Raw genomic sequence first — 72,089 nt, 5'->3', positions numbered from 1 at the left:
TGATCGAATCCTGGTCTTATGATGGTTTGGTTTCCTAACATGAGACTCTGTGGCCCATATTGGTCCTTGCCCCCCTTCTTATTGTCCTTTATTTTTATAATCCTATAATTTTAATTTCATTTATGAAATATTCAATTTTGTTTTTACTGTGGGAGATTACACATTTTAGATTTTGATACATCTTTGGTAAAATTAAATCAATTCATATTTACCAATTTTGTTTTATACAATTTGATTGTTTTTTAATTTTTAATTTTATTTATTGTTTCTTAATCACTAAATTTTTGCCGTTTGATCGACGCAGCAACTCATAGCTGCGAACCTAATGCTTTTAGTAGTACAATATATAATGTCTATTGGATTATGCATTTATTATTGAGCAATGTTATTTATTTTCAGTTTTATTGCATAACAACCAACCAAATGAGTGTCTGAACTAATAGATTTTTCATAGTTTTGTGTATGGTACACGAGTATACGATGGTGTATCTTGTTCACCTCTGTTTTGGAGGGGATGAACATGAATGTGGCGCTGTTTTGCCTTTTTTTTTTATTAATGAGAGGAGGCGGTTGCCACACAGGGATTGCCACTCCCGCTCCGGTTGATGCGGGGTCTGATTGGCTACCCATAACGAGGCTTGGCTCTCGTGGTTCTATGGCGCGCGTGCGTGTCAGGTGCTGTTTACGATCCGTCGCGGGGCTGAGCTTTCTCCCACGACGGCATGATGTACGCGCGTCTGGCCCACGAACGGCATTGGATTTGGACGCCCACAATGGGACGGTCCATGTTCTCATTGGTTCCTGGGTAAAAGCCGTCGGCTTTTCCCGTTGTTTCCGCGTCATAATATCTTCACCTTCCATCCAGATGGTGTAGGTGGGGGTTCAACGCGAGGCTTGGTTTTCCGGCCGTGGAGCGCGTGCGCACGAGCCGCCTGTGACATTTCCAAACGAGGTTTGGCTCTTCTGTCAGGGCGTTGCGCATGTGCACATGGATGGGAATTGAGGCTCGTCTTCCGATGCTGAGAGGTATTTAGGGTAGTGATGCGGTGTGCCGCCCGTGCCCCTTGATGAAGCGATTTCTCGCGAAACTAGTAGGGCGGAACGAGCGGTACATTTGGCATCACCCCCCTGGACTGCTTGGTTTTCCTGTATGAACGGGTTCGTCTGTATGTATCCGGCCGGGACATCAGACTACAAGGCTCTTTTATCACTGCAAAATTGTGAGTGTTTAGCATGTACAATTTTTTTATATTAAAGTTTTAAAGGTTTTACACAATCAAGGCCCCCTTTTCTTTCTTCTTTCCATATCTATGAAATATGAACATCAACGCTTTGGATTAATGGAACAAGGTGATGATTCCCAATAGGCTGTTTCATTCCAGCTTTTGGCTTTTATACCTTCATGCTACCTGGGGTCCCCTATAATCAAGGGACCGCCGGGATCTGGTAAGCAGATTTATATGCTTTGTTGGTGGAGGATTCCAGCTGATTGGTTGTCACTCTGTATTGGTGATTCATTTTATTATACCTTTTGAGGACTCTTTTTTCACTTCTGCATCACAAGACATAGCAGGAGATCGTAATCAGGGCAGAGGCCGTAGAAGGCAAGCGGCAGAGGTGGAAGCTATATCCCGGGTTGATAATCGGCTTATGGAACTCCTGGGGGAAGTGCGCCAACAGAGCAGATCATTATTGGAGCAGGATCCCTTTGCTGATCCCAGAGATGGGAGGGCTGTGTACTGCCGCCATCTCTGGCACCAATTAAAATCTCTGAGGGTAGAAAATGAGATGGCAGTGCGTAACAAGATTTCTGCGTTTGTTGCAGCGTGTCAAGCAGCAGAAATAAGTGGTCTTCCCTTGCCATCCCTCATTACACCTTCTCCACATTTTTCACCTCTGCCCTGTACCCCTCCTTCATATCAACCTCCTTCAACATCTCAATGCCCAGTGGCGTATCCAGGGTATGGCAGGTATGGCATGTGTCATGGGCGCTATGTGAAGGGGGCGCTTGTGAGTGGCTGGGCAGCAAGGCACTCATCACGTACTTGTCAGCAACAGTTACAATTGTGTTGGGACATTCCTGGGTGTTGGACCTGTGGCAGTCCCATGTACTTTCCAGAAAAATCGTTTTTGGGCATGGATGAACTGGGCTGACGTGTCTGATCCCCCTAAAAAAAAAAAACTTGAACTGCTCCGCTCTCACCGGGCGCCGCCCACACAGTATGCTGGGAGAGATGTAGCAGCCAGCTACTAGCTAAGTAGATAGCAGGGGCGTCCTAGCCAATCAGCGCCCTCAGAAGTGTCAGCTGACTGCCATCACATGACAAGAGTGATGGCTGCTCCCTGTTGCATGCCGCTAATGGTGTTGGTTCATTCAGTGCTGGGGGCGCAGAGCTTGGAGGTGTCTGTCACCCACTCCCTGTATCAGGTAGGTAACAGAAGTACACTTACCAAGGCCAAGATGCTGAGGGCGGCTCCCTTTGCGACCTGGCGCGGTCCGCCCCCTGGAGTGAGGACAGGGGGAAAGACGCACCAGGAGGCACAGGTACCGACAGGAATTGTGGAGGCCGGGTGCGTGGAACAGGACCAATCACGAAGTAGTCCACTGGAAGTAGCTGGGAAGCACACCGGGATGATCCTGGAAGTCCGGGAACTGGGAACGGAAGAAGCAGAGGGTAATCCGGGAGACAGGCTGTGGTCAAGGGAGCACGGAGATCAGGATAATCCAGAGTTCAAGCCAATAGGTCAAGGGCAGCTGAGATCAAACAGTCCAGTAAACAAGCCAAGGTCCATGGTTAGGAGAAAGCAGCAATCCGGGGAACAGAGCCAAGGTCAGGTAATCAGGAACAATCAGAGTAGATTTCACAACCAGGAAATACACCACTATTGCTGTGACAAGCCAGCAACCAGCCAGGGGGAAGAGGGTGGTTTAAATAGCCCGCTTCAGGGCTCTGATTGGTCGGACGGACCGCGGGGCCGTGCGCGCGGCACCAACAGCCACGATTGCGCCGTTCTGGACATCTGGGCAGGATTGGTGCCCTGATACCCTGGGAGCCTCAGCACCCTGCCTGGGAGGAGGGGGGACGCTGTGACCTGGGCTGCATTTGAAGAACACCATCAAGCATAACAGGTGAGTGATACAGGCTGATTGGGGGAGGGAGGGAGATCATAGAGAAGAAGGTGAGGACAGGAGAAAATGGGAGCTCATTACAGAGCTGATACCAGGAGGAGTGCCCATTGTTTATGTGACATGTAATAAGGTAATACCATGGTAAAGGTGATACCAGGACGTGGGTCTCTCTCACACTGTGCGTCACAGCTGCAGAAGTTTAAGCAGCAGCTCACCCGTCCTGTATACAGATCAGCCAACACTCACAGGTAGTGGTTAGGAAATTATTCCCTGCTCTTCTCTATCTATTCACAATGCATCTCCTGTACATATGGAAAAAATTGTTTGAACAAGAGAGTCAAACCAAAAGAAAGGACTATAAGGAAAAACACCTGACTAAATAATTATTCAAAAAGTAGAAAATTTTTAATTTTAAATATTAATAGTACATATATTGGAAGAACTTGGTTGGATAAGGGACAATACTATTAAACTATTATACCATCTCCTGTACATGCCCGCAGTCTGACCATCTCCTGTACATGCCCGCAGTCTGACCATCTCCTGTACATGCCCGCAGTCTGACCATCTCCTGTACATGCCCGCAGTCTGACCATCTCCTGTACATGCCCGCAGTCTGACCATCTCCTGTACATGCCCGCAGTCTGACCATCTCCTGTACATGCCCGCAGTCTGACCATCTCCTGTACATGCCCGCAGTCTGACCATCTCCTGTACATGCCCGCAGTCTGACCATCTCCTGTACATGCCCGCAATCTGACCATCTCCTGTACATGCCCGCAGTCTGACCATCTCCTGTACATGCCCGCAGTCTGACCATCTCCTGTACATGCCCGCAGTCTGACCATCTCCTGTACATGCCCGCAATCTGACCATCTCCTGTACATGCCCGCAGTCTGACCATCTCCTGTACATGCCCGCAGTCTGACCATCTCCTGTACATGCCCACAGTCTGACCATCTCCTGTACATGCCCACAGTCTGACCATCTCCTGTACATGCCCGCAGTCTGACCATCTCCTGTACATGCCCGCAGTCTGACCATCTCCTGTACATGCCCACAGTCTGACCATCTCCTGTACATGCCCACAGTCTGACCATCTCCTGTACATGCCCACAGTCTGACCATCTCCTGTAGCATACCCGCAGCCCATGATCATCTACTGTGTGTGTGTGTGTGTATATATATATATATATATATACACACATACACACACACACACACACACACACACAGTTACACTAACATCATACAGGTATGTATGTCAGTGTACGTTAACGATTATGTGTGTGCATTGACTTTGTTACATTGTTTTTGTAAGTTACTGTGTGCACCAATGTATTTTAATGACTGAGTGCCAGTGTTGGCATCATGAGTGATTTTTGTATCAGTGTGTGCCTGCGGACCATTGAGTGTAGAAAGGAGTAGAAACAGAAAAATATGACTTTGAGCACATCATAGACCAGTTTGCATTAGTAAAAGCAAGTAAGGTGCAGTTGTAATTTTTATGTAGTGCCGATCCATAATTTGTTAATTGAAAGATTAAAGAGCTTGACTTGTTGTTTTGTTAGCTGACTTTTCTGTTAAAGGGTCACTAAAGGAAAATTTTTTATCAGCTATATACCTTCCTTTACCTTATTGCAGTGCTGTTTTCAGTTCCTGCTTGTTCGTTTTTCCTCTGAATTAGAGTTCTGTCTTGTCATTTCTCTCCACTTCCTGGTTGTGTAGATAAGAAAATGTCCACTGAGCGAGGACTTCTCAGTGTGGTCAGTAACGTGCTCGCTCGCTCCCTCTGCTTAGACTACAGGTCTGCGTGAGAACGCTGGCTACGTCTGTGTAGACTAGAAGGAGCTGTGAGATCGTGGGTGTGTCTAACAGTCCAGCACCTCCTCTCTATCTGAAAGATCCGTTTCAGGCTCTGCCCCGCCTGGATCCCGCCCCCTTTGCGAAGAGGAAAGGTTCACTAAAGACACCACTGACTTTCCAAGCAGCAGCTGAAGAAGGACAAACGTTGCAGAAAAGCCCAAAAAAAAATGGGAAATCTTTCACTCTGTTTCATCATCAGATACAATATCATTGCAATCTAAAACTTATTATCAAATTTATGTCGCTGCTTTTTCTCTATGCAATAATGTATGTGCCTCCTAATCCCATCCCATCCCTCTCTCACCTCAATATGACCTACATCCATCCATCCATCAAATCCCTTTCGCACGTATCAAAGTCTCCTCTATCCATCCATTCATCAAATACCTCTCTCACCTCAGTCTGACCTACATCCATCCATCCATTCATCAAATCCCTTCCGCACGTGTGGATGTAGGTCAGACTGAGCTGAGAGAGGGATTTGATGAATGGATGGATGGATAGAGGAGAGTTTGATACGTGTAGGACAGTCTGAACCGTTCATCAAATCCCTTTCGCACGTATCAGACTGTCCTATACCCATCCATCCATTCATCTCATCCCTCTCTCACGTATCATTCTGTGCTATTCCATCTAATATCCATCTACCCATTGCATTCCATCTTTCCATCCATCACATCCCATACCATCCTATCCCATTTACAAACATCATGACAGGGCATGGGGCACATAACAGGACACATAATATGTAAAATCAGGGGGCACATAACAGGGCACAAAGCAGGGAACAGTACGGGGCACACAGCAAGGTTTATTATGCTGTACACAGCAGGGCACATTATTAAGCACTTCATGGTGCATCACAGAGAACATAAGGTGCTACAAAGCAGGGCATGGGGCGAACCTTAGGCACATGAGGGGGTACACAAGGTGGCACATCACAGGGTTGATAGGTATGTACACAGCAGGGCATGCAGCACATAAAAGAGCTGGATCACCTGCATGTAACACAGACACCATTCTGTAAACTTGGACGAAGGTTAGTGGGCTGGAGGAGGCGGGGAATATGTGTGAGAGGAGAATCAAATGGGTATAGGCAGAGGGGCGGGAAGAGGTGTATACTGGGGGAGGTTTGGGCGGAGTGCGGCTAAAGTGTGCATGAGAACTTTGCTCGTTCTCATCCGCACTTGGAAAAGAAAAAATCGCTTCTGCGCATGCGCGAACCGCTAAGCCTAATGGGAACTGTAGGTCCCATTAGGCGGTGACGTTTAGAACAAGAACGTGCACCGCAAAACCAGGAAGTCAGGGGAAAGAAAACTCAGGACGGACGGAAGCTACAATGAATGTCCTTTTAAACAGGTACAGCTATATTTTAAACAATTATGACGTTTTTCGTTCACATATGTGTGAAGACTATATTTTAAACCAATAAAATGTTTTCCTTTAGTGAGCATTTAAGGTTATCTGAAAGACGGGCTTCAAATGTTTTGACAGGGGCGCAGTTTCAGTGCTTGCCATAGGCGCCATTTTCACTAGATACGCCTCTGTCAACGCCCCACTACTTCTTTCCACCACCGTGCCTATCCCCACTCCTCCAGAAACATACCCCAGCTACCCCCAGATTTTTCTAGTGGCCAGCCTTCCGCACCTTGCCCAGTGTACCAGGATCTCTGAGATTACAGAACGCCGTTTCCATTTGTTTGCCAATTTGAACTTTATAATGTTGTGGCACATTACCAAAAAATATTTTTGACGTATGTTTACAGGTCATATTTTTTTGGAGGCAAGTTTTTACAGTTATTTTCTATACTTGGTTATCATGACCTACTTTATAGGTCATTGTTTGTTATTTTTGTTTTCTTTAGATTTAATTCTGCCAAAAGGTAAAATATAAAAAAAAATTACATTTATATTTTCTTAATGAAAATAAATATGTTTTGTTACTTCCATCAATCTTGTTGTCTACAATTTATTTGCTGTATTGGTCAACTTGCATGCTTGAAATGTATTCTCCAGTAGGCTCAGTTCAGGCTTCAATGTGCCTCACAAATTACTGCACTGAACGTGTGCGCCTGTACTTTGTGAGGCTCTGTTGAATGGGGAAAAGAGGGGACATTTTTGACAGGTGTTATGTCAATAGTCTCTTTCTTCCAGGCGTTTCGTTCCCAATATACAAGACTTAGGCTTCCCTCAAAAGTACGAAGTTCATTCTTCAAGATAGACAATCAAAAGACTATGACAGCTGGTAACACATGGCAGGATGGTAATTCAGAAGGTTTCAGACAGAGGAATGATACGATGGTACATCATCTTTCTGCTGGGTTTCCATAGTGAAAGCTTCCTGCTGGGTGGGCTTCCTACCCCCATCTCCCTGCAGGGTCAGGTGACCCTGAGGTCCTCACTAGCTACTCACACCACATGGATTATTATACTGTTTTCAAAGCCAATCTAAGCATAATTTCTTTTAGAATAGCTCCAAGAAAGGTGGTGAGATCCTGTCACAAACGTAACACCCACTTGTATATATTAGGTAACACATCTCCACCCATTGTCTTGACGTAGAACTCCAAAAATACATGTAACCTACACAGCAACTGACCTTCGTCTGTCCTCAACAAACATCAAAATGGCCATGTTTAAACATTAATTCTCAGAAACTTTTATAAAATAGAATAGTAATAAATTCAAAATCTAACAGGCTCACTTCAGACCTTTGTAACGCACAGTTTTTGGCATTACAAAAGGACTCAAGTGTGCATTCCAAACTATTGAACTTACATAGACATAGCAATTGAGAAATAAAAGTATAAGTTTGCAAAAAAAAAAAAAAAAAATTATTTGAAACTATAATGTGTTTACAAAACCAAAAATGTGGACAAACTGAAGATTTTTTTTTTTATTAAACTGATAATGAAAAACTGATCTACACATGGTCATCCTGCCAAGCCACACGGCTCTGGGGTAACAAAATATTTAACGAATTGATTGCGGATGTTCATAACCTGCGCTGTGGAACGTAAGTTCATAAACTGAACTTCCTGAGATGAATTTCTGGACACGGGTTCAACGTAGGTTTGCTCCTTAGGTGATTAAAAAGTTATGTAGGACGCAGCATGCCAACACAACTTTAATGGCATTTTCGACATCTAGCTGCATGCGCGGCTTAAATCGATAATTATAAATATTCTGGTTCTCACTTAGTCGATGGCCACTGTACGGTCAGCAAGTCCAAAAGCCTCATCTGCCACGATGACTAGCGGCAGACTTGGCTCTGTTGTGCCTGGAAGAGGCCTTCTTGGGGGAATGTGTAGACGCCCTTGATGTAGTCGACGACCAAAAGCCGACTCTCGGAATATCCTTGCATCTCCGTGACTTCCATAGGCTCCTACGTCAATGGCAATAAAGCCAAGGTGGGCATCCACCAATCCCAAAAGAACAATGGAAAAATATTGTTTATTATAACGATCCAGAATTTGGAGGCATTTTCACCCTTACATGTTTGCCGTCAAAGGCTCCGATGCAATTAGGAAATTGCGTCTTCTCCAAAAAAATCAGCTGCCACATATTTTCGGTGGGTTCAGGCATCACAACTAAGCGCAATACCTCCCACAACGCCAAGCATGTTTCCCTGATCACTATGGACACTGTGCTCACACCAAGTAAAAAATAATGGTGGAGATTCACATAACTGTCCTGTTGCCAGAAACCTGAAAATAGAAAAATATTTTAACATTTAATTTGTTTTTATGAAAATACAAAATGTAATACATATTATAAACATTGTACACACACATTAACCACTTCTCGCCCGGTCAATAGAAGATTTACGTCCGGGAAGTGGTTCTGAAATCCTGACTGGACGTCCTGCAGGATTTCATGCCGCGCGCAGCGATCGGTGATGCGGGGTGTCAGTCTGACCCCCTGCATCTCTGATCTCGGTAAAGAGCCTCCGGCGGAGGATCTTTACCACGTGATCAGCCGTGTCCAATCACGGCTGATCACGATGTAAACAGGAAGAGCTGTTGATGGCTCTTCCTCACTCATGTCTGACAGACGCGAGGAGAGCCGATCGGTGGCTCTCCTGACAGGGGGGGTTCGCCGCCCATGAGTGCCCATCAGTGCCGCCTATGAGTGCCCATCAGTGCTGCCTATGAGTGCCCATCAGTGCCACCTCATCGGTGTCCATCAGTTCCATCTCATCGGTGCCCATCAGTGCCGCCATATCAGTGCTCGTAATTGAAAGAGAAAACGTACTTATTTACAAAAAAATTAACAGAAAAAAATAAAAACGTAATTTTTTTCAAAATTTTCAGTCTTTTTTTAGTTGTTGAGCAAAAAAAAAAAATCGCAGAGGTGATCAAATACCACCAAAAGAAAGCTCTATTGGTGGGGGGGGAAAGGACGCCAATTTTGTTTGGGTACAGTGTAGCATGACCACGTAATTGCCATTCAAAGTGCGACATTGGTGAAAGCAGAAAATTGGCTTGGGCGGGAAGGTGCGTAAGTGCCCGGTGTGGAAGTGGTTAAATCAATATTTATAAAAAAAAATTATATATGTATACACACACACACACATATATATATATGTGTGTGGTATATAATTTTTATATTATATATATATATATATATACATATATATATATACACACACACACACATACACATGTGTGTGTATATACATATATTGTGAAGGTGGGACCCTGTGCTGTGTGGAAAATGGCTGGTTTACGCTAAATTCTGGAGAGGAAGACACATTAATTGGACAGCTGTGTCTTCAGCTTTTTAAGTCTGACCTGAACATCGCTCAGGGCCCCCACCCCACAGACAGGAGGTCTGTGCTGGGAGTCAGGTGACTCCTAATCTCTCTGAGAGAAGTCAGAGAGTGGATGCATCTTTGCAGGAGGCAGATGTCATTAAGGACTGGAGAAAGCGAGGTTTGAGCTTGACTCCAGGAAACTGTTCTGAGGGACAGAAATTGCACAGCAAGGCGCTAACAGAAGAAGCTAGGTGTGTGCTTACCGTTGGGAAACGGGTAGTTCTGAGGAGCAGAACTTGGGCCTAAGCTAAAGGCCTGAAACAGCCGGATGGCGAGTGTGTGGAAGCCAGGAGGCTAAACTGTTGAGTTTGCAAGATACAGGAATGGTGGAACCCCCTGCGAGGGCTACTATTGTATTTGTGAATTTCATGTTTTTTAAATAAAAGTGGGCTACCAGGCCCTTAAAAACTCAGTTCTGGATTGGCGTACTCACTGGAAAACGCACCTATCGCTGGAGTCTAATAACCCCAATCTTAATATAAATATATATATATATATATATATATATATATATATATATATGTGTGTGTGTGTGTGTGTGTGTATGTGTGCATATTGTGACAGGAAGTCAGGTAAATTTGTGGGTGTTGTCACTGATGGGACATACATTTGTGTCTTGTTTAGACGATACACAGATTGTTATCGGGCGTCGGCTACAAACGTAGCCAGAGGAAGGCTAGAGGCCGTTGAAAAGCTTCAGCTGTTCAGAATGAAGCAATCAAGGCCTTTATAAGTAGCCAGAGGATTACCACTTTGTTGCTGCATCACTCCTAAGGCTGTGTGAGTAGGAGAGCAGTGCCAGAAAGTCTCCTGATGAGGTGAGGAGACCATTGACTTTTTCCTGTGTTGTAAATATCAAAGGACTACTGTTTGTGCTGTATGACCAGCATTGTCTGCCCAGCGCTAGGATGAGCCAGACTCCTTAGATAGGTTCCTGTGTGGAAGGTAGATGCCTAGAGTGGCTAGGATTTATTTTATGTTTTATTTTGTTTATGCTGTTTGGATGCTTGCAATTGTTTTCCAGCAAGATGGAAAAATGAACCAAAAACTTTATTTTTCAACTGTCTTCGACTGCCAGTCTGTATAAAATCAGTGTGTGGTGAACCCAAGCAAGGGGTCACACACCCCGCTACCGAGCCAACCCCTCACAATAAATTATATATATATATATATATATATATATATATATATATATATATATATATATATATATATATATATAGCCGGGTTACTTCAAAGTACCGGTGCTATTGAAATTTAAAGTATAATCAGAGTGTAAATGACTCTGATTTCAATTGCAATGTTTAATTAGGGTCTCTGTTCCAGCTTGGCTGTGCTTTGGGCTCATTCTGTCGCGCTGCGGTGTTCTTTCCACCCCGGTTCGGTAGGTGGCAGCAGTGGAGTTGAGGTTTGGGTGTTCTCTCCCAGTGGCCAATCAGGGGGCTTGGGCCTCGCTGGGCATGCTGGGAGAGGGTACTTATGGAACAGACGCGATTGGTCTGGGTCGACTTCCAGTGTGGCACCCACCTTTAGGGTGGCCACATCACGGCGCTCCTGCGTTATGGCCTACCTGGCCGGAGCATGCGTGCTACACAGTGTTCCTGGTTTCGGGCCTAAGTTGGTCCGGAGCATTCAATCAGGACGGGGACCCAGTAGTCGACTGGGTTCACACTTTTGAAGATCCCAAGCAAGTGTAGCTGTTCGATGGGGAGTCAATCTGAGGAGCGCCAATGAGAGGCTGGCGGTTCCACACCCCTGACGTTCTGTCTAGTCCTTTCCCAGCCCCTTCTCTCTCGTTTGCTCATCATGGAGGACATGCCATCATCACCACATTACCAGCACAGGAGACAGGCCAGGCGGAAGCTGGCACCTCAAGACCCACCAGGAGAAGAAGATACAAGGCCTCAAACATGACCTTCCATAAGATGGTTGAGATGGTCACCATCTTAAAGGATGAAGAATATGACAAGAAGCATGGCCCATACCGATTCCCCAACAAAGTGAAGGCAGAGGTAATGGAGAAGGTAGTGAGGCGTCTCCAGAGGAAATTTGGGGTCCGAAGAAGCAAAGAACAAATCCGCAAAAGATGGTCGGACCTGAAATTGCGTGAGCCAGACCAAATGAGGAGGATCAGAAGAGAGATTAGAAGAAGTAATTTTTATGTGCAATCATTTTTTGTCTTTACTATTTGCGCCATGTGCTTTTTCTTTCAGGTTGTACTGTATGTATTTCATGTTTGTGGGCCCAATAATTTGTCGTAAAAGTCGTCGTTCATTCAGGACGACGACTCATACAAAAAAATATTGTGCCCACAAACATGAAAGTTGTGACATCTTTTTTTTTTAATGAGAGATCAATTGTGGAATTAATGAAGATGTGTTCTTAACTGGATTTTAATACTCAAAAATAAGTCAATATACAGTAAAAGGAGAGTCTGCTCAGCAGTTGGTGACACATGTGGACTCAGTAGCGCAATTGTTGGCCACAAGAACTAACTATTTAGGGGTTCACACAGAGGTGAGGTGATCCTGTGGATACTTGGTTTGCTTCCATGTAGAAAACTAAACCGAAGGTACAACGTTTTTATTCATCTTTGGCAATGCCTACAATCCTGTGTCCTGCTTAGAGGGGTTGTAGAAACCAACAATAGTCCCCGAAATTAGTTGAAGAATGATTCATATTCCTCTTTCAGGCCTACAATCTTTTTAAATCATGTTAACCTTTTCTTCATTCTCGTAGGGCGACATGAAGCAGAGCAGCAAGACAACAGGCAAGCCACACCCCCACGGGATGAAGATGAGCCTGCCACCACATCCGGTAAAGTATCATATACCACAGCTTCAGGTGATCTAGATGTAGGCCTGCATCATTTTAATACATGGTTTTGTCCCACATTTCAGGAGCAGGTGGTGGATTTGACAGCTACAGCGCCCAGCTGATGATTTCGGATGTGTTGGCGTGCAGGGCAGAGATCGAAGATATTAATCTAGCTAGCAGAGACATCATAGAGAGAACCAGAAGGGTGGAAATGAAGTTAAAAAATATTATTGATGTTCTGAGGAGGGTTTGATTTTATTTTTGAATGAAAAAAAATAAAATTGTGTACTTTTATTAACCGGTTAACGCCCGCCGCATGTATATGTACGTCCACAGAATGGCACGTACAGGCATATGGGCCTATACGTGCCGCGGGTCGGGGGTCCGATCGGGACCCCCCCCCGGGTACATACGGTGGTCGTTTCTATCGTGGGAGCGATCCGGGTGAGGGGGCGGATATTCGTTTCTAGCCGCTCCCCGCGAATCCGCTTCCTCCTCTGCCCGCCCAGCCTGTGTAACTGTAAACACAGGCAGGGAGGAAGTGATGTCATCTCTCCTCTGGCGGCCTTTTTCGTCCGGATCCAGAGGAGAGAAGACATCAGTACAGTGAGTTGCACCAACAGCACACTGACACAGTACACATAGGCATTACCCCCCCAGCCCCCTGTCACAGTGTCACTGATTGCAGTGATCATTTATTTTCTGATCACTGCATTTAGTGTCATTTGTGACAGAAAAAAGTGTTAGGGCAGTTAGCTTTAGGCCCCTTTAGGTCCAGGGTAGCCCCCTACCCCCCCTAATAAAGGTTTAACCCCTTGATCACCGCCCTAGTTAACCCTTTCACCCCCTATTGCCAGTGTCACTAAGCGATCGGTTTTCTGATCGCTGTATTAGTGTCACTGTTGCCGCTAGGTAGCTCGTTTTTTTTGAGGTTCGCCGCCAGGTTTCTATAGTCTTAGGTACCCCCATAAATAAAGGTTTTAACCCCTGATTGCCCCTAGAGTTAACCCTTTCACCAGTGATCACTGTATAAGTGTCACTGGTGACGCGGTTAGTTAGTTATTTAGTTATTTTAGGTTCGCCGACAGGTTTTTAGAAAGCGTCAGGTACCCCCATATATTACCTAATAAAGGTTTTAACCCCCTGATTGCCCCCTAGTTAACCCTTTCACCAGTGATCACCGTATAAGTGTTAAGGTTGACGCTGGTTAGTTAGTTTGCTGTTTATAGCATCAGGGCACCCGCCGTATATAACCCAATAAAGGTTTAACCCCCTGATCGCCCGGCGGGTGATATCAATTACGTTTTAGCGTCAGTCAGGGTCTGCGTCGCCCCAGGCAGCGTTATGTTAGTGCCAGTAATGCTTACACCCACGCGCAAAGCATACACCCCCCTTAGTGGTATAGTATCTGAACGGATCGATATCTGATCAGATCTATACTAGCGTACCCAGCAGTTTAGGGTACCCAAAAACGCATTGTTAGCGGAATCAGCCGATACCTGCTAGCACCTGCGTTTTCCCCCTCTGCCCAGCCCACCCAAGTGCAGTATCGATCGATCACTTCCACAACACAAGACACATAACTGCAGTGTTCGCAGAGACAGACCTGATCCCTGCGATCGCTAACAGTTTTTTTGAAGCGTTTTCTACGTTTGCTTTTCTACAGATCAGGTGCTTTTTTTAACCTGTGAATCATCACCAGTGTACGACTAAATTTAGAGTCCAAAATGGCAAAGCGAATGTACAATAGTAAGCAGGCCTACGAGTTCATGAGCATGACAGATAGTGAAGAGGAGGAGGTCACCCATCTGTCAGATTCTGGCTCAGAATACGAACCCGTTTACGACAGCGGCTCCATGCCAGATAGCTCTGACGACGAAGTTGAGGTCCCTGCTAAGGCCAGGCGTACCCGACCCCGTTCTGATGTTGTTGAGCAGCAAGAACCGCAGGACCCTTGTATGGAGCAGAGAAGTACTAGCGCCGCTATTCCTTCTGGTGGATTGGCAAGCACCAGCGGCCTAGTACACCCTGGTCGTTTATCCAGCACTGCAGTATCACGTGGTGACGTGGCGAGTCCCATAAGTGCAGTTCAAGCTGGCGATGTGGCAAGCACGAGTAGTGTCCCGCTGCCACCAAGAAGAAGACAGAAACAGGCCCGTCGTGCCCATAGTGCCCTTCCTGCAGAATTTGCCTATCCTGATTGGGTCCCCACCACTTCTGCAGAACCCGTACTTCCTCCATTCACTGGCCAACCCGGTATTCAGGTGGATACAGCGAATTTTATGGCACATGATTTCTATTCGCTGTATTTCACGGAAGATCTCTATAGATCTATTGTGGACCAGAGTGATTTATATGCTGGTATCTACATCGCCGCTAATCCCCAGTCTCTCCTTGCCAAAGAATGGAAACCTCTTGAGGTTTCCGAATTTAAGACCTTTCTGGGCCTTACCCTCAACATGGGCATTCACCCATTTCTGGAGTTGCGGATGTATTGGTCCACACATCCCATTCATAATATGCCCGTGTTCTCTGCTCACATGGCCAGGAAACGATACGAGGCGATCCTGCGGTTCCTGCATTTCAGTGACAATGCACTTTGTCGTCCAGGTGGAGACCCTGAATTTGACCGGCTCTACAAAATTCGGCCCCTCATAAACCATTTCAACGAACGTTTTGCAGCCTTGTTTAATCCCCAGCAGGTTGTATGCGTTGATGAATCCCTGGTTAAATTTTCTGGCCGCTAGTCTTTCAAACAGTTCCTTCCCAGCAAGCGTGCCAGATACGGGGTCAAGCTCTATAAGCTCTGTGACAGGGCCACAGGCTACACATGGAGCTTTAGGGTTTATGAGGGAAAAGATAGTCAGGTAGAGCCGGAAGGATGCCCAGATTACATGGGGAGCGCTGGCAAGATCGTGTGGGACTTGGTGTCACCCTTATTCGGAAAGGGGTACCACTTGTATGTGGACAATTTTTACAGCAGCGTGCCGCTTTTTAGTCACTTGTTTGATCATCAGATTGGAGCATGTGGCACCGTGCGACCTAATCGCCGGGGCTTTCCCCAGCGGCTTGTAGATGCCCGGTATTAGGCCGGGGGCGAGAGCCTGCTGCAGATGTAAAAATTTGCTCGCTGTGAAGTGGCGGGACAATAGGAATGTTTTCGTTCTTACCACCCTTCACGCAGACACGACGGTACAAATTCGTACGGCGACTGGGGTTGTGGAGAAACCCCTCTGTGTCCACCAATATAACCAAAATATGGGAGAAGTTGGCATTACCTTTTTTTTTTATACTTTCTGAATGTCAATGTTGCCACAGTTGTAAATACAAGTTTTTAATGTTGAGTTAAAAAATCTTTGCTTTAAAGACACCTGCAAGAAAAAAGAAAACCAAATCAGATTATGTGGAAGCTGAGAGCATTTTCCAGGCGGATGTTGCAAGGCTTGGAGAAGCTCTATAGGGAGACTCGATCGATAAAAAATTATGTGAAAAGGGAAAATTATTGGATTTTTGCATTAGATTGTTTGTCCCCCCGAGGCTTGAATGAGGGTCTGGAGATTAATATTTTATTGTAATGTGAATCTAATACCTTATCAGAATATCGAATTCCATTTCCTTCTCTTATAGATCATGTCAGTTCCCATATATTTTAATCTGGTTTTCCTTACATGCTTCACCCACACATGTCCCCGTGTGAGCTTAATCACGTGTATGTGTGTGTGTGCGCCTTTGTGCGCATATACGTGTACATATATGTATGTGTGCATATTTATTTATATATGTAACTCATGTATGTTTTCATATACACCTGTCTATTAACCAAGCTTTCAGTCTTTTGCACATACTATACAGACAACTTTTGCGTAGATGTTTTAACAACCCCTACTATACACCCGTTAGTGCGCAACCACTTTGTCTGTCTAACTATGTTATACAATTAACTTTTAAATACTTTTTTAAAATAATTTTATAAAAAAGTTTTGGTTTTTATATATGTATTAACCATACACTACATACTACACAATCAAATCTGATTTTACAATATAATATATTTGTGTGCGCATTTATATTTATATACACGCTTAACGCTTTATACCACTACTCTTATTTGTATTAGTGTGGTAATTTTTAAAGACCCATTCTCTTTCCTTATTTAGTTTGCTGTCCATGTATGCTTGATCCACAAAGATATGCTTTTTGTTATATGCCGATTGTCTATGTTTTAACTCTGTTTGAGCTGACCTTCCGTGTACTTGTGTGCTAACCAATCAGCTCCGTTTGAGCTGTATATTTGTCCCTCATCAAAGATGGCCCCCATAGAGCCTGATGAAGAGGCACGCATGCCTCGAACGCGTGCACCGCCCTGTGACCTAATCCGGAAGTGACGCTCCGCGGCTGCGTTCCACCACGCCAGTACACGGCATCTCCACATCTCCCTGCTCCACCAGCGCTGGATCACCATCCAGAGATCCCCATAGATGCCGCACCTGTACCAGCCCTGGAATCGCTCACCGTGTCTCCTTCAAACAGTGAGTCCTGAGCATATGTTCACCCAGCGTCATCTTCACCAGCGGAGTTCATGTACCCCGGGAGCCAGCCACAGATGACATCCTATTTCCTTTTGCCTGTATCCCCTACAGTCTTGTGAGTACATCCCTCATAAGAATTGTTGTCTTATTTGTGTTTTTAATAAATCTCATACTACGCTTAGAGGGCGCCGCTTTTTGTTCTTTTACAAGACACATAACTGCAGCGTTCGCAGAGACAGACCTGATCCCTGCGATCGCTAACAGTTTTTTTTTTAAGCGTTTTCTACGTTTGCTTTTCTACAGATCAGGTGCTCTTTTTACCTGTGAATCCTTACTATTGTACCACTAAATTTAGAGCCCAAAATGGCAAATCGAATGTACAATAGTAAGCAGGCCTACGAGTTCATGAGCATGACAGATAGTGAAGAGGAGGAGGTCACGCATCTATCAGATTCTGGCTCAGAATACGAACCCGTTTACGACAGCGGCTCCATGTCAGATAGCTCTCACGACGAAGTTGTGGTCCCTGCTAAGGCCAGGCGTACCCGACCCCGTTCTGATGTTGTTGAGCAGCAAGAACCGCAGGACCCTTGTATGGAGCAGAGAGGTACTAGCGCCGCTATTCCTTCTGGAGACCCTGAATTTGACCGGCTCTACAAAATTCGGCCCCTCATAAACCATTTCAACGAACGTTATGCAGCCTTGTTTAATCCCCAGCAGGTTGTATGCGTTGATGAATCCCTGGTTAAATTTGCTGGCCGCTTGTCTTTCAAACAGTTCCTTCCCAGCAAGCGTGCCAGATACGGGGTCAAGCTCTATAAGCTCTGTGACAGGGCCACAGGCTACACATGGAGCTTTAGGGTTTACGAGGGAAAAGATAGTGAGGTAGAGCAGGAAGGATGCCCAGATTACATGGGGAGCGCTGGCAAGATCGTTTGGGACTTGGTGTCACCCTTATTCGGAAAGGGGTACCACTTGTATGTGGACAATTTTTACAGCAGCGTGCCGCTTTTTAGTCACTTGTTTGATCATCAGATTGGAGCATGTGGCACCGTGCGACCTAATCGCCGGGGCTTTCCCCAGCGGCTTGTAGATGCCCGTATTAGGCCGGGGGCGAGAGCCTGCTGCAGATGTAAAAATTTGCTCGCTGTGAAGTGGTGGGACAATAGGAATGTTTTCGTTCTTACCACCCTTCACGCAGACACGACAGTACAAATTCATACGGCGACTGGTGTTGTGGAGAAACCCCTCTGTGTCCACCAATATAACCAAAATATGGGAGAAGTTGGCATTACCTTTTTTTTTTTTTATACTTTCTGAATGTCAATGTTGCCACAGTTGTAAATACAAGTTTTTAATGTTGAGTTAAAAAATCTTTGCTTTAAAGACACCTGCAAGAAAAAAGGATACCAAATCAGATGATGTGGAAGCTGAGAGCATTTTCCAGGCGGATGTTGCAAGGCTTGGAGAAGCTCTATAGGGAGACTCGATCGATAAAAAATTATGTGAAAAGGGAAAATTATTGGATTTTTACATTAGATTGTTTGTCCCCCCGAGGCTTGAATGAGGGTCTGGAGATTAATATTTTATTGTAATGTGAATCTAATACCTTATAAGAATATCGAATTCCATTTCCTTCTCCTAATAGATTTGTCTTATAGATCATGTCAGTTCCCATATATTTTAATCTGGTTTTCCTTACATGCTTCACCCACACATGTCCCCGTGTGAGCTTAATCACGTGTATGTGTGTGTGCGCCTTTGTGCGCATATACGTGTACATATATGTATGTGTGCATGTGTGTATATCTATTTATATATGTAACTCATGTATGTTTTCATATACACCTGTCTATTAACCAAGCTTTCAGTCTTTTGCACATACTATACAGACAACTTTTGCGTAGATGTTTTAACAACCCCTACTATACACCCGTTAGTGCGCAACCACTTTGTCTGTCTAACTATGTTATACAATTAACTTTTAAAGACTTTTTTAAAATAATTTTATAAAAAAAGTTTTGGTTTTTATATGTATTAACCATACACTACATACTACACAATCAAATCTGATTTTACAAGTTAAAGTTGGAACTCTTGCTATATAGATTCAGCGGTGCAGCAGACGCTCTCATCTTAGTCTGCTCACCCCAGGGTTAGTGAGAGCAGGACGCTCTCAAACGAGTCGGCTCTCCCCAGGGATAGTGCAGCCAGGCAGGGTCCTCCCAGCTCTCAGGTGCTGCAGACACAGCTCAAAAAAACAGGACTAAGACCCCCCCCCACACCCCCCTAGCCAATTGATCCAGGGTTGCACCGATCGCCGTTAAGGGGTCAGGAAGGAATTTTTTCCCCCGATCGCTGCAGATTGGCACAGCACGCCTGGGGTTTTTCGCCTTCCTCTGGACCAATCGGGGAGAGAAGACTTAACGAGTGACGGCTCACTTTGACAGTCTTCCACCCATCACGTCCGGCGTCTCGCGGCTCTTCCTGCATCCGCGCCAGACCAGGCCTCATTTGCGGCCGCCGCAATTAGGAAAGACTGACGACAATGTGACTGGCGACAATGGCTAATCTGCGATACTCTGCGCACTCTATTCGGGGTCTGAGACAATTCGCAACAGCATTACCAGCCGTCACCAAAAAGGCCTTAAAAATAGAGCAACTTTTGAGATTCAATCGACGATCGACCATCAAAAATGTAAACTATTTAACCCAGCTCAAGCACATATCATGTGCTTTGATCAACACAAGATCGGCAGTAAAACACCGATTAGAAATCCACGATTTCTTACTACAAAACGATCTAGACTGCCTCTTTATTACAGAAAGCTGGCTCTCAGACGACTGCAACACCATTCTTGGAGAATTGGTGCCAGAAAACTATCGCATTATAACGGAAAACAGAATAGGGCAAAGAGGAGGAGGCCTGGCGGTGATCCACAAGAATCGCATTACAATCACTAAGCCAGCCCTTCAAAATCCTCTTCCATTCATGGAAACCCTTACTCTTCAACTTCAAACTTCCCCCCAGGAGACTGTTCACATTCTCCTCTGCTATAGGCCACCTGGGCCAAAATCGCAGTTTTTGCCATCTTTAACGGAGTTTATATCCACTTATACCCTTAACAGCAAACACCTTTTGCTGCTCGGGGACTTCAATCTGTGGGCCAACTCCGCACAGGATCCCATTGCGGACGCCTGCATCGATCACCTGGAGGGATTAGGGCTACAGCAACTTATATGCGGGCCAACACATGCTTCAGGTCACACACTCGACCTAATTTTCAGACAAAATCTGAAAATAAGCATTTTAGAAAATGAACCATTGCCATGGACAGACCACCATGCAATCAATTTCATAATCTTCAAAATTCCCCCAGTGATAAAAGCACCCAAGCCGGTGACAATACACTGGGCTAGATCTCAGAAGAAGCTCCATTCGGAACTCTTTAAATCTACCTTGGGAAACAGAATCAAAACAATCCATCCACATCAAACAGCCGCAGATACACTGGATGCCATAAACGCAGCCCTGCTACAGTCAGCCGACTTAGTAGCACCGAAACGCAAAGCCTGCATCCGAAAAAGAAAGTCTGGCTGGTTCAACAACCAGCTGTCGCTTCTGAAGCAAGAGCGCAGAAGGGCGGAAGCCGCCTGGAAAAGAAGCCCTGCAGAGGATAACCTCATCATCTACAAGGCAATAACAACACGATATCATAAAGAAATCTTCAAAGCCAAGAAACATCATTTTTCTATGACGATTAACAGCGCCCTAAACCGCCCCCGCGAACTCTTCAAGATGGTCACCCAGACCATGAATCCAGGATGTCTTGAAGTCCCCAACTCAGACACCCAAGAGTTCTGCAATGAACTATCGGATTTCTTCATCAACAAAATTGAAAGAATCCGGGAAAGCATCATGCAAAACAATACCCCCCTCAACCCCACCGTCAATCAACCACAAAAAAACCACAGAAACGCTCTACAATCAACAAAGTTCACTCTGGAACCGATCTCCATCGATACCACAAAAAATATCATTGGTGCTTTGCGGAACAGCACATCGCCCAATGATATCATCCCCACCAAACTGCTGAAGGAATGTGCCGACATCCTGGCACCACCCATCACACAGCTTATAAACCAGTCATTTAAGGAAGGCACAGTGCCATCCCTGTTGAAAGAGGGCACAATCCAGCCCATCTTGAAAAAACCTAACCTGGATCCCAAGGACCCAACTCACCGCCGTCCCATAACAGGCCTAAATGTTCTCTCCAAGATAATGGAGAAAGTAGTGGTACAACAGCTGCAACAGCATCTAGATACCCACAATCTACTGGATCCATTACAATCAGGCTTCCGTCCCGGACACGGGACAGAAACGGCCTTACTCAAAATATGGGATGATGCCCTCGAGGCCGCAGACGAAGGAGAATCTTGTCTCCTGGTTCTGCTGGACCTAAGCGCAGCCTTTGACACGGTAGACCACAAACTGTTACTGATGCGACTAGCCAAGGTAGCAGAAGTTGCAGAAGGTGATTTACCATGGTTTTCTTCCTTTCTTGAAAACCGATCACAAACAGTTAAATTGGGTTCTTTCACGTCGGAAAAGCGCACGGTGTCATGTGGAGTCCCCCAAGGATCCCCCCTGTCACCGGTGCTTTTCAAAATCTATATTCGCCCTCTCTTTGATATTATCAGTAGCCAAGAACTACTCTATCACTCTTATGCAGACGATACGCAACTGTATTTTCGCGTCTGCAACAAAAAGGATCATCATCCAAGTTTAGAGAAATGTCTCTCTTTGATAGAAAACTGGATGACTAAGAGTTATCTTAAACTCAACAGTTCAAAAACAGAACTCCTTATGTTTCACGCCAGCCGAAAGAGTCAACTGGCAACAACCTGGACACCCCCGCCCATTCTGGGCCAAATCATCACCCCTAGCTCCAAAGTCAAAAGTCTCGGGGTCATCTTCGACACCTTCATGACAATGGACGCACAAATAGGGTCAGTAGTCAGCGGAGCGCACCATCTGTTGCGCCTACTACGCAGACTTATTCCATTTATCCCCAAAGAAGACGTAGCAGTCGTGGTGGGAACAATCGTGAATTCCAGACTGGACTATGCAAATGCCCTTTACCTCGGACTCCCAAAGTACCAAATCTCCCGTCTGCAAGTCGTTCAGAATACGGCCGCCAGACTGGTGACTGGGAAAAAAAAATGGGAATCAATCTCACCTTCACTGAGAACCCTTCACTGGCTGCCAGTAAAAGACAGAATTGCATTTAAAGCACTCTGCCTGACACATAAGTGCATCCATGGGAAGGCTCCGCAATATCTTTGCGACAAGATAGAACCTCACAATTCGAATCGCGTTCTGCGATCCACCGACCAAAATCTGGTCAGGGTACCAAAAACCAAATACAAGTCCAAAGGAGAAAGAAGGTTTGCTTTTCAGGGTCCTAGACTATGGAACGCTTTACCAACCAGCATTCGGTTGGAGGAAAACCACCTGACTTTCAGAAGACAGATCAAAACTCTGCTCTTTTGATGTCATGAGACACGAACAACTAGCGCCCAGAAGCGATTCAGTTCGCATGCGCCGCGCTTTATAAGTTTTTCATTCATTCATTCATTCACAATATAATATATTTGTGTGCGCATTTATATTTATATACACGCTTAACACTTTATACCACTACTCTTATTTGTATTAGTGTGGTAATTTTTAAAGACCCATTCTCTTTCCTTATTTAGTTTGCTGTCCATGTATGCTTGATCCACAAAGATATGCTTTTTGTTATATGCCGATTGTCTATGTTTTAACTCTGTATTCGAGCTGACCTTCCGTGTACTTGTGTGCTAACCAATCAGCTCCGTTTGAGCTGTATATTTGTCCCTCATCAAAGATGGCCCCCATAGAGCCTGATGAAGAGGCACGCATGCCTCGAACGCGTGCACCGCCCTGTGACCTAATCCGGAAGTGACGCTCCGCGGCTGCGTTCCACCACGCCAGTACACGGCATCTCCACATCTCCCTGCTCCACCAGCGCTGGATCACCATCCAGAGATCCCCATAGATGCCGCACCTGTACCAGCCCTGGAATCGCTCACCGCGTCTCCTTCAAACAGTGAGTCCTGAGCATATGTTCAGCCAGCGTCATCTTCACCAGCGGAGTTCATGTACCCCGGAAGCCAGCCACAGATGACATCCTATTTCCTTTTGCCTGTATCCCCTACAGTCTTGTGAGTACATCCCTCATAAGAATTGTTGTCTTATTTGTGTTTTTAATAAATCTCATACTACGCTTAGAGGGCGCCGCTTTTTGTTCTTTTACAAGACACATAACTGCAGCGTTCGCAGAGACAGACCTGATCCCTGCGATCGCTAACAGTTTTTTTTTAAGCGTTTTCTACGTTTGCTTTTCTACAGATCAGGTGCTCTTTTTACCTGTGAATCCTTACTATTGTACCACTAAATTTAGAGCCCAAAATGGCAAATCGAATGTACAATAGTAAGCAGGCCTACGAGTTCATGAGCATGACAGATAGTGAAGAGGAGGAGGTCACGCATCTATCAGATTCTGGCTCAGAATACGAACCCGTTTACGACAGCGGCTCCATGTCAGATAGCTCTCACGACGAAGTTGTGGTCCCTGCTAAGGCCAGGCGTACCCGACCCCGTTCTGATGTTGTTGAGCAGCAAGAACCGCAGGACCCTTGTATGGAGCAGAGAGGTACTAGCGCCGCTATTCCTTCTGGAGACCCTGAATTTGACCGGCTCTACAAAATTCGGCCCCTCATAAACCATTTCAACGAACGTTATGCAGCCTTGTTTAATCCCCAGCAGGTTGTATGCGTTGATGAATCCCTGGTTAAATTTGCTGGCCGCTTGTCTTTCAAACAGTTCCTTCCCAGCAAGCGTGCCAGATACGGGGTCAAGCTCTATAAGCTCTGTGACAGGGCCACAGGCTACACATGGAGCTTTAGGGTTTACGAGGGAAAAGATAGTGAGGTAGAGCAGGAAGGATGCCCAGATTACATGGGGAGCGCTGGCAAGATCGTTTGGGACTTGGTGTCACCCTTATTCGGAAAGGGGTACCACTTGTATGTGGACAATTTTTACAGCAGCGTGCCGCTTTTTAGTCACTTGTTTGATCATCAGATTGGAGCATGTGGCACCGTGCGACCTAATCGCCGGGGCTTTCCCCAGCGGCTTGTAGATGCCCGTATTAGGCCGGGGGCGAGAGCCTGCTGCAGATGTAAAAATTTGCTCGCTGTGAAGTGGCGGGACAATAGGAATGTTTTCGTTCTTACCACCCTTCACGCAGACACGACAGTACAAATTCATACGGCGACTGGTGTTGTGGAGAAACCCCTCTGTGTCCACCAATATAACCAAAATATGGGAGAAGTTGGCATTACCTTTTTTTTTTTTATACTTTCTGAATGTCAATGTTGCCACAGTTGTAAATACAAGTTTTTAATGTTGAGTTAAAAAATCTTTGCTTTAAAGACACCTGCAAGAAAAAAGAAAACCAAATCAGATGATGTGGAAGCTGAGAGCATTTTCCAGGCGGATGTTGCAAGGCTTGGAGAAGCTCTATAGGGAGACTCGATCGATGACGTCAGTGCTACAGCCACACCCCCCTACAGTTGTAAACACACACTAGGTGAACCCTAACTCCTACATCGCCCCCTGTGGTTAACTCCCAAACTGCAACTGTCATTTTCACAATAAACAATGCAGTTTAAATGCATTTTTTGCTGTGAAAATGACAATGGTCAAAATTGTCCGAAGTGTCCGCCATAATGTCGTAGTCACGAAAAAAATCGCTGATCGCGATTTTAGTAGTAAAAAAAATAAATAATAAAACTATCCCCTATTTTGTAAACGCCATAAATTTTGCGCAAACCAATCGATAAACGCTTATTGCGATTTTTTTTACCAAAAACATGTAGAAGAATACGTATCGGCCTAAACTGAGGAAACAAAAAAATGTATATATGTTTTTGGGTGATATTTATTATAGCAAAAAGTAAAAAAATATTGAATTTTTTTCAAAATTGTCGCTCTATTTTTGTTTATAGCGCAAAAAATAAAAACCGCAGAGGTGATCAAATACCACCAAAAGAAAGCTCTATTTGTGGGGAAAAAAGGACGTCAATTTTGTTTTGGAGCCACTTCGCACGACCGCGCAATTGTCTGTTAAAGCGACGCAGTGCCGAATTGTAAAAACGCCTTTGGGCATTTAGCAGCATATTGGTCCGGGGCTAAAGTGGTTAAAGCATTCCCACTAATTAAGAAGAAGAATAATAAAAAACGAATATCAATACTGGGAATGCTTATTAACCACTTAAGGACCGCCGCATGTACATATACGTCAGCAGAATGGCACAGGCAGGCACATCAACGTATATATACGTGCCCTGCTTGACGTGGGTCGGGGGTCGGATTGGACCCCCCCCCCCGGTACATGCGGCGGTTCCGTCGGCTGCAGAAGCGATCCGGGATGAGGGGATGGCTGTCTGTTTTCAGCCATCCCCTTGCGATCGCTCTCAGCCAATGCCAGCGCTGCCCTGCACTCCCCCCTCCTCCTTCCTGTGTTTAGTGTAAACAACAGGAAGGAGGAAGTGTGTGATCTCTCCTCGTGGTGGTCATATCGACCACCGCTGAGGAGAGGAGACATCACAAACGTAAGTTGCACCCCAACACTACTCTAACACCAGCACACAAAGGCACATTTGACCCCCCCAAGTCACCGCCGATCGCCCCCCCCCCCAGTCTCCTGTAACAGTGTCACTGAATGCAGTGTAATTTTTTTTTCTGATTACTGCATTTAGTGTCAGTGTTACAGAAAAAAGTGTTAGGGCAGTTAGTTTTAGCCCCCTTTAGGTCCAGGGTTGCCCCCTACCCCCCCATAATAAAGGTTTAACCCCTTGATCACCGCCCTAGTTCACCCTTTCACCCCCTATTGCCAGTGTCACTAAGCGATCGATTTTCTGATCGCTGTATTAGTGTCACTGTTGCCGCTAGGCAGTTAGTTTTTTTTGAGGTTCGCCGCCAGGTTTCTATAGCGTTAGGTACCCCCATAAATAAAGTTTTTAACCCCTGATTGCCCCCTAGTTAACCCTTTCACCAGTGATCACAGTATAAGTGTTACGGTTGACGCTGGTTGGTTAGTTTGCTGTTTATAGCATCAGGGCACCCGCCGTATATAACCCATAAAGGTATAACCCCCTGATCGCCCGGCGGGTGATATAAATTACGTTTTAGCGTCAGTCAGGGTCTGCGTCGCCCCAGGCAGCGTTAGGTTAGTGCCAGTACCGCTTACACCCGCGCGCAAAGCATACACCCCCCTTAGTGGTATAGTATCTGAACGGATCGATATCTGATCAGATCTATACTAGCGTACCCAGCAGTTTAGGGTACCCCAAAAACGCATTGTTAGCGGAATCAGCCCAGATACCTGCTAGCACCTGTGTTTTCCCCCTCTGCCCAGCCCAACCCACCCAAGTGCAGTATCGATCGATCACTGTCACTTCAAAAACACAAGACACATAACTGCAGTGTTCGCAGAGACAGGCCTGATCCCTGCGATCGCTAACAGTTTTTTTTTAATCGTTTTCCAAGTTTGCTTTTCTATAGTCAGGTGCTTTTTTTACCTGTGAATCATCACCAGTGTATGACTAAATTTAGAGTCCAAAATGGCAAAGCGAATGTACAATAGTAAGCAGACCTACGAGTTCATGAGCATGATAGTGAAGAGGAGGAGGTCACCCATCTGTCAGAATCTGGCTCAGAATACGAACCCGTTTACGACAGCGGCTCCATGTCAGATAGTTCGGACGACGGAGTGGTGGTCCCTGCTAAGGCCAGGCGTACCCGACCCCGTTCTGATGTTGTTGAGCAGCAAGAACCGCAGGACCCTTGTATGGAGCAGAGAAGTACTAGCGCCGCTATTCCTTCTGGTGAACTGGCAAGCACCAGCGGCCTAGTACACCCTGGTCATTCATCCAGCACTGCAGTATCACGTGGTGACGTGGCGAGTCCCATAAGTGCAGTTCAAGCTGGCGAGGTGGCAAGCACAAGTAGTGTCCCGCTGCCACCAAGAAGAAGACAAAGACAGGCCCGTTGTGCCCTTCCTGCAGAATTTGCCTATCCTGATTGGGTCCCCACCACTTCTGCAGAACCCGTACTTCCCCCATTCACTGGCCAACCCGGTATTCAGGTGGATACAGCGAATTTTATGGCACTTGATTTCTATTCGCTGTATTTAACGGAAGATCTCTATAGATCTATTGTGGACCAGAGTAATTTATATGCTGGTACCTACATCGCCGCTAACCCCCAGTCTCTCCTTGCCTAAGAATGGAAACCTCTTGAGGTTTCCGAATTTAAGACCTTCCTGGGCCTTACCCTCAACATGGGCATACACCAATTTCCGGAATTGCGGATGTATTGGTCCAGACATCCCATCGACCATATGCCCGTTTTCTCTGCTCACATGGCCAGGAGTCGATACGAGGCGATCCTGCGGTTTATGCATTTCAGTGACAATGCACTTTGTCGTCCACGTGGAGGCCCTGAATTTGACCGGCTCTACAAAATTCGGCCCCTCATAAACCATTTCAACGAACGTTATGCAGCCTTGTTTAATCCCCAGCAGGTTGTCTGCGTTGATGAGTCCCTGGTTAAATTTGCTGGCCGCTTGTCTTTCAAACAGTACCTTCCCAGCAAGCGTGCCAGATACGGGGTCAAGCTCTATAAGCTCTGTGACAGGGCCACAGGCTACACATGGAGCTTTAGGGTTTATGAGGGAAAAGATAGTCAGGTAGAGCCGGAAGGATGCCCAGATTACATGGGTAGTGCTGGCAAGATCGTTTGGGACTTGGTGTCACCCTTATTCGGAAAGGGGTACCACTTGTATGTGGACAATTATTACAGCAGCACTTGTTTGATCGTCAGATTGGAGCATGTGGCACCGTGCGACCTAATCGCCGGGGCTTTCCCCAGCGGCTTGTAAATGCCAGTATTAGGCCGGGGGCGAGAGCCTGCTGCAGATGTAAAAATTTGCTCGCTGTGAAGTGGTGGGACAATAGGAATGTTTTCGTTCTTACCACCCTTCACGCAGACACGACAGTCCAAATTCGTACGGCGACTGGTGTTGTGGAGAAACCCCTCTGTGTCCACCAATAAAACCTTAATATGGGAGGGGTGGACCTCAACTACCAGTTGATGGCGCCGTATCATATTGCCCGTAAGACGAGACGCTGGTACAAAAAAGTGTCTCTACATTTATTTTAATTGACTTTACTGAATGCTTTTGTCTTATACAAAGCTTCAGGACACACTTTATCCTTCCTTCAATTCCAGGAGGAGATCATCACAGAACTCCTGTATCCAGGCGGTACTGTACCGCACCATCCCCTACCAAATGCAGTAAGCCGACTACATGAGAGGCATTTTTCGTATGCCCTCGAGAGTACCCCTACCCAACGAGCAAACCAAAGAAAATTTCGTGTCTGTACCAAGCGCGGATTTAGGCGTGACACCCGTTATTTTTGTCCCCAATGTCCTGACAATCCTGGTCTTTGTATTGGGGAATGTTTTGAACGCTTCCACACACGAGTTAATTTTTAGTGTAGGGTGAAACATTTCACAGGCTAGGCTCACTTACACAGGGTCTCCCAAGATGCCATCGCATTTTGAGAGACCCAAACCTGGAACCGAAAAGTTGAACAGTTACAGTTACAAAAAAAAAGTGTTAAAAAAAAAAAAAGTAAAAAATATAAAATTAAAAAAACAAATAGTTGTCGTTTTATTGTTCTCTCCCTCTCTATTCTCTTTCTATTGTTCTGCTCTTTTTTACTGTATTCTATTCTGCAAAGTTTTATTGTTGTTATGTTTTTTCATGCTTGCTTTTCAGGTATGTAATTTACTTTACTGTTTTCAGGTACGCCATTCAGCTGTTGCGCGGACTTATTTATCTTGACAGCAACAGCGTTTGCTCCCACCATATATAAAGCAGTGACTCCAGTGCTGTAGGAGGTGATTTCACCACCACAGTTAAAAAAAGAGCATATATGCCGAAGCATGGGGGCATTAGGGGCGGAGGAGCGATTTTGCTCCTAATGCCGCGTACATACGGTCGACATTCCTACGGAGGCTTGCCCGTGAAAAAGTCTGACCGTGTGTATGCGGCATATCTTTTTATGCCGCGTACATACGGTCGAAATTCCGACGGAGGCTTGCCGTGGAAAAGTCCGACCGTGTGTACGCGGCATAACTTTTTTGCGGGAGGATGCCCCCATGCTTCAGCATATATATATTTTAGGCACAGGTTGCGTTAAATGTTTTATTTTTTTACTATGTTGTTTTTTTTTTTGGTATTTGCTTTGCAGGTATGGTATGATCTTACTGTTATACTGTAATGTTACTTTGTTTTAATGTTAACCTGTTAACCGTCATTTGCTTAGCAGGTACGCCATTCAGTTGCAGCGCAGATTTATTTAGCGTGACAGCAACAGCGTTTGCTCCCACGATATATAAAGCCACGACTCCAACGCTGTAGGAGGTGATTTCACCACCACAGTTAAAAAAATTAAATATTCCATGGACTCAACATGCCTCTCATCAAATAGCTTGGGGTGTCTTCTTTCCGAAATGGTCATTTGGGGGGGGTTGTGTGCCATCTTGGCATTTTATGGCCTTCAAAACTGTGATAGGTAGTGAGGAGTGATATAAAAAATGTATGCCCTTAGAAATCCTGAAGGCGGTGCTTGGTTTTCGGGGCCCCGTACGCGGCTAGGCTCCCAAAAAGTCCCACACATGTGGTATCCCCGTACTCAGGAGAGGCAGCAGAATTTATTTTGGGGTGCAATTCCACATATAACCATGGCATGTGTGAGCAATATATGATTTAGTGACAACTTTTTGTAATTTTTTTTTTTTTTGTCATTATTCAATCACTTGGGACAAATAAAAAATATTTAATGGACTCAACATGCCTCTCAGCAGTTTCCTTGGGGTGTCTACTTTCCAAAATGGGGTCATTTGGGGGGGTTTTGTACTGCCCTGCCATTTTAGCACCTCAAGAAATGAGATAGGCAGTCATAAAATAAAAGCTGTGTAAATTCCAGAAAATGTACCCTAGTTTGTAGACGCTATAACTTTTGCGAAAACCAATAAATATACGCTTAATGCGATTTTTTTTTTTACTAAAGACATGTGGCTGAATACATTTTGGCCTAAATGTTTAACTAAAATTTAGTTTGATATTTTTTACTTTTTGTTATAAGAAAAATCAAAATTTACGGTCTCTTTCCGTTTATATCGCAAAAAATAAAACTCGCAGAGGCAATCAAATACCATCAAAAGAAAGCTCTATTTGTGGGAAGAAAAGGACGCAAGTTTCGTTTCGGTACAACATTGCATGACCGCGCAATTACCAGTTAAAGCAGCGCAGTGCCAAATTGTAAAAACACCTCTGGGCATTAAGCTGCATATTGGTCCGGGGCTTAAGTGGTTAACCACTTACCGACCGCCCACTGTATATATACGTCCTATTTTTAAAGCTGAATATCTCGGTAACAGCAGCAGTTGCTGCCACAACCGAGGTATCCAGCTTTACAGTGGGCGGCCGTGTAAACGATAATGGCGGTCTCCGCGGCAGATTCGCCGTTATCGGTAGCGGGAGAGGGCCCCCCTCCCGCCGCTATTCCGCGCCCTCCGCCGCTTACCGGAGCCGTCGGTAGCGGCGGAGGAGATCGGATGCTGCCGCCTGGAGAGTGAGGACTTGAGTGAGGGCAAGATGGCCCCCCACCCGTCCTCATAGCTCTGCTGGGCGGAAGTGACGTCAAATGTCATGTCCGAATCGTTCCCGATAGGTAATGGAACGCGTCAGGGATGTCCACTCTCACCCATCATACTTATCCTTACAGTAGAACCCTTCTTAAGAATAATAAGGGCAAATACAGACATCAGGGGAATTCGAACTAAAGGGAGGGAGCATAAGGTGGCAGCTTATGCCGACGACTTACTGTTCTTTATAACTTCCCCAGTGATATCCCTACTGCCATTACTGTTGGAGTTACGGAGGTATGGGGAGATATTTAATTTCAAAATAAATTACAGTAAGTCCGAAGCAATGGGAGTGGAAATGAATGGAAGGTTAAAACAACAGCTGGCAGACAACTTTAGTTTTAAATGGACAGATTCACATATAAGCTATTTGGGGACCAAAATACCAAATAGGCTTAATCGCATATTCGAACTGAATTACGCACCATTGATTAGGCAAATTAAATTGGACTTCCAGAGATGGGAGAAAGAAATCTTCACCTGGTTTGGAAAAATAAATATCATCAAAATTAACATAATGCCGACAATATTGTACTTGTTCCAGACCCTACCCGTGAAGTTATCAGCTGGCTTTTTGAAAGAGTTAAGGGCAAGATTTGTAAGATTTATCTGGACAGGAAGACCCCCGAGGATACGTAGAGCCATTTTGACTCTACCCAAAGAACGAGGAGGAGTGGGTCTCCCAGACCCGATGAGCTATTATGAAGCATCGCACTTAGCACGGGTAGTGGACTGGTGCACAGTACAAGAGGCAAAACCATGGATACAGCTGGAGCAAACTATAACTACTATACCCTTAGAAGGAATAGTGTGGCTTGCAGAAGCAGAGATACCACAGAAGGTGAAGAGACACCCCACGATTGGGGCAACAATCTATACGACGAGAAAAATATTTAAGAAAACAAAAGATGTCGACACACCCAAGCCCTATGATCCCAATCTTGGGAAACCCAAGTTTTGAGCCGGGGCTGACAGATCAGAGTTTCGGAGAATTAAAGCGGCAGGGAATTAGTAGGGTGACACACTTTTCTAGAGAAAACCTGGTAATGAACAGGGAAGAGATAGAGCATTTTCAGAGGCTCTTGACCCTTTTAGGAGAATACAGCTTAATGCTTTTTTACAATCACTTAGACAACGTATCACAGGAATACGTAAGCCGTCGGGGTTTAAACAGATATGCTTAAAAAGGGAGCCACTTAGACATTCACTCTCAGTTATCTATGCTTTGTTGATAGATTTAGAAGCCCCTCAAGAATTGGGTTTTCTACAGGAGTGGGAAAGGGACCTGGGTATTACCTTCACGGAGATACAGAAAAAAAAGATATTGCTATTCGCACACAAAGCATCTATGGCAACTAAGTATCAGGAAGGAGGTTATAAAATTTTGACCAGGTGGTATAGAACTCCGGCAGTATTGAATAGGATATATCCACAAGTGGCCAATCAATGCTGGCGTTGTCAGAATGCGGAGGGCACCATTTTTCACATTTTTTGGGAATGTCCCAAACTGAAAGAATTTTGGACAATGGTGTCAGAAACGGTCTTAGAAATTACAGATGTATGTTTGGGAGATAATCCATCAGCTTTTCTACTTCATGATATCCCTCTATCCAACGAAAAATATAAAAACTCTCTTATAAGGCATTTGATTACGGCAGCAAAAGCGTGCATCCCGGCCCTATGGAAAAGTACGACCGCTCCAACCAAAATACAATGGATGGGGCGAATAGCAGACATTCAGCAAATGGAAAGTTTAACCATGATAATGAGAGAGCAAGAAGAGAAATATCGGGAGATTTGGGCGCCATATATTAAATATAGGGAACAAAGCCTGTAGGTAGATATGCGAAGGACTGGGGGGGAAGCGGGGGGCCCGGTGTCCAAAATATCAATACATTTTTTTTTTTTTTTTGGGGTTTTGTGGTGTTACAGATGTTATTTTATTTACGTGTATTGTCAGCGTTTTATGTTTATTACAGTGTGGTTGATCAATCTAGGTAGACTGGATGTGGAAGTCTAAATATGAGATGTGAGGTCTTTTTGACCCCAGATCTCATATTTAAGAGCTTTTTTCTATTACAAGGGATGTATTGCGGCGTATTGCGGTGTATTGCGGCGTATTGCGGGGTATTGCGGGGCATTGCGGGGCATTGCAGAGTATTGCGGGGCATTGCAGAGTATTGCGGGGCATTGCAGAGTATTGCGGGGCATTGCAGAGTATTGCGGGGCATTGCAGAGTATTGCGGGGCATTGCAGAGTATTGCGGGGCATTGCAGAGTATTGCGGGGCATTGCAGAGTATTGCGGGGCATTGCAGAGTATTGCGGGGCATTGCAGAGTATTGCGGGGCATTGCAGAGTATTTTGGGGCATTGTAGAGTATTTTGGGGGCATTGCAGAGTATTTTGGGGGCATTGCAGAGTATGGGGGCATTGCAGAGTATGGGGGCATTGCAGAGTATGGGGGCATTGCAGAGTATGGGGGCATTGCAGAGTATGGGGGCATTGCAGAGTATGGGGGCATTGCAGAGTATGGGGGCATTGCAGAGTATGGGGGCATTGCAGAGTATGGGGGCATTGCAGAGTATGGGGGCATTGCAGAGTATGAGGGCATTGCAGAGTATGGGGGCATTGCAGAGTATGGGGGCATTGCAGAGTATGGGGGCATTGCAGAGTATTGCACAGGGAGGGATGGATGGCTGGATCTGTGACTGCATGTGTCACAGATCCAGCCCGCAGCAGCAGCTGCTGCTGCTGCTTCCGCTCTCTCCCCTCTCCTCTCTCACACTGTACCGTTCGGTACAGAGAGGAGAGGGAGGAAACGGCGTCATCACATGACGCCGGTTTGTTTACTAGTGATCGCTCTGTCATTGGACGGAGCGATCACGTGGTAAACCGCCGCTATCAGCGGCGATTTACCGTGATCCGTGATCAGCCGGGTCCGGGGGACCCAGCGGTCACGGAGACTCCCGTGTGCGCGCCCCACAGGGCGCGCGGGAGCGCGATTCTGGGACGACGTACATTGACGCCCTCCCAGAGTTACGCAACCGCCTTGTAGACGTATTTAGTCTATAGGGCGGTTGTTAAGTGGTTAAAGACACCTGCAAGAAAAAAGGATACCAAATCAGATGATGTGGAAGCTGAGAGCATTTTCCAGGCGGATGTTGCAAGGCTTGGCTCTAGAAACCTCACTAATGTCTGCGGTTGAGAACCCCCAAACCCCACAAATAACTGTAAAATCAACAAGATCTGAAAGTAATATTGCTGACCTTGAGGTTCAGCTTCCAGTAGCTCCAAAAAGAGGGAGAAAAACGCAAAGTAAACGGCTTCCCCGTGCTTCACTGTGGCGGCTGCATCGATCGTGTGATCCCTTTTATAGGGAGACTTGATCGATGACGTCACACCTACAGCCACGCCCCCTACAGTTGTAAACACACACTAAGTGAACACTAACTCCTACAGCGCCCCCCTGTGGTTAACTCCCAAACTGCAACTGTCATTTTCACAATAAACAATGCAATTTAAATGCATTTTTTGCTGTGAAAATGACAATGGTCCCAAAAATGTGTCAAAATTGTCCGAAGTGTCCGCCATAATGTCGCAGTCACGAAAAAAATCGCTGATCGCCGCCATTAGTAGTAAAAAAAAAAAAAAAAATAATAAAACTATCCCCTATTTTGTAAACGCTATAAATTTTGCGCAAACCATAAACGATAAATCGATAAACGCTTATTGCGATTTTTACCAAAAATAGGTAGAAGAATACGTGTCGGACTAAACTGAGGGGAAAAAAAAATGTTATATATGTTTTTGGGGAATATTTATTACAGCAAAAAGTAAAAAATATTGAATTTTTTTCAAAATTGTCGCTCTATTTTTGTTTATAGCGCAAAAAATAAAAAAACGCAGAGGTGATCGAATACCACCAAAAGAAAGCTCTATTTGTGGGGAAAAAAGGACGTCAATTTTGTTTTGGAGCCACTTCGCACGACCGCGCAATTGTCTGTTCGACGCAGTGCCGAATTGTAAAAACGCCTTTGGGCATTTAGCAGCATATTGGTCCGGGGCTTAAGTGGTTAAAGCATTCCCACTAATTAAGAAGAAGAATAATAAAAAAACGAATATCAATACTGGGAATGCTTATTAAAGCATTCCCACTAAATATAGATACTACGCACACCGGTTCTATGAACAGGGAAATAAATGTGGTCGCCTTTTAGCTAGACAACTTAAAAAAACAACAACAAGATTCCAGACATGTTCATAATTTAACTATACAAAATAAAAAAAATAGTAGAAACACAGGCAATTGCGGCAGAATGTATACAATATTCAACAGGAATCGGCAAGCACCACTAATGAACACCGAGTGGAGGAGATTAGGGAATATATTGCGGGGTTACCTTCGCTGCCACTTGAAGCTACGGAGATGATAAACAGGCCGATCACAGTGGAAGAAGTGCATGGAGTAATAGCAAATTTAACAATAGGAAAAAGCCCAGGGCCAGATGGATTTACTTAATTTATATTATAAAAAAAAATCTGAAAACCTGGGCGCCCCATTATGTGATAACTTCAAATCGATTAACATTCTGAATCCACCCCCTCCAGTAGCACTATTGGCGCACATTACAGTCCTCCCAGGAAAAGACCCCCAACATTGCGCCAATTATAGACCAATCTCCCTGTTAAATTCTGATACAAAGTTATTCTCAAAAATGTTGGCACTATGGGCCAGATTCACATAGAAGAGCGGCGGCGTAACGTATCGTAGATACGTTACACCGCCGCAATTTTTCATCGCAAGTGCCTGACTCACCAAGCACTTGCGATGAAAACCTACGCCGGCGGCCTCCGGCGCAAGGCGGGCCAATTCAAATGGGCGTGTGCCATTTAAATTAGGCGCGCTCCCGCGCCGGACCTACCGCGCATGCTCCGTTTCGGAAACTCCCGCCGTGCTTTGCGCGAAGTGACGTCATTTTTTTGAACGGCGACGCGCCTAGCGTAATTCCGTATTCCCGGACGGCTTACGCGAGCAACGTTATTTTTATTAAATTTCGACGCGGTAACGACGGCCATACTTTATACAGCAATTCGATTGCGGTGTAAAGTTAAGGCACCAAAAAAAAAAAGACTAACTTTGCGACGGGAAACTAGACTAGCGGCGACGTAGCGAACGCGAAAAACCGTTGTGGATCGCCGTAACTCCTAATTTGCATACCCGACGCTGGTTTACGACGCAAACTCCCCCCAGCGGCGGCCGCGGTACTGCATCTTAAGATCCGATAGTGTAAAACAATTACACCTGTCGGATCTTATGGCTATCTATGCGTAACTGATTCTATGAATCAGTCGCATAGATAGAAACAGGGATACGACGGCGTATCAGGAGATACGCCGTCGTATCTGCTCTGTGAATCTGGCCCTTAGACTACAGGATCATTTAGTGAAGCTAGTTCACCCTGACCAAACAGGCTTTATGAAGGGCCGTGAAGCATAAGAGCATTACATGTCCTCCATTAGATGCAATACGGCCCGGACAGAGCCCCCAGAATAATATTATCTATGGATGCCGAAAAAGCTTTCGACAGGGTTAGCTGGATGTTTATGACTGAAGTCCTGAGGTGGATGAGAGTGGGAGATCGTGTGATGGGTTGGGTATTGGCGTTGTACGCGTCCCCGAGAGCAAGAGTAAAGGTGAACGCCACCTTGTCAGACTATTTCCAAATATACAACGCTACGAGACAAGGGTGTCCCTTGTCTCCCTTACTATTTGCGATGATATTGGAACCCTTTCTCTGCAAAATAAGAAAAAATAACAGAGTTCAGGGAACGTACATTGGGCCGGATGAACATAAGGTCTCGGCATATGTCGATGACCTGTTGTTCTATCTATCCACACCACAGACTTCATTTTAAAATTAATTTGGAAACGTCCATATTTCCTAGCCATGTATCTTTAAGTATGGCAAACACTCTACAAGAAGCACATCGCTTCTTATGGAATAAAAAATCACTAGTCTACTTGGGGACGCATATAACGCCTGACCCTAAACAACCTGAATTATGGTGCCTTAATGGAAGGGGTAAGAGAGGACCTTCATAAATGGAAGGGGTAAGAGAGGACCTTCAGAAATGGAAGGGGTAAGAGAGGACCTTCATAAATGGAAGGGGTAAGAGAGGACCTTCATAAATGGAAGGGGTAAGAGAGGACCTTCATAAATGGAAGGGGTAAGAGAGGACCTTCATAAATGGAAGGGGTAAGAGAGGACCTTCAGAAATGGAAGGGGTAAGAGAGGACCTTCAGAAATGGAAGGGGTAAGAGAGGACCTTCAGAAATGGAAGGGGTAAGAGAGGACCTTCAGAAATGGAAGGGGTAAGAGAGGACCTTCAGAAATGGAAGGGGCAGTTTTTAACTTGGTCCGGAAGGGTGAATGCAATAAAAATGAACATATTACCTAAAATTATTTATGTCTTACATACAGTGCCAATTCACCTCCCACAGAGTTTTTTCAAGGGCATACGGAAGGCTTTTCTTTCCTTAGTGTGGAATGATAAACGCCCCAGATTAGCTTATGAAATTTTGTGTAGAGAAAAGTCAGAGGGCGGAGTGGGGTTGCCAGATGTAACATCATATTATAGGGCAACTTTGGACTACTTCCCCCTTCTTTGGACAATTTATACTCGGGCACTTGTCCTATACACTTGACTTTGAAAAAGCGCTTTGAAGCGCGAAACGCGTCGTCAAGACCACCCCATTCCCCCATTTTATGGAATTTTAATCCATTTATTCATCTTTCAAGATTGACTTCACTAAACTAATAAAAAAAAATCTATATTATAAAACTCTATATATATGTGTAAAATCAGATCACATATAAAATTTTTATGTATTTTTTATACACTTTTCTTATGCATTTTTATGTATCTTGATGTATATCCATGCACTATACGTTTTATAATTTTATGTGTGCTAGTTTTATAGGGGTGCTAATTTTATATGTGATCTGATTTTACACATATATAGAGTTTTATATATTGATTTTTTTATTATTTTATATATCTATATATTTCTCCAGATTGGTTTTATTAATGTTGCTACAAGTATATATGTGGCTATAATATATGCGGGACCAGGTCAGAGTATGGACAGTATGGGAGGATAGAGTCACCAATACTATCCTGCTTGATATATGCTCTTAAATATATGCTGTTGATATCTATCTATACCTGGTCTAGTAGGTGGGAATACCCTAATATTGTTATGGATATTCTATAAATCTTAGCAGCAAATGTCAGCATGCCAGTGAGAGCTCCGATCCCAATAGGATTCTATGGTGGCAACAATGTTGGGCATCGGTAGCGTAGTACGTGCTGCATGCTGACACTTGAGAGTGTGAGCAATCACGGCCGAGTATCAGGAATGACGAGAATGACGCAAGTGGGCGTCGGTCATTCGCTGATGGCGGGCGGCGCTGCAATATTTAAATCCGGTGAGTGCGCGTGTGAGAGTCACGCCCTCAGTTGAAGTCCGGAAGTGACGAAACGCGTCAGGGCGTGACTCTCCAAGCACAGAAACCGGAAGTGACGTTTGCGCTCCACGGGGAAGGAACCAGGAAGTTGCCGAGAGGAAACAGAGTAGAGCGGCCTTCAGGGTCCAGAACCGTGAGGCAAACAATATCATTATACATGCCTGTTTTTTCATTATTTGTGGTACGCATAATCATTGAAGGGGAAAGTCTATTTGGGGGATTTTTTTGATAAATTAAAGTTTCAAAACGTTACTGCACTATATGGGCTTTCTTTCCCTCATGCATGCTGAATATTACTGATATGGTGAAAGTCGGACGAATACTAGTGAGGTGGATTACATGCTGTTTTACATCTACCATCTGGTAAGTGTATCCCCTGAAGGGGTTTCTTATCCCCCACGTGGTGAACAACAGTGGTGATTGGAGCACATCTTTCTTACCTCAACACTGCGCTGCTGCAGGACTGTATTGGACTCTGTGGGAGTCATTCATTACATTTTCTGCTATTTTTCTTTGGACTGTTTTCATTTCAGCAGCTGCTTTTATCCAGGGTATTTTTATCATTGAAGTTGTGCAATTTTGGTGCTTACATCCTAAAGCGCAGAGCTGTACACAAATAAGTTGCGCCTATTATTATTTTTGTACGTTTTACACATATTAAATTTGTTTAAACCAATAAAAGGTGCCACGGTCATTAAAATGCCAAGAAGTTGTTTGATCTTTTGATCACTGGGAGTGTTGGGTTTGAGGGGGTGGGTAGTGTGGCCTGCGGTCCCATGTAGACTGGAAGGGAAAATAAATGACACACTGACCTGTGTGACAGGTTAGCTTGTTAACCACTTGCCGTCGCCGCACCGTCGAAATACGTCCACAAGGTGGCTCTGCTGGGCAAGAGCACGTAGTATAACGTCCTCTCTCCCAGCCGCCACTAGGGGCGCGCGCCCCCCGCTCGCCCCCGACTCCTGTGCGTGTGCCTGGCGGGCGCGATCGCCGCCGGGCACACGCGATCGCTCGGTACAGAGCAGGGAACGGGAGCTGTGTGTGTAAACACACAGCTCCCGGTCCTGTCAGCAGGGGAAATGCTGATCTTCTGTTCATACAATGTATGAACCGAGGATCAGTGTTTCCCCTAGTGAGGCCACCCCCCCCACAGTAAGAACACACCCAGGCATACTTAACCCCTTCCCCGCCCCCTAGTGTTAACCCCTTCACTGCCAGTGGCATTTTTATAGTAATCCAATGCATTTTTATAGCACTGATCGCTATAAAAATGCCAATGGCCCCAAAAATGTGTCCGAAGTGTCCGCCATAATGTCGCAGTACCCAATAAAAATGACATAAAACTACCCCCTATTTTGTAAACGCTATAACTTTTGCGCAAACCAATCAATAAACGCTTATTGCGATTTTTTTTTACGAAAAATATGTAGAAGAAAACGTATCGGCCTAAACTGAGGAAAAAAAAATGTTTTTTTATATATTTTTGGGGGATATTTATTATAGCAAAATGTAAAAAATATTCATTTTTTTCAAAATTGTTGCTCTATTTTTGTTTATAGCGCAAAAACTAAAAACCACAGAGGTGATCAAATACCACCAAAAGAAAGCTCTATTTGTGGGAAAAAAAGGACGCCAATTTTGTTTGGGAGCCACGTCGCACGACCGCGCAATTGTCTGTTAAAGCGACAGAGTCCCGAATCGCAAAAAGTACTCTGGTCTTTGGGCAGCAATATGGTCCGGGGGGTAAGTGGTTAAACTGTCTATTCTGAATCACTTCTAGCAGCTGTGTACTGTTCTGTGGTTTCTATGTAATGTGGGTTGGGCCATAGATGACATTGGAGAAATACCTGACAACCTGGAGATAAATGAGCAAGACACAGCAGCATTTTGAGACAAGCATTTTAAAGCTTGTGGGAGGACGTGCGGTGACGTCATCGCGTTCAGGAGGAAGGGCTCCGCTCTATGTGTTTGCCGGCCGGCAACAGACAAATTTTAACGCTTGATTTTAACTTTAAAAATGTGAGTACTTCTCTTATTTTTGCTTTTTAATAAATATCCTGGCGGAATTACACTATGTCTTGCTATTTTTGTGTATGATCGTGCGGTGGTGTGCGGTCACGTCTGCGGGAGCAAAAGGTGCAGATTCTGATCCAGGGAGTGGGATCTCTCCCCAAAGGCCGCGGCTGGGTTATAGCCGAATGCTGTTTATTTCAGTTCATCTGGTAAGCTGCTTGATTTTAGTGGTGGTGGGCTCTCACTGAAGATTGAAGTTTGCTGTGGTATCACGGTGGTGACTGAAGCATTTCATGTGTATCAGACCTATGCCATAATCAGACAGATATAGACTCTTTCTTCACCAACATGGTTCCTATTGAGGACTAATAATAATAATAATCAATAGTCCATATATACATACATATATGGACTATTGATTATGCTGAGTCCGGGTGCTATGGCACAGCTTTAAAACCCCCATTTCCCCTACATTTTAAAGCTACTGATCTCTGCACTGGAGCACATAGATGATCATTAGCATAAACACACTACACCCCTCTTTCCCAGTCACACACATTAACAGATATGCACCCTAAAGGCTACATTGAGGCAACAGTTTAGCTGCAGATAGTTAGCGGTGTTCAGAGGCATCTAAATGCAGCCAATACATTCTTCTGATTCTACATTGTCGACATGTAGTACATGTAGTTGTTTAGACAAAACTCTAAAAGAAGAATTGTCTTCACTTTGGGATTTAGTACCACTTAAAGCCCCGCCTCCAATGTTTACAAGCTCCACCTTTATTTCATGTATTTAAAGCGGAGGTTCACCCATAGCGAACACATTTTCCCCCTTAGCTTCCTGCTCGTTTTGTCTAGGGGAATCGGCTATTTATTTTAAAATATGTGCAGTACTTACCCGTTTACGAGATGCATCCTCTCCGTCGCTTCCGGGTATGGGCTTCGGGAATGGGCGTTCCTTCTTGATTGACAGGCTTCCGAGAGGCTTCCGACGGTCGCATCCATCACGTCACGATTTTCCGAAAGAAGCCGAACGTCGGTGCGCAGGCGCAGTATAGAGCCGCACCGACGTTCGGCTTCTTTCGGCTACGAGTGACGCGATGGATGCGACCGTCGGAAGCCTCTCGGAAGCCTGTCAATCAAGAAGGAACGCCCGCTCCCGAAGACCCATACCCGGAAGCGACGGAAGAAGATGCAGCTCGAAAACGGGTAAGTACAGCTCATATTTTAATACAAATAGCCGATTCCCCTAGACCGAACGAGCAGGAAGCTAAGGGGAGATTTTTTTTGTTTTTACAAATGGGTGAACTCCCGCTTTAAAGCACAATTTTAGGACTTCTGGAGGCTTCGTACATCACATATGTCAGCATGGAGTCATCTGTGTCCTCTGCCTGGTCTAGGAATGTTCTTCTCATCCTTCTTTGTTCTCCTCTTATGTTTCTACAGGCCACCACAGCGGACTATTTCTCCTTGGGATTGATAGTGTATGAGATGGCGCTGGGCAAGAATCCATTGGATAAGGATATACAGGAAGAAGGAAAGGATGCATGGAAGAAAATCCCCACCATGACCCCTCATTATCCAAAAGATATGACCTCCATTCTCTCTTAGTTATGGTAAGTATACGCAGAGCTTTGCCTTCTCTTTACACACAAAACTCTTTTCAGGTTATACAGACCATGTTAGGCATTCAGAACACACAACTACACATTGCTGTAGAATTAGTAGAAGGATCGTTTTTTTTACATTGTTCATAACAATTCATTGTGAACTCTATTGTGTTTTAACCACTTCCTTACTGGGCACTTAAACCGCCTTCCTGCCCAGGGGACTTTTTTGCGATTCGGCACTGCGTCGCTTTAACTGACAATTGTGCGACGTGGCTCCCAAACAAAATTGACGTCCTTTTTTTCCCACAAATAGGGCTTTCTTTTGGTGGTATTTGCGGTTTTTATTTTTTGAGCTATAAACAAAAATAGAGCGACAATTTTGAAAAAAAAATTTTTTTTTTATTTGTTGCCATAATAAAATATTTTTTAGTTGAACCAGTGGCTCCATCCATCTTTCCAGAGTATATACAGCCCCCTGTCGCTCCTCAGTACTCCCCCCCCCCCTTCTCTCAGGTCAAGGAAGACAACCAGAAACTCAACTATATTAACAGAGAAGGAACAGGTGAGCCAAATTTCCATGAGAATATCTTGCAGGATTCAGATTACAGAATCCCATGACCGAGAAACTGTGGAACAAATAATAAAACGACCAAGGCCCATCATAAGGGCAGCTGTGTTTGGGGCAGCTCAAAAAGCATCGGGCGGATGTGGTGGCTCTGGTAGAAACGCATGCTGAGGGTCCAGTGCTGAGGTCCTTACAGAATCCCATGACCGAGAAACTGTGGAACAAATAATAAAACGACCAAGGCCCATCATAAGGGCAGCTGTGTTTGGGGCAGCTCAAAAAGCATCGGGCGGATGTGGTGGCTCTGGTAAAAACGCATGCTGAGGGTCCAGTGCTGAGGTCCTTACAGAATCCCATGACCGAGAAACTGTGGAACAAATAATAAAACGACCAAGGCCCATCATAAGGGCAGCTGTGTTTGGGCAGCTTAAAAAGCATCCTCAATGGGGTCGGCCTGAATGAGTGGCGGCTGGGGAAACTGTGCTCTGGCGGCATGACCCAACTGCAGGTACCTAAATCGCATCTGAAATTTGAGCAGTAAATCGGTCATCGGAAGCAGAACTCCCTGAGACGTAATACTGTTTTCAGGTTTACCCATAGATACCCTAGAGCAGTGGTTCTCAACCATCCTAGTGCCGTGACCCCTTGATAAAATTTCCCAAGTTGTGGGGACCCCTAACAGTAAAATTATTTTCGTTTCGTGGGTTGTCAGTGCCCGGGGCAAGACAAGTAATTTGCACCCCTAACCCACAGACATTTAGCTCTCTCTGAGTCCCTTCCACTTGTACAGTATTAAAACCCCTTATGGTACATTTTCAGATGTACTACTCTCTTTGTTCTTCTTTCTTTCCCTTTTATCTCTCTCTATCCAAATTTCTTGTTTTTCCCCCCATCCCTCTCTCTATCCGTCTTTCTTGTTCTTTCTCTCCCTTTTTCTTTGTTCCACCCCTCTTTTCCTCTCCCTTCCATGTATTCTTTATTTTTACTCCTTTTCTTACTCCTTGGTGGGATGATTAGGTGCTCCTGAACAAGGGGGACTTTTAATGGCAACTATAATCACAGGTAGTGTTACTCACTGTGCCTCCGACTTTGTGGCATCTCGTAGCAGTGGCACCTATGCCGGAATCAGGAGATAGGGTCACCTCCAGCCCCTCCCACTTCACATTCCTCACTAGTCTGCTGACCTCTAACCTCTTCCCCCCCACCCATGCCGTGAACTGAATGGGCGGCTGCGAAGAGGCTGAGTGGGAGGCCACGGGCTCCAGGGACAGCCCAGCTGGGCGGCCACAAAAAGGCAGGGAGAGTGGTGCGGGCTTCAAGAACAGCCCAGGATTCGGGGACCCCTGGCAAATCATAATTTGACCCCCGAGGGGGTCCCGACCCCCAGGTTGAGAACCACTGCCCTAGAGGTTGGAAACCATTTCTTATCAGCTGGCAGCCTCTAGGGTAAGGTTCTTGCACTTACCTGGAATTCAGACTGTGTTTCAGATAAAGGATGCTTGCCCTCCCCAAATAAAGCTCAAGACCTCTATGGACTTTTTTTAGTTACTGATGAGAATTCTATATATCAATCCATTTTCAGGGGAGAGTGTATGGATTATTGTCGGGCAGTGGTTTGTAAACATTATCAATAGACATGTGCAGACTGGAATATTTTGTTTTGTTTTTTCGTTTTTGTTTGGAAAATAAATGTATTTAGTTACTCCCGAAAATCGTTTTGATTTATTTCGTTTTTCGTTGGGGAATAGCTTTCGTCCGAAAATCCAATAATGCTTGGTTTCTGTCGAATGGTCAAAAGAATATACGACGGAACGTCGAATCTTTTTTGGTTTCTGTCGAATGGTCAAAAAAATATTCGACGGAACGTCGAATCTTTACGTCGAATCGTACATTTCCGTTCGAATATTCCGCCTACAAGAATTCTAATGTTGTATGACTAGTAATAATGTCAAATCTATTCTCTATAATGTCGAATCCATTCTCTATAATGTCGAATCTTTTCTCTATGAGGTCGAATCTTTTCTCTATGAGGTCGAATCTTTTCTCTATGAGGTCGAATCTTTTCTCTATGATGTCGAATCTTCTCTATGATGTCGAATCTTTTCTCTATGATGTCGAATCTTTTCTCTATGATGTCGAATCTTTTCTCTATGATGTCGAATCTTCTCTCTATGATGTCGAATCTTTTCTCTATGATGTCGAATCTTCTCTCTATGATGTCGAATCTTTTCTCTATGAGGTCGAATCTTTTCTCTATGATGTCGAATCTTTTCTCTATGATGTCGAATCTTTTCTCTATGATGTCGAATCTTTTCTCCATGATGTCGAATCTTTTCTCCATGATGTCGAATCTTTTCTCTATGATGTCGAATCTTTTCCCTATAATGTCGAATCTCTCAATATCGAATTTTTACCGCAACGAAAACGAAAATAAAGCATTTTTTGTCGGATCTTTCGGTTTTCCTTTCTTGCACTTTCGTTATCGTTTTTCAACGCTGGGCGGTCCTCTTTCAGATAAGTGGCCCCCGCCACGGATTCGCCGATCACTTTTATCGGCGTTGGAAGATGTGCCCTCCCCCCAACTGCCATGTCCTGGTTGTCTCCGCCTCTTACCGGAGCCGTTGGTAGCCCGCGGAGACGATACAATGTTTTTCCCTGATGGGCAGGAAGTCCAGTGAGGGAATGAAAGCCCCCACCTGACTCTATGCCATTGGATGATGGGAGCGATGTCAAACGTCCCTTCTGCCCAACGACCTTAAAGGGACAATTATTTTCTTTATAATTTAATTTAAGTGTGAATGTAAGATCCGAGTTCTTTGATCTCATATTAACTTGACAACCGGGCCTATTTTGGCACTTCTCTCCTTCATGTAAAAATCTAATTTGTTTTGCTAGAAAATTAATCAGAACCCCCAAACATTATATATAATTTTTTTTAACAGACACCCTAGGAAATAAAATGGCGGTCATTGCAACTTTTTTTCTCGCACGGTATTTGCGCAATAATTTTTCAAACACCTTTTTTTGGGGGGAAAAAAACGGTTTCACGAATTAAATAATAACAAAACAGTAAAGTTAGCCCAATTTTTTTGTATAATGTGAAAGATGATAGTACGCCGAGTAAATAGATACCTAACATGTCACACTTTAAAATTGCGCACACTCATGGAATGGCGCCAAACTTCGGTACTTCAAAATCTCCATAGGCAACGCTTTGATTTTTTTTACAGGTTACTATTTTTGAGTTACAGAGGAGGTCTAGTGCTAGAATTGTTGCACACGCTCTAACGCACGCAATGATACCTCACATGTGGGGTTTGAACGGTGTTTACATATGTGGGCGGGACTTGCATGCGCGTTCGCTTCTGCACGCGAGCGACCGGGACAGGGGCGTTTTAATTTTTTTTTTTTTACTTAATTTTTTTATTTTTACACTTTGACATTTTTTTTTTTTGATCACTTTTATTCCTATTACAAGGAATGTAAACATCCCTTGTAATAGGAATCAGTGTGACAGGTCCTCTTTATGGAGAGATGTGGGGTCAATAAGACCCCACATCTCTCCTCCAGGCTTACAAGCATGAAATCGGTGAAAAAAATTTCACTGATTACATGCCGACAGCCGCGATAGCGGCTTTGTTTATTTCCGGGTACCGGGCGTGACGTCATAACGTCGCGCCCGGCCCTCCGACGGTCATAGAGATGACTGTGACCGTCTGGTCACCAGTCATCTCTATGGTTCACCAACGAGAGCCGGCCGATTCGCTCTCCGGGCCCCCGATGGCACGGGAGAGCCCGGAGAAGCACCGGATGGCTGCGGGAGGGGGGGACGTCCCCTCCCGCTGCCTAGAATGATCGAGCGGCGGAACCGCCGCTTTGATCGTTCTTCTGGTGCACAGAATCGCCAGGTGAAGACGGCGATATCTGAATGATGCCTGTAGCTGCAGGCATCATTCAGATATCACCGCACAAAGGGGAGGACGTTCATTCTCGTACTGCGGTGGGCAAGTGGTTAAAGAGGTCCTGTAATTTTTAAGCATTTTAAGCATTTTCATCGGACAGTCCGACCGTGCGTACAAGGCCCGTGTGTACAAGGCCCTGATTCGGAGGAGGTAGAAGATAATGCTCAGACAGTTGGTATGGATCCGGAATCTGTCTCTTCCACCCAGGACTCTGCTTGTAAGTATTTAGTGTCAAGTTAAGATGCAATTTATTTTATACCGTTAACAATTTGAGCTGAAATTCTACAGTGAACAGTTTAGGTGAACTATGTAGGCAATGCAATTGACTTGTTTCATCATTTTCAATTTATTCCAGCTACCTATACAAGGCTTCCCATTCCCCCTCTGCTCTGTTCAATAGAATGAGCCAGTAGAAAAAAACCCTGTGTAAGCTCCCAAGTTTTTGTGGTTGGAGCTTATACAGCACTAAACTCTCCCTTTTTATAGCTATAGTACCAGGCATTTGGTCCTTTGAAAACCAGCATGGCAACCTTCAAGGAGCGGGAGTTTCACATGCTCTCAATACCTGGAAATGCAGTTTATTTGTGGCAGATGACTGTATTTTCCTGTATGAGTAAAGCACATGTTTACTTTTAGGAGCACATTTCTCTTAAAAGACAAAACAATCTTATCTGGAAGCACAAGTAGAGCAGTGAGCATGTATTCCGCTCTAGTGGTATCGGCTTCATTCAGTCACCTTGCTGTGCATGGAAGGGTGGCATGCTTGTTTCATCATTCTATGTCTTAGAATTTATTTTGTGGTAACTAGTATTCTCTTTTGTAGCTACTTGTAATTCTGCAAATTTTCCTCAAAATAGCTATGCCATACTTTTTTTTTTTTTTCATGCATCCCAACTGTTTCCATATTGTGAGGGGTTAGCTTGGTAGCGGGGTGTGTGACCCCTTGGATGGGTTCACCACACACTGAATTTATATAGACTGGCAGTCGAAAACGGTTGAAAACAAAGTTTTTTGTTTATTTTTCCATCTTGCTGGAAAACAATTGCAAGCATCCAAACAGCATAAACAAAATCAAACATAAAATAACTCCTAGCCACTTTGGGCTTCTACCTTCCACACAGGAACCTATCTATGAAGTCTAACACAGCCTACTGCTGGGTAGACAGTGCTGGTCATGCAGCACAAAACAAGTCTTTTGATTTTGTTTCATACAGAAAAAATCAATCCTCTCCTCACCTCCACAGAAGACCTTCTGGCACTTCTCTCCTACTCACACAGCCTTAGGAGTGATGCAGCCCATTAGTGGTAATCCTTTGGACTTCTTATAGAGGCTTTAATTGCCTCACTCTGAACAGCTGGAGTCTTTCAACGCCCTTAGACCTTGTCTGGCTATTTCTCGCAGCCGACGCCTAATAATGATTAGTGTATTGTCTAAGCAAGGCAGAAATGTATGTCCCGTTTGTGACAACACCCACAGATTTACCTGACTTCCTGTCACAATATGTTTGGGAAATAATGAATTACTTTGTATAGAATGTAATTGTCTACACACTGAAAGCGACCCGGGTGTCGGCGGTAAAATGCCTTCATTTTTGCAGCGCTTTTCGTCCACTAGCGGGGCACATTTAACTCCCGCTAGCGGCCAAAAAAGGGTTAATGAAGAGGTGTCCTGGAATAGGAGCTGGAAGAGACAGTCGGTCCATTCGTCAGGAGAAAGTAAATTGTTTGGGTCATCTGATGAGTTACATGAGCTTTTGCATGTGAAATTGAGTGGAGGACTAGAAGAGCTGAACCTGATACTGGCCTGTTCACTTGATAGCGGCATTGTGCTACTTATGGTTAGGTTTAGAGTTTATCCTCAGACATACCAGACATATACTTTAACCACATACAGTATATGATGCCCCGTACACACGACCGGGTTTTCCGACGGGAAAACTGCGAGGAGAGCTTTTGGCTGGGAACCCAGGCCGTGTGTATGCTCCCCTCGCAGTTTTTCCGATGGGAAAACTGCCATACCCGCCGGCAAAAAAAAAAAGGTGTACAGGGCAAATCATGTATTCTTTATGATTATTATTACTACCATTATTATTTAAAAATTATTATTATACTTTTATTTAATTTAAGATAAATCATGTGACTATGCCATTTATCATGTTAGGATCTAGAAACAAACCCTGCCGCCAAATCTGTGGTGTGCACTGTACAATGAGTGCCCAGACAACATAAGGGACCTGTACAAGAAAGCCTAAACATCACTGTTTTTAAATCCTAAGCACAAACCAGGAGGTAATTGAATCAAATAATCAAATCATTACACCCTTGTGGTAATCATGTCTGCTTTTGATTTTGTTGGGGTTCTCATCTCAAGTCTTCACGTGAAAAAGTTACCAAACCATCGTCAAAAGCATAATGTAATGTACAGTATATAATAGCAGAATCAGGTCTCAGGGAGTAAAGCTTAAGGCAGTCCCTTTAAAATAATAAGTCTGAAATGTATAGTTTTATTGGTATATATAGATACAACAATTATATTTGATATTGTTAAAAATTAAGTTTTATTGTTGTAACTTTATAAGAATAGTGCCACTTGCTCTGATATATTGCATTCATAAAAAACTTTTTATACTGAGGTTGGAGAATGTTTACAATGAGCAATAATAAAAACAGTTTTTTTGCAGAGGACATAAAACATTTTAGTTATATAGTATACGTTTTTCTATATTAGTAGTTTGTTGCAGATGACATAAAACATTTTAGTTATATAGTGTACGTTTTTCTATATTAGTAGTTTGTTGCAGAGGACATAAAACATTTTAGTTATATAGTGTACGTTTTTCTATATTAGTAGTAAGTAGGGCATCAGCCAATTGCTGAATGTTAATAGTAATAGGTTAAAAAAAAATATTATTGATGAAATAATACTTTCCCAGAATTCCCATAATAATAAAAATGCAAACAGCACAAATAATACTGAATATAGGCAAAGGCCCAGATTCACAAAGACTTACGACGGCGTATCTCCAGATACGCCGTTCTTAAGTCCGAATGTGCACCGTCGTATCTATGCGCGTATTCTGGAAACGAGATACGCCTGAATTGTTGCAAGATACGACCGACCTAAGTGTCTTAAGCTGTCGTATCTTGGGTGCATATTTGCGCTGGCCGCTAGGGGCGCTTCCGTTGATTCACGCGTCGAATAAATAAAGTAAAGTAAATGACCTAGATACGCCGATTCACGAACGTATTTGCGCCCGTCGCAGTAAGCTACGCCGTTTACGTAAGGCTTACTCTGGCATGAAGATAAAACACCTCTCTAGGTGGCGCAGCCCATGCAAGTTATGCTCGACGGAACAGCCGTTGTATTTTACGTTGTTTGCATAAGTCGTACGTGAATGTGGCTGGGCGTAGGTTACGTTTACGTCGTAGGCATAGAGCCGGCGTATCTCTGAGAGTAAATTTGACGTGATTGTGAGCATGCGCCGTTCGTTCGGCCATGCATTTACATGGGGTCACAGTTAATTTTAATACAACACGCCCATTGCCAAGCTACTTTGAATTAGGCGGGCTTACGCCGGCCATTTTACGTTACGCCGGCGTAAGAAAAGGGAGCAAGTGCTTTGTGAATACACTACGAGCCTCTATAAGTTACGTCAGCGTAGAGCATATCAGATGCGCTTTCCTGCTCTAAAATTACGCCGATCTACGTGAATCCGGGCCAAAATGTCTAATCTGCTAGTTCTCGTTCTCTTGAGTAAAACAGGGCAAAAACTAGAAAAGATACAATTTCTAGGGAAATTGTGCGAAGTGGTCTTGCCTCCACCAACACTCCTGACTGGAGACAGTGCCCCTGGAGATGTAAATGTGATCAAACCGTGTGTCGATCCAGTTCGATCCATTGCCCCATCAAAAAGTGCTCCATCAAAAACTACCCCATCAAAACTGGTTGCTATGGACTGGTTGCTTTGGATGGTTGCTATGGACTTGTTGCTATGGACGGTTGCTATGGAGGGTTGCTATGGACTGGCTGCTATGGACGGGTTTCTATGGAGTGGTTGCTATGGTCGGGTTGCTATGGAGTGGTTGCTATGGATGGTTGCTATGGACTGGTTGCTATGGATGGTGGCTATATAGAGTATGCTATATGCAGAAGTTACGCAGAGCCCAAAAAAAACAGAACCAAGTTTCCCTTAGCCTTGTGTGGGAGGAGCCAACTCACCTCACAGCTGTTTGTGAGGAGTTATTAAACTCCTCAGCGTCTCCTAGAAAACCAATTGTTTGGTTTGAGGGCTCTCTGTAAAAAGAGCAGAAAATCAGGATTTTTTTTTTGATACTTGTCCTGTTCAAATGGTTGTATTTTAAAAACTATAAATCGTACAGCGAATATCTTTATACTGTGTGAATCACAAGACCTACATTTTGATGTATAGTATGTCTCTGAAATATAAAAATTAAAGGCACAGTCGCAGTTTATATATTGTTCTAAGCATTTTTAGGTTTCCTGGCTGGAATTTTAATGGAAGTCAATGGAGGTCAATTGATGGCGTAGGTTGCAAACAAATTGTCGTATTGTGAAAATGGTTTAGTCGATTGCTTAGCCGTGAACATGTGTAGTGGCAGCAGGGATAGCTGAACGTTTTGATATAAGATTTGTGTAGGTCGGCTTGAAAATGAGGGAGTGGTCGCAGTTTACAAATCATGTAATGATTTTTCAGTTTCTGACATTTCCACACTGTAAGCTTCACCATTCATTCCTATGGGAAAATGTCACCGCAAAACGACGATATTTCGCGAACGATTCGGTGAAATGTTCCACAAAGTAATAGCAACAATCCGCACATTTCGCTATATTACTCGTCTATGTAGTGTAAAAACTGTGGGAGGAGTTAGGGTGGTAAATTTGGCTATAATAAGAATATATATATATGTGAGAGAACAATAAGTGATCTTGCTATGCAAGACCACTTAACTAGAAAAGTTACAATTTCTGGGGAAATTGTGCGACGTGGTCTTGCCTCCACTAATACTCCTGACTGGAGACAGTGCCCCTGGAGATGTAAATGTGATCCAACAGTGTGTCGATCCAGTTCGATCCATTGTCCCATCAAAAACTGCACCATCCTATTTGCCCCATCAAAAACTGGTTGCTATGGAGGGTTGCTATGGACTAGTTGCTATGGAGGGTTGCTCCGGAGTGGTTGCTATGAACGGTTGCTATGGACTGGTTGCTATAGACAGGTTGCTATGGACTGGTTGCTATGGACTGGTTGCTATGGACTGGTTGCTATGGACTGGTTGCTATGTGTTGGATCACATTTACATCTCCAGGGGCACTGTCTCCAGTCAGGAGTATTGGTGGAGGCAAGACCACGTCGCACAATTTCCCCAGAAATTGTAACTTTTCTAGTTCCTAATGAAAGGCTATGATGGCAGGCAGTCCAACGCTGCCAAGTGGGGGATATTGAGGGTGGTCAAACACAGGATGTGGCAAAAATTCCAGCACAAGCCAACAATGCTGCAGATGCAGCACTGTTGGTCAGACTTGATGAGGCCAAGGGAGGGATTCCTTCGCACAGTTTGCTGTCAAATTCCTGGTAAGTCAATATACTCTAAAGTTGTTTAGAAATGATCTTTGTGATGAAGTCTGGTGTAGTAACTTTGCAGGTGAATTTGAGTTGTGGATTTGGAGTAAGGGATGTGTTTTATACCCTGGGTGTGTCAGTTGTAGATCTTTTTTGTTTTTCTCTTGTCCTAGCCACAGGCGGTGGGAGACGCCCTCAGGTCATCTTGACCATATCCCCCGCGGGAAGGAGGACTGCCTGCCTGAGCTACGTGGCTGCAGTGGCAGCTGATTACCAGCGGCTGAAAATAATTCATGGTAAGCACCATTTAATTAGCCTGTTGTGTTTTGATCTATATCTCAGTCTATCTTGATGTATAGTCTAAATATTTCTTCTCTGTACAGAGCAAGGTGACCAGGCCCAGCAGGACCAACAGGCCTCCAATCCTTGTAAGTTGCTTGTACTAGATTGTATTTGTATGTTGGGTTTTGGTGTTTTGTTAGGGAGGGGTTTGGCATGCATTCTCAGCCTTGATGTCCCCAATCATGATGGACTTGGGCATGAGTGTTGGCCAAAGATTGTCAAATTTATGTTTAGGGCCAATAACACTCATTTGCAGGGTGTTTGCTGGGGTTTCCATTGTCCCATCAAAAACTGCACCATCAAAACTGCACCATCCTGTTTGCCCCATCAAAAACTGGTTGCTATGGACTGGTTGCTATGGAGTGATTGCTACGGAACGGTTGCTACGGAACGGTTGCTATGGAGGGTTGCTATAGACTGGTTGCTATGAAGGGTTGTTATGGACTGGTTGCTATAGACAGGTTGCTATAGACTGGTTGCTATGGATGGGTTGCTATGGACTGGTTGCTATGGAATGGTTGCTATGGACTGGTTTCTATTGAGTGGTTGCTATGGATGGTTTCTATGTGTTGGATCACATATACATCTCCAGGGGCACTGTCTCCAGTCAGGAGTATTGGTGGAGGCAAGACCACGTCGCACAATTTCCCCAGAAATTGTAACTTTTCTAGTTCCTAATGAAAGGCTATGATGGCAGGCAGTCCAACGCTGCCAAGTGGGGGATATTGAGGGTGGTCAAACACCGGTTGTGGCAAAAATTCCAGCACAAGCCAACAATGCTGCAGATGCAGCTCTGTTGGTCAGACTTGATGAGGCGAAGGGAGGGATTCCTTCGCACAGTTTGCTGTCAAATTTCTGGTAAGTCAATATACTCTAAAGTTGTTTAGAAATGATCTTTGTGAGGAAGTCTGGTGTAGTAACTTTGCAGGTGAATTTGTGTTGTGGATTTGGAGTAAGGGATGTGTTTTATACCCTGGGTGTGTCAGTTGTAGATCTTTTTTGTTTTTCTCTTGTCCTAGCCACAGGCGGTGGAAGATGCCCGATGGTCACCTTGACGATATCCCCCGTGGGCAGGAGGACTGCCTGCCTGAGCTATGTGGCTGCAGGGGCAGCTGATTACCAGCGGCTGAAAGTAATTCATGGTAAGCACTATTTAATCAGCCTGTTGTGTTTTGATCTATATCTCTGTCTATCTTGATGTATAGTCTAAATATCTCTTCTCTGTACAGAGCAAGGTGACCAGGCCCAGCAGGCCTCCAATCCTTGTAAGTTGCTTGTACTAGATTGCATTTGTATATTGGGTTTTGGTGTTTTGTTAGGGAGGGATTTGGCATGCATTCTCAGCCTTGATGTCCCCAATCAGGATGGGCTTGGGCATGAGTGTTGGCCAAAGATTGGCAGATTTTTGGTTTAGGGCCAAGAACACTCATTTGCAGGGGTTTCACCCCGACAAACACCCTGCAATGCCCTGAGTGCTGCACAGTGCATTCAGCACTTGTTGGAACCAGGTCACCCTGTAGAGGCAACAAAACATTACAAGAGACAGAGGGTTAGCATGATCCAGCAAGGTTTGAGATGAATGGCTCTTTGCTTTTGTGTTCCTCATGGCCTACAACACAGCCATTGAGGAATGAGCATGGTTTGTTCACTAGCTGCAAGTCCAGAGTCTGACCAACTTGGATTTTGACATAGTGGACAAGCATGTAGAAATGCCCACAGGGGCAAGAAGAGCCAGCAGGTCTTTTTTTAGGAGACTCAACCATTTCCCAGACATGATTAGTCTAACATTTGGCTTTTTGAGGGGACAGTAAAGTAGAAACTTTAAACTGGTTTAAAATTTGATTTTGTTTTGCTTCATGTAGATGACGCTTCTGATGAATTAGAGGGGGCAGAGGTGGAAGAGGGGGCAGAGGTGGAAGAGGGGGCAGAGGTGGAAGAGGGGGCAGAGGTGGAAGAGGGGGCAGAGGTGGAAGAGGGGGCAGAGGTGGAAGAGGGGGCAGAGGTGGAACCGGCCTCTCCAGAGGAATCTAGTAAGTTGGAATGTACTTTATTGTTGATCCCACAGTTGGACAGTGCAAAATCAGGCTCACTTCTGCCTAGAAACCAATCCTCTTCTTACCACAGCTTGTTCAAATAAGCTTCAACAAGAAAAGATGGAAGAAGATTGGTTTCTATGCAGAAGTGAGTCTGATTTTGCACGGTCCAGCTTTTGAAATGAACCCCTTAGTCTATTGTTTCCCCTTAGTGTATTGTTGTAAAATTGACACAATTATTTGATTAGTTGTGTGATATGTGTTTGTCTTTTTCTCTTTATTTATGCATTTGGAACACCAGACAGGAGTGGTGAGGAGGAGGAGGAGGAGGAGGAGGAGGAAGACCCTGCCCTCTCTATAGTGATGTGTAAGTACCCTTTTCCTCATTAAGGGACAAGAGTGTGCGAGTGTGCTGTCATGCCTCATTTTTTGGAGCCAACATGTCAGGAAAAATGAAAGGTGTAAGATCCAGGATCCAACAAAAGTATCCGGCAGCCTTGTTTAGTCCATGTGCGGCACACTCATTAAATCTGGTTGGTGTTCATGCAGCTTCAAGTTCCCCTGAAATGAAGACCTTCTTTGGGTCAGTGTAAATATGTTCTATTTAGTAGCAGTCCTGAGAGATGGAGCGCTTTGTTGGATGAAGTTGGTGGTTCTTTACATGGTCTTGTTGACACCAGGTGGAGTTCCAGGATTGAAGCAGTAAGGCCAATCGCAAAAAAGCTTCCAAGTATTCTAAAAGCTTTGGAAAGAGTGCCGAAAAGTAAAACACTGACAAGTGCTGCACACTCTGAAGCGGAAGGGCTGCTAGATTGTTTCTCCTCTTTCCATGCAATTGTTCTGGCTACATTCTGGGTCAAGGTCCTGCAAAGTTTTGAGGAACGGAATGTAGCGCCTGTGTACTTATCAGTACAGGTGCTATGTTACATTTAGTGGAATGAGAGACTTATTTGCTCTCATCCGTGTTGATTTAGTTAAATTTGGCTATCGCCAACCCTGAACTGTCCTGTGGGTCATTCTGTTCTCCAGAGGTGCCGTTTTAATCTCTGGACAGTAGGTGGTGCCAGAGGGGTCAAGGTGGAGCCGCTTCTCCCCAGCAGCCAATTAGAGGAGTTTTCCCTCACGGAGCATGCTGGGGAGGGGTATTTCTGTGGCGGAGGCCATTGCTCTGGGTTCTTTGCGGGTTCCTGGGTCCAGGTGCGGCACCCTTTAGGGTGTGCGCACATCACGGGCCCCCGGCGATATGGCCTACCAGGCCGGGGCGCACGTGCTACGTGGAGTTCCTAACTCTGAGCCCTTGATAGAGACTCATTACTTAATTGATATCCTGACAAACTCAGGGGTACACATTTTCTGCCGGAAGATTCAAATTATAAAGTGAGAATGTAATCTATGAACAGAACACATCTCACCTCTCCAACGTTCAAGAGAGCGAGCGAGCCCACACAGCTCCTGTTTATTCTTAATACAACATTACAAAAATGCATTCTCATTTGTCAACCCATTTCACCCACCCCCTTGCGAGACTGTTATTGGCCAGTTCATAGAAGGGCCCCTCCATATAGCTCAAATCAGTTCATGTTACAAGTTTAAGTTCCTTCCGACGTCACAAATTCCTTCTGGGGTCTGTAAAAGACAGGATGTGGCAAAGTCACAGTTTCCTCTTGAAGCTATCAGGAATGCAGTGGGGGCTGGGAATTTCCTATAGAAAAATCCACAATTGCTTCTCCAAAGTGAAGCATCCAGGAATGCAAGGGAGTGAATAGAGACACACATGTAATGGAGGATAGCAGCATCTGTTCTTGTATAATGCTGGATTCATAACTTTTCAAATCATTATATATCATTCCTGATATAAGCTCTTTAAGGAGAATAATTTTTTGTTGTGATACATATATTTCACACATGCGTATATATAAGAAACCAATTCAAAAACAACAATATAAAAAAAACAATAAAGAAAATATCAAACATTATTAGTGGTTCTGATAAAAAATTAGCTTAATTCTAAAATAGGCAGTATTACATTCTATCACACCCTAATGGCCCGAAGCATCTGATGCTGTAAAGGGGCCCCAGTGACTTACTGGGTCCCCCACCTCTATTGAGAAGATCCCAGGCGAGTTGTGCTGTTCGGTGGGGGAACGGTCTGAGGAAAACCCGGAGGCAGGTGATCCAACAGGGCTTGAATGAACCATCGGGGATCTGGGTGACCGGACACTGACAGGTTGTATGTGGCAAACTGTCAGTCGGTGACCCCAAATTATACACTGGGAGGATTCACTCTACTATCCAAACTTTTAAAGTACTAGGCCTGTGGCAGAGGTCTCATCCTAAAATCTTAATTCTATTAGAGCCAAGTCTGTGGCAGAGACTTGTTCCTTCCCAGGAGAGCCAAGTGACACTCCGGCTGCCAGGCCTGTGAGAGGGACCTGTCCAGGGGCACTTTACCCACTTCGGCTGAAGTGGCGACGAGGAAAGATTTGCTACCCAGAGGCAGGACTGCTTCTTTTCATCCATTGCCTGTATCTGCAAGGTTTATTCTTATCCATCAATCTGTCCTATCTATCTCAAGTTGACTGTTGGTCATGTTGGACCAGAAATAAAGCATTGATAACGTCAACCAACAGTCTGGACATTCCGTTACTGCTCTCATCACTATAATCACCCCTAGACATATCACGGAGGTAACTTAAATACGCCGATCCCAAATCTAATCAGTCGCTACAACCATCTCCGATCAGCAATGAGTGAGCAGCGTCTGAACAGTCTGGCTCTTCTGTCCATTGAGCATGAACTTGCAAGACAGCTGGAACTTTCGAGACCTTATAAATGAGTTTGCTGAAGCAAAGGTACGAAGAATGTCCACTACAGATCTGTAACACCTTTGGCAAAATGGGAAAGGACTGGTGAACCTGGTCAGTGTTTCTTTTTGACCCTGCTGGAATCTATTTCAGAGAGGGAATTCTTCTGTGTCTGGACAGTGTTAACACTCACATTGTTTTTGGGTAAAGCCATAAATGTGTACATATGCAGACTGTGAACTTGTACATTTTATGGCCACACGAGAGGCCGACATTACCATGGAAGTGATTGGTCAAACTTTCTTTAATTTTTGACATGTGGATGTTCAATTTTTTGCTGATGCGGCTTTTGGCTTCAAGAGTATTGCAGCAGCACTCTGAACTTGGGTCGTTTGACTCCTGCTGTTTTTGTGCCTGTTGGCGCACTTACGTTTATCCAGTTGTTGCCTACTTTGAAAAACACCTGAAAACTACCTACAGTAAACCATCTTTAACGAGACCTGACTTATTGTTTTTTTTCCACCTTTATCATTTGTTTAATCTCCCTAATTTTTTTCAAAATACCACTTTATTCATTAATGTTTTTTTATTACATATTGATATTAAAGAGGTCTGTTCTCATCTGAAAACAGTATTTATTTTGCATAATAATACTTATGGGGGGGCGTGGTCTAGCCGAGCTCGAGAATGGAAGCTTAACCGGAGAGCTCCTGCCGCTATGGACTGAAAATCTGGCTTACTGGCGCCGGTAAGAGGACAGAACGTTCCGACTTCACGGTTCGGTATCCCATATCCACCGAGAAACGTTTTATACGATTTTCTGTCCTCTCCGGTGAATTTTGGCTGAGGTATAGCCCTTTGAACTGTTAACCCGGGCCCGCAATGGCTAACCTGCATGGGTTCCCTATTGACGCTAATGACGCGCAGATCGCCGGTGACAGCCCGATTCTCCGGTACAATGATCGGGATTCCCGGTATTCAGCTGATCTAGCGCAGGGACCCAGCCTGAATGATCTCCACTCTGTCGCAGCTGATATTAAAAATACTCTGACAGCTGCCATTGCGGAGCTAAGAGTGGACGTACGCGCAGTTACAGCCAGAGCAATTGAGATTGAAAAAACAACTGCGCAACAAGGGGCAGCGCTGCGCCATGTTAATCGCAAGACTGATCACAATACCCCAAATTGAGGATTTAGAAAACCGCAGCAGACGTCACAATTTGAGAGTAAGCGGACTTCCCGAATCCGTAGATATAGACCAGCTTTCTCCGACAGTAACTGGGATATTTAATAACTTACTGGTGCGCCCCCCGCTCACAATTATCAAGATGGAACGCGTTACAGGGCGCTTAGACCTAGGGGCAAAGCGACTGACCCCCCCCCAGGGATGTCATTTGCCATATTGATGATTTTCAACTTAAGGATAATATACTAAGAAACGCCAAACTACGGTCGAAAAACATGTTCGAGGGTCAAACTATCTCTTTCTACCAAGATCTGTCCAAAATCACCCTCCAAAACCTTCAATGAGAAAGGATTGAAGATAGAAAGGGAGGGAAAAGAAGGGAGGGCCAAGGAAAGAAGGAAGGAGAGAGAAAGGGGGGGGGGGAAGGTTAGGATACAAAGGGATTGCACTCACATGGGCCGCATCCGTATATATAGTAGAAGAAGAAAAATAACTACAAGTAGATATTGATGGTCGGACTTTGAGGCCAAGGAAGTATGTTAAAAAATAAAGTTTAATATCATCAATATAATACACAAAAGCACATGGTTATAAAATACAAATGCAAGAAATGACCCCTGTATATTATTTTAGTACAGATGATGTGTAACCACACCTGTGACGCCTAACCCAAGCTTGAAACACGTTTTGTTTTGACTTCAAAGTCACTGCAAGATTCCTTGTTGGTTGTGTTATAACGCCTGCTATACGTGCCCCTTGGATGCATCCATCGAGAGACCATCTGTTATATAACCACTTGTTCTCTGTTACATATTTTTCCACTAAATCCTTGTCATCATCATAAAGAAGCCCCACGGCGAAACGTGCGTCGGCGACTTCTAAGGATTTTGTATACAGTGGTCATTTCTTGCATTTGAATTTTATAAATATGTGCTTTTGTGTATTATATTGATGATATTAAACTTTATTTTTTAACATACTTCCTTGGCCTCAAAGTCCAACCATCAATATCTACTTGTAGTTATTGTTCTTCTTCTACCCAGCAAAAAACAGGAGAGACTTGAGACCCTTGCTTGACAAGCTGGGCGATAGTCATCAAATATAAATGGAAATTCCCATTTGGGCTACACGCGACTAATCAAGGTCACACAGCCATATTAAGAGTCCCTGAAGACCTACATGCTTTTTGCAAGGCTATGGACATTCCGTACTTGGAACTACCTAACTGGTACGCTGAATTCCGATTCAAAAGTCCAATTAAAGACTATACTAAGGATGACATGATGGAAACTGCCACTTCCAGGTTCCGGAGACGGCGATCTCAATCTGGCGACGGACGACCAAATTCTTCTGCTGACCCAAGCACCGATCCTCATTGAACTGCTTCACCACGATCCAGAAGATCCAGGAAAGAAGACTGAGGACTTGTTACCTGATATGATGTCCCTTTTATTCAAACTGCACCGTCTATTAATTTTTTCGTTTGCATTCTCTACATGATTAGTTGAGATGTAAAAAGTAGCTGTCTGTTCCTCAATCTTATTGCACTAAAGAAATTTACTTAGTAATCTTGATTCTTTTTAACTTGAATGTATATTTTGACCCCTAGCTGCGTGATCTGGCTATGCGAATTTGTTTAGACCTCCTATTTTGTTTCACGGTAATGGGACCTATCCCTTTAACGAGTTGTGCAGCTTATACACATGCTTGCTTTTATTTTTTTTCTTTATTTCTAGCCAATGTCAGCTGCGGAGTAGTGTAGCATGCTCAGGATTTCTGCAAAATGACAGGTTTTTCTCCTGATCTCTTTCAGTCTGAGATAGTTTATATATTAACCACTTAAGCCCCGGACCAATATGCTGCCTAAAGACCCAAGGGGTTTTTACAGTTCGGGACTGCGTCGCTTTAACAGACAATTGCGCGGTCGTGCGACGTGGCTCCCAAACAAAATTGGCGTCCTTTTTTCCCCACAAATAGAGCTTTCTTTTGGTGGTATTTGATCACCTCTGCGGTTTTTATTTTTTGCGCTATAAACAAAAATAGAGCGACAATTTTGAAAAAAATGCAATATTTTTTACATTTTGCTATAATAAATATCCCCCAAAAACATATATAAAATGTTTTTTTTTCCCTCAGTTTAGGCCGATACGTATTCTTCTACCTATTTTTGGTAAAAAAAAAAATCACAATAATCGTTTATCGGTTGGTTTGCGCAAAATTTATAGCGTTAACAAAATAGGGGATAGTTTTATTTTATTTTTTATTTTTTTATTTTTTTTACTACTAATGGCGGCGATCAGTGATTTTTTTCCTTGACTGTGACATTATGGCGGACACTTCGGACAATTTTGATACATTTTTGGGACCATTGTCATTTTCACAGCAAAAAAATGCATTTAAATTGCATTCTTTATTGTGAAAATTAAATTGCAGTTTGGGAGTTAAACACAGGGGGCGCTGTAACATTTAGTGTTCACTTGGTGTGTGTTTACTAGTGTAGGGGGGTGTGGCTGTAGGACTGACGTCATCGATCGAGTCTTCCCTATAAAGGGGATCACTCGATCGATGCGCCGCCATAGTGAAGCACGGGGATGCCGTGTTTACACACGGCTCTCCCCGTTCTTCAGCTCCGGGGACCGATCGCGACAGAGCGGCTATAAACAAATAGCCGCGCCGTCATCCCGGATCGCTCCCCGAGGCTTACCGACCGCCGCATGTAGCGGGGGGGGTCCCGATCGGACCCCCCACCCACATCAAGCAGAGCACGTACAGGTACGTTGATGTGCCTGTCCATGCCATTCTGCTGACGTATATCTACATGAGGAGGTCGGCAAGTGGTTAAACGTTTATGATTCCACGGCTGCGTAATCTATTAGGCAACATGATTTTATTTTGTTGATCCGTGATTATTGTAAAAGGTCAAACTGATAAACCCGGTTTGCACCACTTTCTATTTCTTTCAGGCACTGCCTCGATCTATTAGCTTACTACCTATCTAAAATACAATTTACCAGTCTGCGGCGGCGGGAAGCCGAATAGTTTAGTTACCGGTCTCGGACTTGGTTCATATCAACCCCCGCGTAGCAGTTATTTTTGTCTTTTTTTCCTTACAGGTTTAAGACGGAAATATATTGCTACACTTTGTTTTCTACATATCCTCCTGTAGGAGGATTTAATTTATACTGATATTTATTTCTAGTTTCTTTCCCCCTTCACATAAATATCTTAATTTGAGCCTTTCCTGAGAGGGGCCTAGTTTCCCCTCCCCTTTTTATCCCCCTTTTTTAATTCTCTTCCTTCCTTTGGCGATTATAAAATTACTCCCCCTCTGATTTACGTAATGACTTCACCCAATGGTAATGTAATTGTTCCCGAAACGGAAGGTTAAGCTATATTCCCTAAACGTCAAGGGTCTCAACATACCCGAGAAGAGATCAAAATTAATACTATTACTTAAGGCTGCATTCACACCTCCGCGACAAGATACGCCGCGTACGCGGCGTATTTTGCCGCGAGTGTGTAACCTTTTTTTTTCTTTCACAAAGCCTTCCCATTGCTTTGTATGGCCGAACGCCAATGTCGCCTGAAAAAAAGGGTCCGGGACTTTTTTTCAGGCGACAGGCGTACGGCGTCTATGAGATGTGAACCATCTTCATAGACAGCAATGGGAATTATCCCCTCTAGCGGCACAAGCGTCCGGCGTTGTCGCCTAGATGTGAATGGGCTCTAAAAAATCAAATTCGGACATTATATTTCTACAGGAAACACACTTCAAAACAGATTGTTGCCCTGCCTTTAATGACAAAAGATGTTCCCACATCTTTCACGCTACCAATCCAGAATCCAAAAGTAAAGGGGTCTCTATAATGATTTCCAAAACTTGCCCTATTCAGATACTGCATACCAAAATAGATAATGAGGGCAGATACTTATCATTAACCCCTTAACGCCCGCCGCACGACTATTTACGTCCACAGAATGGCACGTACAGGCAGAAGGACGTATATATACGTCCTTGCCTTCTAGCGGGTGGGGGAACCGATCAGGACCCCCCCCCCCCCGGTACTTGCGGCGGTCGGGTTCCCTCGGGGAGCGATCCGGGACGGAGCGGCTATTCGTTTATAGCCGCTCCGTCGCGATCGCTCCCCAGAGCTGAAGAACGGGGAGAGCCGTATGTAAACACAGCTTCCCCGTGCTTCACTGTGGCGGCGCATCGATCGAGTGATCCCTTTTATAGGGGAGACTCGATCGATGTCAGTCCTACAGCCACACCCCCCTACAGTTGTAAACACACAATAGGTGAACCCTAACTCCTACAGCGCCCCCTGTGTTTAACTCCCAAACTGCAACTGTCATTTTCACAATAAACAATGCAATTTAAATGCATTTTTTGCTGTGAAAATGACAATGGTCCCAAAAATGTGTCAAAATTGTTCGAAGTGTCCGCCATAATGTCACAGTCATGAAAAAAATCGCTGATCGCCGCCAATAGTAGTAAAAAAAAAAAAAAATTATAAAAATGCAATAAAACTATCCCCTATTTTGTAAACGCTATAAATTTTGCGCAAACCAATCAGTAAACGTTTATTGCGATTTTTTTTTACCAAAAATAGGTAGAAGAATACGTATCGGCCTAAACTGAGGGGAAAAAAAATTATATATGTTTTTGGGGGATATTTATTATAGTAAAAAATATTGCATTTTTTTCAAAATTTTCGCTCTATTTTTGTTTATAGCGCAAAAAATAAAAACCGCAGAGGTGATCAAATACCACCAAAAGAAAGCTCTATTTGTGGGGAAAAAAGGACGCCAATTTTGTTTGGGAGCCACGTCGCACAACCGCGCAATTGTCTGTTAAAGCGACGCAGTGCCGAATCGCAAAACCTGGCCTGGGTATTTAGCTGCCTAAAGGTCCGGGGCTTAAGGGGTTAAAGGATCTCTTTATAACAAACCATTAACTCTGGCCAATATTTATGCCCCTAACAGACTTCACGCCTCATTCTTTGAGAATGTAATTAAGTCCCTAGAATCTTTCGCCAATGGCATGCCGATAGTGGGAGGTGACTTTAACTTGGCCCTCAACCCCCTTTTGGACACATCCTCCGGTTCATCTAAGACTCCTTATAAAACCTTACATCTGGTTAAAAAAATTAATACAACATTTATCATTGCACGATACTTGGCGCACTCTAGACCCTTCTTCTAGGGATTACACTTTCTACTCTCTCCCCCACAACGCATACTCCAGACTAGATTACTTTATCTCCCAAAAAAGATTTGGAAATTCTGGAAAGTGCCGCTGTAGAACCCATGATACTGTCCGACCACAACCCCATTACCATTTGTCTATCCTTTGAAGACAAGCCCGTTCTCCGGAAATCTTGGAGTCTTGCTCAACAATATAGACAATGTTCAAAGGATAAACTCTTTACTTTCACTTTATTTTGAGGAAAATACCACGAATGATGTTCACCCTCATACGATTTGGCTCGCCCATAAATGCGTTGTTAGAGGGGAAATTATCTCCTTGATGGCGAAAAGAAACAAAGATAGACAAACCCGCATAAAATTTCTTACCGACCGAATAGATACCCTGGAAAAAGCTCATAAGCATTCCCTTGCCTCGAGTGCCCTTGCAGAACTCACCAAGGCTAGAAATGAATTACTTGAGATTTTGGATAAAAAAAAAGTCAAGCGCAACCGCATCTATTCACAAAAAAATTCCATGAATTTCGGTAATAAGACTGGTAGACTCCTAGCTAATTCTTTAAATTCGTCAAAGAAAAAATTTGACAATATATACACTATTACTGATCCAAAAGGAAATAAGTTTACCAGTACCGTATTTATCGGCGTATACCACGCACTATTTTGCCCTGAAAATCAGGGCAAAATCGTGGGTGCGCGATATACGCCGATACCCGCTTTCCCGCCACGAGTTTGAATACTGTGCCGGCATATACCGAGCGCAGTACACTCGTGAATCTTCGGGCAGTCTCGGCGCCTCTCGCACTGACGTCCTGAGCGTACAAGACGTCAGCGCGACAGTTGCCGAGCCTGCCCGAAGATTCACGAGTGTACTGCGCTCGGTATATGGCGGCGCAGTATTCAAACTCGTGGCGGGAAACGAGCGGTGGAGGACACCGCGAGGACGCCGCAGAAGGACTCCGGACCCGCCGAAGAAGACACCCGACCCGCCGAAGAGGACACCCGACCCGCCGAAGAGGACACCCGACCCGCCGAAGAGGACACCCGACCCGCCGAAGAGGACACCCGACCCGCCGAAGACGGACGCCGGACCCGCCGAAGACGGACGACGGACCCGCTGAAGAGGACACCCGAAGCCGCAGAAGAGGACACCCGACCCGCCAAAGACGGACACCCGACCCGCTGAAGAGGACACCCGAAGCCGCAGAAGGACGCCGCGCAAGACACCAAAACTGTAAGTACAAAAAAAACGTTTTTTCCACAGGATTGGGGGCCACTTTAGGGGTGCGCGGTATACGCGGGAGCGCGTTATACCGCGATAAATACGGTACTTCTGAAATTGCCAAACAATTTCGAAATTATTATTCAAAATTGTATAATTTGCAAACTGCGGACTTGTCTAGCAACTCGCCTTCAAGGAAGGACTTGATATCAGAGTTTTTGAACTCCTACTGCCCGAAGCCTCTAAATATAAACATAGCCAAAGATTTAGACAAACCCTTAGAATTATCTGAAGCCCTTACTGCGCTAAATCAACTCAACATAGGCAAAAGCCCTGGAACGGATGGTTAACTATTACAAAAAACTTTTAGAGACTCATTAATCCCTCATTTTATTACAACATTCAATTCTACTCCTACCCCGCTGTCCTCTCCCAGAGACCTTCTAGAAGCCCATATAGTTATGATCCCCAAACCGAATAAGGATAAAACTCTGGTATCTAATTATAGACCCATCTCACTTTTGAACGTGGACATCAAATTGTATGCAAAGATCTTAGCGAATCGCCTACTGCCACTTTTAAAGGATATAATCTCTTTAGATCAGGTCGGCTTCACACCAGGCAGGGAAGCAAGGGATAACACTATCAAAGCCCTGAACATACAAAACTGGCTCATTAAATCGAATTTGGCTTCATGCTGTCCCTCGACGCAGAGAAGACCTTCGACAGGATAGCGTGGGACTATATGCGTGAAGCCTTGAGATCTTTAGGTCTACAAAACCGTATGCTACAATTTATTGATCTTCTATATTCGTCCCCAACAGCAAAGATCAAGATATGTAAAAGGGGGGGGGGAACTAATGCGCAAAACCAAAACTAACCAAAGGCACTAAACATATATATTAAGTAATAAGATGATAAAGTTAAATAAATGACTAAGTAAAATAGTATAAACAGCAGCAGCCACTACCAAAAGGTGCTCACACACCGAAGATCAATTGTTAAATAGGAGGTGTAATGGCGCTTACCAATAGAAATAAACGATAAATGATATTATTCATAAACGCACAGCAATGTGTGAAGTAAGACAAATGAGACAGGCGGGATCTGCTAGATCGGAGGCAAAAAGATGCAAAATCTGTCTGTCCAAGTAATGAGCGAGTTCCTGCAATTTCCTATAAAAGCACTTTAGGAAGATTCTGTTCTTCGGGCAAAATTTGCTACGGTTTGTGAGCGTTCTGGGAGATCTGTGGTTGGATTACCGGAGTGAGCTGAGCTGACCTGGAGATAGACATCCACAACTGAACCTGCTGGGCTATACCGACATCATTATAGGCTATATCTAGCCTGTCTTAAGGTGAGAGGCTAGAATTTCCTTTAATAAGATCTTCTGCACAACTACACTGAATGATCTTGCGGTGGATTGCAGTATCATCTTTCTTCAAGCACTATTGCACTTTTGGGGAAATATTCAATCAAGCACTTTTGGATTTTTATAGAGCACCGTGCACTTTGGAGATTTTATTGAGAACATTAATTGTTTGAACACTATTCCTTTTCTCAACACATTTTAGTGCACATATTTGACAATTTTTCTATTAATATATTTTTTAAGGTGTTTTTTATTCATCTAATTCAGGGGTCTCAAACTCCCGGCCCGCGGGCCATTTGCGGCTTGCGGACCGAAATTTTGCGGCCCCCTCCCCGTGCTGTGCGATATTTTGCGGGCCACGCCCCTCTCCCCGTACCTTTCTCGCTGCCTCTCGTACTGCTGGTGAAGTACCTCACAGACAACGGCAAAGCAGGGGTCGGCGTCAGGTGACGTCAGCGGCGTGGGGGCGGCGCCGACGTGACGCGCCGTCCGCACTGACCTGGTGCGACGAGTCTCGGCCTGCTTCGCCTACCTACGCAGCTAGTGCGGTGCACCTGACCCTGGTAAGTCAATACCAGTACTGCCAGGGAGAAAAGGGGGCGCTGGGGGGTGTCGCTGATGAATTGGTGCGGGGTGTGCGCAGGCCTACAAACTGAATGGTTAGGGTGCTATGTTGCTGGTGGATGATGGGGGTGCTACTGCTGATAGTGGGAGGTGACTTTGATTTGGCCCTCAACCCCCTTTTGGACACATCCTCCGGTTCATCTAAGACTCCTTATAAAACCTTACATCTGGTTAGAAAATGAATACAACATTTATCATTGCACGATACTTGGCGCACTCTAGACCCTTCTTCTAGAAATTACACTTTCTACTCTCTCCCCCACAACGCATACTCCAGGCTAGATTACTTTTTTATCTCCCAAAAAGATTTGGAAATTCTGGAAAGTGCCTCTGTAGAACCCATGATACTGTCCGACCACAACCCCATTACCATTTGTCTATCCTTTGAAGACAAGCCTGTTCTCCGGAAATCTTGGAGTCTTGCTCAACAATAGAGACAATGTTCAAAGGATAAACTCTTTACTTTCACTTTATTTTGAGGAAAATACCACGAATGATGTTCACCCTCATACGATTTGGCTCGCCCATAAATGCGTTGTTAGAGGGGAAATGATCTCCTTGATGGCGAAAAGAAACAAAGATAGACAAACCCGCATAAAATTTCTTACCAACCGAATAGATACCCTGGAAAAAGCTCATAAGCATTCCCTTGCCTCGAGTGCCCTTGCAGAACTCACCAAGACTAGAAATTAATTACTTGAGATTTTGGATAAAAAAAGTCCAGCGCAACCGCATCTATTCACAAAAAAAATTCTATGAATTCGGTAATAAGACTGGTAGACTCCTAGCTAATTCTTTAAATTTGTCAAAGAAAAAAATTGACAATATATACACTATTACTGATCCAAAAGGAAATACGTTTACCAGTACCGTAATTATCGGCGTATACCGCGCACTATTTTGACCTGAAAATCAGGGCAAAATCGTGATACCCGCTTTCCCGCCACGAGTTTGAATACTGCGCCGGCATATACCGAGCGCAGTACACTCGTGAATCTTCGGGCAGTCTCGGCGCCTCTCGCACTGACGTCCTGAGCGTACAGGACGTCAGCGCGACAGTTGCCGAGCCTGCCCGAAGATTCACGAGTGTACTGCGCTCGGTATATGCCGGCGCAGTATTCAAACTCGTGGCGGGAAACGAGCGGTGGAGGACACGAAGGACGCCGCGAGGACGCCGCAGAAGGACGCCGGACCCCCCGAAGAAGACACCCGACCCGCCGAAGAGGACACCCGACCCGCCGAAGAGGACACCCGACCCGCCGAAGAGGACACCCGACCCGCCGAAGAGGACACCCGACCCGCCGAAGAGGACACCCGACCCGCCGAAGAGGACACCCGAAGCCGCAGAAGGACGCCGCGCAAGACACCAAAACTGTAAGTACAAAAAAAAAACGTTTTTTCCACAGGATTGGGGGCCACTTTAGGGGTGCGCGGTATACGCGGGAGCGCGTTATACCGCGATAAATACGGTACTTCTGAAATTGCCAAACAATTTCGAAATTATTATTCAAAATTGTATAATTTGCAAACTGCGGACTTGTCTAGCAACTCGCCTTCAAGGAAGGACTTGATATCAGAGTTTTTGAAATCCTATTGCCCGAAGCCTCTAAATATAAAAACATAGCCAAAGATTTAGACAAACCCTTAGAATTATCTGAAGCCCTTACTGTGCTAAATCAACTCAACATAGGCAAAAGCCCTGGACCGGATGGTTTTACAGTTAACTATTACAAAAAACTTTTAGAGACTCATTAATCCCTCATTTTATTACAACATTCAATTCTACTCCTACCCCGCTGTCCTCTCCCAGAGACCTTCTAGAAGCCCATATAGTTATGATCCCCAAACCGAATAAGGATAAAACTCTGGTATCCAATTATAGACCCATCTCTATGCGAAAAAATAAAAGCCCATAACCCCAATCGCATTCTGCGATCTACCAATCAAAACCTCCTCCAGATACCCAAAGCCAGATACAAGTCCAAAGGAGATCGAAGATTTGCAGTCCAGGGACCTCGCCTGTGGAATGCAACCACCATCCGACTGGAGTCGGACCACTTGGCCTTCAGGAGAAAGATTAAAACCCATCTCTTCTGAGGTCAAGGGGTTCCTTACCCATGAAATGGATACAGCGCCCAGAGGCGATTCAATTCGCATGTGTTGCGCTTTACAAGTCTCTCTCTCTCCCACCTCACTTTTGAACGTGGACATCAAATTATATGCAAAGATCTTAGCGAATCGCCTACTGCCACTTTTAAAGGATATAATCTCTTTAGATCAGGTCGGCTTCACACCGGGCAGGGAAGCAAGGGATAACACTATCAAAGCCCTGAACAAACAAAACTGGCTCATTAAATCGAATTTTCCTGGCTTCTTGCTGTCCCTCGACGCAGAGAAGGCCTTCGACAGGATAGCGTGGGACTATATGCGTGAAGCCTTGAGATCTTTAGGGTCTACAAACCGTATGCTACAAATTTATTGATCTTCTATATTCGTCCCCAACAGCAAAGATCAAGATATGTAAAAGGGGGGGGGGGAACTAATGCCCAAAACTAACCAAAGGCACTAAACATATATATTAAGTAATAAGATGATAAAGTTAAATAAATGACTAAGTAAAATAGTATAAACAGCAGCAGCCACTACCAAAAGGTGCTCACACACCGAAGATCAATTGTTAAATAGGGGGTGTAATGGCGCTTACCAATAGAAATAAACAATAAATTATATTATTCATAAACGCACAGCAATGTGTGAAGTAAGACAAAATGAGGCAGGAGGGATCTGCTAGATCGGAGGCAAAAAGATGCAAAATCTGTCTTTCCAAGTAATGAGCGAGTTCCTGCAATTTCCTATAAAAGCACAGGAAGGAGGGGCGTGGCCTGGACAGCAACCGAGATGGACGCACACTAACGGAGCTCCGTGCTAAGACACAGCCGACAGCCTTCTAACCTGCCACTCGGTTCCTAGAAATGGGCAAGCTGACATACCAGACCCCGCACACCAGAACACGCCGCAATTCAGCCGCATCCTCGTCCAGGAGCATCCCGGACTTGTTCAAATCGGCTCAGCAGAACAACGCGGCTCCCCACAAAATGGCGCGGTCCCAACACGAGGAGGACGACTTCAGCGAGGACTCGCAATTCAGCGCGGAGGAGTCAGGTAGGAACCGACCCCGCACGGGAAAACCTCTCACCCTCGCAGACATGTCTGTCATAGCAGCTGATATCAAAGCCACGTTCTCGGCAGCGATCACAGACTTAAAGTCAAACATACTTGTCTTATCAGACAAAATGGAGGCAGTCGAGACGAAGGGGAAGCAAAGAGACAGGGCCTTACACAGACTGGAAAAAGTGACTGACTCACATGCAGCACATTTTATTGAAATGAGTCGTCATTTAGAAGACTTAGACAACCGCAGACGCAGGTGTAACGTGAGGATGAGGGGGATACCGGAATCGGTAGAAAACGACCAGATAATCCCCGCTCTACAGAGGGTGTTTAACAGTCTGTTGGAAAGACAGGAGGACACTGTGATAGAATTCGTTAGGGCCCACAGAGCTCTCAGACCCAGAGGCCCAGATGATGCACCACCAAGAGACGTGGTCTGCTGCCTGCAGAATTTCCAACTAAAAGAGGATATAATGAGAAAGGCACGCAGAAACGACCACATAGTGTTTAATGGAGCAAACATCATGCTCTATCAAGACTTGTCACAGATCACACTTAAAAACCGCAGAGCCCTGCGCCCCTTGCTAGATCAACTGAGGGGGAGGGAGATCAAGTATACATGGCGATTTCCCTTTGCTCTCGTAGTCACAGTGGCAGGCAAACAGCACACCCTGCGCGCTCCGGCGGATCTGCCTTACTTCTGTGAAGCCCTGAACCTAGAACCCATGGATCTACCCGAATGGTATCAGGAATACTCTCTGCCACCCCTCACCAGAAGCCCACCTGACTCGCCTTTTTCTACCCCTGATAAGCAGAAAAACAAGAAACAGAAACAAGGCCGTGGGGGAAACTCCCAAGCTGGAACCCCGGCTCCCCGCCACACCCCAGCTAGGGGACATGCATATGACTAATTGCCATAGAATTTCTCGGACGTCTCGTGGGAGAAAATGTGGAACAGTTATTTTGGTGGAATGAATGAAGGCTCACTCTGCAAACTGGAACCCTGAGTTGCGTGAACTATATCCACCATTCTGGCAGCCTGCGCACGCCATTGAAGGTGGGAGAACAGGATGCAAGCACTTGAACAGACACTTGCTTTAACCCACAAACTCTGTTGCTGGCAAGGGGTGGCCATTTACACCAGAACTTGAAACTGAATTAAAACAACCCCCATGATGGCACATGAGGATTTATTCTCAGCGATACATGTTACAGAAGAAGGCAGGATAAGCAATAGGGGCCTTACCTAAGCTCTTGCTGACCTTACCCCAGAGCCGAGCTAGATGCCTCTATTCTGACTGATCACCAATTTTGCTATATGTTATTTTTATTTTTTGTGCCCCTTTCCCACGAGAGGCCCCGTCCTACATATTCAGGACCAACTTTAATTTTTGCCTATTAGGAAGGCTGTGTCTTTTCACCCTTATGTTCCAATGTTGGTATATATATACTGATTTTACACCAGTTAATTCCTTTTTCCTTTTTATGTTTGCTGTCTTCCGCATAGGAACACAGGTTGCTGCCGTTTCGCGCTCCCAAGGAGTGGACCGGGAAGGAGTTTTCTCTATCCCGGCACACTAATTTATCTTACTTTAGAGACTGTTACCACTGCTCTGAAGTGTGATTAAGTTAACTCTCTTGCCGCTGGTTCTATTTCCGGCTTCCTGTCTTCTCCTCTACTATTCTACTTCCTCTCCCCGCTGCTGCTACTTTCTGAACCATACCCCACCCTCCCCACCCTCTCCCCCCCATTGCGCTGACTGCAGTTGTTATTACATTGCTTAGTAGTACTAAATTCCTAACAACACCTTAAAAGTTTATTATAGAGTCACGGCTGGTG

This window comes from Rana temporaria, chromosome 1 (assembly GCF_905171775.1).
Source record: "Rana temporaria chromosome 1, aRanTem1.1, whole genome shotgun sequence".
NCBI classification, from domain to species: domain Eukaryota; kingdom Metazoa; phylum Chordata; class Amphibia; order Anura; family Ranidae; genus Rana; species Rana temporaria.
This window is presented reverse-complemented; position numbering follows the sequence as displayed.